General features: G+C 38.1%; 2 pseudogenes; both read left to right on the top strand.

The window, feature by feature from the left end:
• Positions 1–22,437: 22,437 nt before the first annotated feature.
• Positions 22,438–30,881, top strand: LOC101956437 (guided entry of tail-anchored proteins factor 1 pseudogene; annotated as a pseudogene).
• A 134-nt stretch (positions 30,882–31,015) lies between these two features.
• Positions 31,016–65,542, top strand: LOC101956152 (coiled-coil domain-containing protein 120-like; annotated as a pseudogene).
• Positions 65,543–72,089: the final 6,547 nt, after the last annotated feature.

The following is a 72,089-nucleotide window of genomic DNA, read 5'->3' as shown; positions in this document are numbered from 1 at the left end:
TCTGCTATCAAAAAGGAAAAAAAAAATCATAATAAGAACCAGAGGGTCTAAATTTTCCAGGTGGGTGTCGGGTGAGTAAGTGACAGCAGAAGGTAGGAGAACAGACAGACTTGATAAAAGGCTTCTCTCTGATTATCAGGAGACACTGCTCCATACAGCACTCATTTCCAATGACACTCCTGACTCTGCTTAAACAAGCATATCAGCAAAATTTAACAACTCACCATACTCAGGGATAGTTTTCAGAAGAAATCCAAGTATTGAACATTTAGGGTATTTTTTGCATTATGAGAAAGTAACATCTCAGATTTGTCAAGATTGCATAATTCTACAGAGTAAAATTCATGAAAACAGGCGCAGCTGTGGTTTTGCAGACACATACAGTCAAGGAACTCTTTTCCACACATCAAATCATGTTGCTCCCCAAGCTCAGAGTCAGAATTCAAAAGACTGTCTGGCTAGGGTGAGAGGGACTTCAGGTTGTGCTTTTACTCAGTCTCTCCCAAGGCCCTCTGGCTTGTCTAGCACTTTCATTGATCTGGGAACCCTGCAGGTAAAGCAATAGTCCTCACACTTGGAAATAAATATAAATGTCCTGGGGTATTTTTAAAAACAACAATTCCTCATCACCTCACCTAAAATTCTGACTTCCTAACTTACTCTGAGCCCTGATAATCCATAGCATTTAGGATACAGTGGATGGTATTTGTACACTCAAGGCAGTCAGACTATAAAATCCAAAGAAGCAAATACAGAGATTCAGGTCAGCAGCCTCCACATCTCTACAGTAATGGACTCCTGGACTATGCAGAGAGCAGTTCGCTGTGTATCCCAGGGTTTGTCCTTCAGTGCATTTACACAGGGGTAGTCCTGGTATCTACAGTGTGCTTTGTGGTTGAAGGTGGCACCACCACTGGAGAGTGGGGGCAGTGTAAAGACACAATACAAAACCCTAAAGCCCAATCAAGCTAGAGCTTGGAAACTCACAAATGGGAGGCTTGGCTGTTGGACTTGCATAAGTATTGATCTTGCCTTAGATATTTAGTTTTAAAAGATTTTGTCCATGGCTTACTATCTGGAAAACTGCCCTGCTATATAACTCTTAAATATTATATTTAATTAACTCTTAAATATCATTTCAAGGGGTAAAATCTATGATTTTACACCCAAATGTTTTGTGATTTTTGTAGAATTCTATGAAATTCTCAAATTTGTCATATGAATTATTAAAATGATCATAAATCAATCAAGTATATAATTTAAATTTTTTGTCCAAACATTTGTTTACATGAATTTTTCTTGAGTAAATAACTAATTTAGTAAGCTTTATACAAAATTTTCAAACTGTGAGTACCTCAATTTCCTCCATTGAAAATTGAAGACAAAATTATTAATTAGCTCTCTGTTATATTCTTGTAGAATAATTGAAAATTGCTGCACAATTTTTTAAACTCTAGAAATAATATGAAAACTTTCAGATGGTCATTTCTGCTTAGAGAAATGTTTCTTCTGAAAATAAAAACTTACAAAAATTTAACAACTGTGCTGTCACACTGGATCCACAAATATAATAACATGTTGGGTTTTCAGGATAAGACTTAGGCTGCAGGATAATTTTTTTTCACTGTCTTAGGAAAAAAAAAAAACCCACAATCTGATAATTTGAACATTCGCAGTTGAGAAGAATTTAGAGAAACATTATTTAGTGACCCTGCAGGAGAGTAAAATATCCCACCCCAGACACATTTCTTTGGCATATTTCAAATTGGATAATTCAGAGAAACTTCAGGCTCTGTGAACACAGGAATGGCTCTGAAAGGTGGTTATTTTCCAAAAGAAAAGTATCTATCTACATTAGTAAATAGCAGCTGTGCACTGGGGTGGGAGGTCCATTTTATATCCCCCACCTCTTTTCTGCCTAGGAGGGCTATAAACACAGCAAATAGAGATTGGGATTCTAATACCTGACCCAGATAGTTGGCCACAGGTGGTTGTTGCCTGGAAGACTCCATCTGCATCATAAGACACCCTTGCTGGCTGTGCATATCCAATCCTACTATGATCTCTTCCCCCACCCCTGCTGGGTTTTCCCTTTTTCCACCTTAATAAATTTGTATAGCTCTTCTCCAATTTAATCTCCATCAGGGTGTACCAGTGAACCTTGAGAAGGCCCAACAGAGATGTCCCTTTGTCTGAGCAACACCATGTGTGGATAGTAACTTTTCTTTTATAAATCCAAATCTAAATCTACACCCTATAAGCATTACTAACGCAAGAAAACTTAAAATATAAGAATTAACTAAATATTTAAATTGCTCACAGAAAAAAGTGTTTGTTCTATAATTTACCAGCAATAGTGATTGTAAAAACTTCTTAAATACACTGGTAGGACTGTGGAAGCATGAATTAAATACACCCCACGGATCCATCCAGGGATCACCTAGCCACCACAGGTAAGCCTCCTTGGCTACAGCAGGCCCCATAGAAAGTGAATTATGGGCCAGGAATGGTGGTACAGGGCTGTAATCTCAGCAGCTCTGGGAGGCTGGGCCTCAAAAACTCTGCCTCAAAACTAAAAAATAAAAATAAAAATAAAAATGGCTGGGGATGTCCCTCAGTGGTTAAGCACCCCTGGGTTCAATCAGTAGTTACCCACCCCCAATTAAGAAATAAAAGGAAAAAAGTAGACTGGGGAAAACCCATGTGCTTGAATGATCTCATCCACGCATTCTATACCATGAACACAATTTCTGGGTTTAGGGGAAGATATTCTTATATAAAACAGTGAATTAACCAACAAGCACTCATTGAAAAAAAACATGAGTTTTTTTCCCTAAATAGGCAATAAGTCTCACAATTAACAGCATGCAAAATATCACATTTATTTTCTACTGAGCATTCTTCTCTTTGACACAAAACCAAATCTCAATTTTTTTAAATAAATGTTTAAGGTTAAAATCCACTGTGTTCCTGAAGAACATAAATAAGAACATTATCCTTCCTTATCTTCCCCACCTGTTGATCTCACTCCCTATTTTTATAACAATTGAGATTTTCAGATAGCTGTTCAATATCTACTAATTTAGATCTTATCAAATTTTACTGTTTTATTAATTTGTTTTTCATACTATTGATAAGAGTTTTTTCACTTCATTTTCTGTGGATTCATTCTCTCTTCTTTGTGAAGTACATCTTTCCTTTTCTTTTCCATTAAGTTTATAGGTAGTGAGTAGGTAGTACGTATTTCTGAATAATATCTTATTGAGATAGAATAAATAAGATAGGTAGAAAGGAGACAAAGGAAGAAAAGGGAGACTACTTTAAACTCAAAGTCTTGTGATAAATTTCCTCATACCTTCACTGTCTGGTCAGTTTTCCTCCAAGCCAGCTTTTTTTCCAAGAGCCTGAGTTCCCAAAAGGTTTATCTCAATCCCTTGACAGCCACATTCTTCTTGAATATGGATTCCTTGCTTTCCTGAATAAATCTCTGCTTCCCCCTCTCTCTGACATGTTTTGAAATTCTTTTCTGCAAAGTTTGTCAAGGACTCAGTCATCCTGAGTTGAGATCTCCCTTTCAGGATCTCCTCAGATTCCCTTCAGTGATATTATGGTTTTTTGATTTGGGTTTTCATTACTGTGGTGCACGGGATCAAACCTAGGGCTTTATGCTTGCCAGGTAAGTGATCTTACCACTGAGCTACACCCCTAGCCATTGGGGTTTTAAAAAATTACAAAGTTCTCTTCCCTTACTATGTACTGTTTCTGCATTTCTTCTTGCTTCTGGTATCATTGTTCTGCTAAAGGCAAACTGGTTCTAATTCCTTCACAGCAAATAGGTTTATATCACTATCTTTGATGGTTTAAAATGTGACCTTGATGTTTCTAGGTGTTTTTGTTATTGTTGTTTTTTTTTAATTTTTCATTTATCTATTTGAGCATAACAAGAGTTTTATAATAAGAACACATTATCTCTTACCAGTTTCAGGAAGTTTTTTAAGATTTTAATGTTACTAATTCTCTGAAATGTATGAAACGGACTTTATGAACAAGGATAGATGTAAGTATTTCTTAAGTAATTGAGGCTGCATAATATTTATCAATTGTTATATATAAACCATAAAAATCAAACTGGGAAATAGTTTATTAAAATCTCTTGTGTCCTTATCCTTTCTTTTAATTATTTCCTATATGTCCATTGTAACCAGTTCTTTTCTTTTTTTTTTTCTTTTTTTTTTTTGGTACTGAGGATTAAACCAGGGGTGCTTAACCACTGAGCTACATCCCCAGTCCGTTTTGTATTTTATTTAGAGACAGGGTCTCACTGAGTTGCTTAGGGCCTCACTGAGTTGCTTAGGGCCTCACTAAGTTGCTGAGGCTGGCTTTGAACTCTTGATCCTCCTGCCTCAGCCTCCTGAGCAGCTGGGATTACAGGCGTGCACCACCCCCACCCTCCCTCCTCTCTCTCTCTCTCTCTCTCTCTCTCTCTCTATATATATATATATATATATATATATATATATATATATATGCTTCTATTCAGTGATCCTCCTTGAAATTTTATGCTGATTCTGCCTAACAGTTAAACATAAAAATAAACAAATTTCAACTCCCTTCACCAATAATGTAAGAACCATGAATGCTTTAATTCAGACTACCTTTCTACATTTATTTCCAGTTGTTCTCTTAGATTTGTCTTCTTTTCTTTAATTCCACCAACTGCACACAGATGTTGTACATACACCTTTACTATTGTTTTGACTTTGCAATTAGATTTTCAGGAGCATCATTTGTGTAACAGCTCTGGATTCTAACTACTCAAACCTTCCCCTATAATTGCTTCCTTTCCTGCCACACCCTCATCCATTAGCACTTCCTTAGTGATGGGTTGGTGGTCTTGCATCCTCTGAAGTATTAAAGATTTTACTTTTCTGCAAATGACTATGTCCCCACCACTCTTGAAAGCTAAGTCTTTAATCCTTGGTGTTTATGTTATGCTCGAATTCGGGACCCCCAAAAGACCACCAGAGACCAAGATCAATATAAGCAGCAAAGAGGTGTTTATTGCGAGCTAGCTTGGTCCTCTGTGGACACACAGCAACTGGTGAGGCCCCGAGCCCAGGGTTTGTTGCAGTTTATACATTCTTTAGAGAAGGCAGGGACTTCACATACATCATAGCATTTCTTAGAAAACCATCACATACCACAGGAAAATCATAAAACAACCCTAAAACATGATTAGCACATTCACTGGCAGAAACAAGTTGGGTAGGGGTGATTGTTTACTACAAGAGGGGGATTCATCTGAACTGATTGGTTTAAGCCAAGAGGGGTGTACATGCTGAACTTCGTGGTTTCCCAACACATAATCAACCACCATAAACTACTGGGAGGGTCATCTGGCTTCCCAGGTATTTCCCTGTCTCATGCTGATTGGTGGCTGCTAGGGGGCTGCTATGGATCCCCACCTAGCCTGACTGAGTCAGGGACACCTGGCGCAGCAGATCTCTCCTGTTATTTGTAGATAACAACTTAGCAGGATGGGAATCTGCCACACAACCAGCATGGTACCTTCATACTAGAGGTTTTAAAAATAGAAGTTAACTAGTGAGATCAAAATAAACACACATAAACTCAATTTACCTTTTTCTTTGAAAGGTCAGAGATGGCCCTCCCTCTGGCTCCTGCCTCCAGTTGCCCAATGGGGTAGCGATGTTTACAGGAGACTAGCAGGAGAGAGAGGCAGGGCACGCCAGAGAGTGGCCTTTTATTGGGGAACAAGAAATTCAGGGGAAAATTCCATCCAATGAAGGTCGAGGGGGACAGCATTCCAAGGTCAGTGTCAGTGATTGGTCTCAAGGTCAATGGTCAGTCACACCCCCACACTCTCACACCTAAAAAGGGTGGGGATTAGTTCTGACACAGCTTGGCCTGAACTCCTCACACCCAGTCAGGCAGGTGCCCAATCATGTGCGACAACGACTTCCCATATGGGAATGTGCCTAGGAGTGCTCTGTGGGTCTTTCCAAGGACAAATGTCATGTCCCTTCCTTGGATGGGCTTTGCTCTGAGGTAGAGGCTGGTTTTTCATTTATTCCCTCTTAGAACTCTGAGAGCTCAAAGGTCTCAATGTTGTTTGTTATTCCTATCCCTGGCTGCTTTCTACAGCTTCTCTCTGTACTTCTGGTGTTGGATGATTCACATATGGTGGTGTTGGTGGTGTGCACTGTTTTATTTTTATTCCTACAAATTTCAAAGTCTTCCTGACTCCTAAGGTTGGTGACCTGCTTGAATTAGGAGAACTCCCATAGATCATCTTGAAAGGGTAAAGTTTCTAAGCTGCAAAGCCTGAGTTAAAAAGTAAAGGACTAGGTATTGTAAAGTTTCTGAACTGCACACAGAACCTGAAATTCCTGAGGCAGTAAAGACAATGCCCGGTACTGATCATTTAGTTGTTTAATAACCTAGGACCCTGTGCAGTTTGGCACGTAGGCATTCAGGGTCCAAACCAATCAGTTTGAATGTATCCCCTCTTTAGAAATGACCAATCACCCCCGCCCGACCTGTTCCCTCCAATGAATGTGCTAATCATGTATGAGAGTTGTTTTTCAATTTTCCCGCACCTCATGATGATTTGTTCTGATGTATGCAAAGCCCTCGCCCTACCCAAAAAGTGTACTTAAGCACTGCTTAACCTCTGCTCTGGGCTCTGGGCTGCTCTCCCTTTTTGAGTGAGCACAGAGCCCCAGCATGCTGGATTCTCAATAAATCCCCTTTTGCTGATTGCATGAGCCAGTCTCTTAGTGGTCTCTTCCTCCAACGTTCGCCGGACCCTTACAATCTGTTAAGTCTTTCCTCCTCTCACAGAACCCAGATCAGATGCATGGATCTTGTCGCTCTCCATTCTGCCCCTCAACCCATCTTTCATACTTTCTTTCTATTTGTCTCTGTTATGTATTTCAGATCTGTCTTCCAATATGCTGAGTCTCTCTCCACCTATATCTAATCTGCTGTTTCAGAATTCACTGAATTCTTTATTTCAGTAATTCACTTTTTCATGTGCACATACTATTCTTTTTCAATTCTGCTTGATTGTTTTCATGTAAAGATTGTTTCTTTATATGAAGGAAACTGAAAGAAATAAGTTACTTATTCTGTTCATTATTCCTATGTTCTATTTTTATAGACATAGAAACATATTTCCATGGGCCCTGCTGTGAAGTAGTTTGTTTCCTTATGCATTTAATGCATATGTTTCTATTGTGAGCACTGGTGGCCTGGGATCACATATTCTTGAGAAATACCAGTCAGATAACAAGCAGCCCATGTGTCCAGGGCCTATTCAAAGGAGCATATTTAAGGATCTGTCATGCATTACTTAATGACAGGGACCCATTCTGAGAGATGTTAGGTAATTTCAACATTGTGTAAACATCATAGAGTGCATTTACACAATCTAGATTGCCTAGGCCACTGCACACCTAAGCCATACGGTATAGCCTATTGCTCCTAGGATACACACCTATACAGCATGTTACTGTACTGAATATGTAGTCAATTTTAACAATTGTTTATTATTTCATTTCAAATAGAATCTTTTGAGACCAGCATATTTGGTCATCACCAACCAAAACATCATTATGGGCACATGACTCTACTAACTTCTACAGGTACTTGGTAAGCTCTTATTAAGTGCTATCAGCTGACCATCACAAATAGAAATGTATTTCTATTTTCGGTAAGTTTAGCATGTAACATGAGGGGCAGACACACAAACAACCATCTGTATATGAACCTAAAACCAAATACTTTTAATAGTATAGATGTTAAGCTAATTAGTTAAAGAGTTGGTGCATTTTAATTTATTGGCAAGGTGATTCAGGTGAGCACCTGGTCAAGATTCAAGTTACAAATCAATTTCTGGCTCCACCCTTGGGCAGTAGAAAGCCCAAATTCTCTAGTCACAATCACTGGGTAAAAACATGCAACCCAGTTCAAACAAGGAAAGCCAGATCTTTGGATTTTGATAGATATTTAGGAGAAAGAATAATTCATATTTCATTCATACTTCCTGAGTAAATATACACTGAAAACTTACTATCTTCCTGAACCCAACCAAATTCCACCTGATCTCCCTGTGGACTGAAGTGATTCTCTCTTCAGTGTTCTCCACCCATCATCACCTCAGGACACACAGACAAGTGCACAGGTGCACAGGCACACAGCAAAATCCCCAAAAAGGATCCCACTAGCTAATTGGACCCAGACTGAGAGCCATTCCTGACTGTGACATGCCCACTGGGCATGTACATTGCTGAAAGAGCCATAGCTAAATTTGGTGGCCTTCACGTGGATACATGCTTCATTGCCTCAGATGCCAAAATTAATGGTCCCAGAAGCTCTCTTGTTTTCATTGTTTTGTTTTTGCTGCTTGGACTAACCAATAAACTATGAGCCTTCCTTTTTATCTTGAATTCTCCCCTAGTGAATTTCTGTTGACAGCAGTGATAATTTCACCACTTTTCCCAACAGTTCACTAATCCTAGAAACACTGTATTCAATTTAACTTTACCAACCGCTCAGGCAAACCAAGGAATTAGATGGTAACATAACGAAGGACTTACAGAGTCTGAGTCCTTCAGGCAGCACTTGCTCTAAGTCTTCTGGCAAGAAATCAAAACGGCAGGACTCCAATCAGTGGTTCCAGTGCTTGTTCACATATTAGAAAAATTTTCTGTTGGGTCTTGAATATCCCAAATAATGGGACTTACAGAGAAGACTGAAGCTTTAGCCAAAGTTCCAGGAACCCACCCAGGGCTATGGAAACAGAGTCCAATGTCCACCAGTCCCCAAAAAATCACATGGCATTACAATTCCTTCTCCAGAGAATAAAACCACTAAATCAGGTGATGGAACCACAAGCAATACAGTTTCTGAAAGCCACATCCTAAAAATATTTAGAAAGTTTCATAATTTTAAATATCAGACAAATTCATAATTACCTCCCAATGAAATACAAAAATCTTATGTTTATTAGTCAAAAACCAAACTTTATCCAAGTTTTTTTTCATGAGTTAGATACAATTGACCTTGCCTATTGCACATCTTATATGTGCAAGTATACCTTATCCTAAAGTGTATACAGGAAAAAATTAATGAATGCTACAACACAGATAAGAGATAGTATACATTTTCCCCACTTTTCGATTTATAATCTTGGAAGAAATTTTTTATTGCTGTGATATTAATGAGCATAAAATAAGAATGCAATTTCTAATTTTAATCTAATTAAAATGCTAAGTGTTTTGTGAATTGCACTGCTATAATCATTGGTATTCACTATAGTATACTGATTTAGTTCAAGTTGTGGAATCAGCCCAAGTGCTCAACAGATGAATAAATGAATACAATGGAGTTTTTACTCAGCCATAAAGAAGAATGAAATTATGTCATTTGTTAGTTAAATGGATGGAACTAAAGAACACCATGCTAAATAAAATATGTGAAGCCAGATTCACACAGTCCAAGGGTAAAATGTTCTCTCTCATATGTGAAGCAAGAGAGGGGTGGATAAAGGAATAAAAAAGGGATCTCATGAAAACAGACAGAAACCAATAGAGTAGAAGAAAGAAATAGAGAGGAAGAGAGGAGAAAAGGGCATGGGGAAGTCATGGGTAATGAAATATACCAAATTAGTTATGTCCCTCCATGAATAAATCAAAGTGAATCTCACTGACATGTACAATTATAATGCACTAACAAAAAATAATAATAATGGAAGAGAGATCAGTAGAATAAAGTAAGTGGATGGGTGAGGAAGGGAAGGAATAGAAGGAAAGGTATTGAGGAATGAATGAGACTAATCAAATTATGATATATGCATATATAAATATGGCATAATAAATTCCACTATTATAATTATAATACACTAATACAAATAATAACAATTTTTGAAAGTCAAATGTTTTATGCTTCTATTAGTTTTCACTATAATATATTGAAAATACCCAATATTTTGAATCTAATAATATTTTTACCTCTTTTCCAAGCTAGCTCCCTATTCCATTATTGAAGATTAAAGTTTCTAATGGACAAGAAAGGATATACAGTATAAAGGGCAACTGAACTAAGGAGCCTTATGATCACACAATGATATGTTCAATGCCTATGTTATAGCACCATTTTCAAACACTTAAAAAGAATTAAAGTGTTTGACTATTAAGCAAATACAGAAAGTTTTGTAAGCTCATCAACAAATGATCCAGGGAAAGTACATTTTTGAGGAAGTAGAAATTTACAGGCATTTTTGAGAGGATGTGAGAAAAAGATGGCTAGATTACATAAAAACTAATTAATATCCTAGAGAACACTAACATCTTTATCTTTTCTATCTGCAAAACTGCACTCATCAATTTAGCAGGTAACATTCCAGTGTTTCAATTATAATCAAATAATAAACAAGTAAGAGAGCTATGGAAGTATTATCCTAGATAATTAAGAAATAATGTGTACCTGTGAAGCCAGATTTACAGATAGGTAGTTAGTGTAGTTAGGTAAATCGGGTCTAATATTGAGTAAGATAAATAAAACAGAGGGCAATATTGAGAATGGAGTCCAGGAAACCAGAGCAACACTTGGGGAAATTGAAACGTTAATGTCCCCAAGGCCCAGAACACATTCTAAAAAACTGTTAATGAAATAGCTCCCAGCAAACAGGGAAATACTAATAAAAAGTTGCCCCAGACCCTTCTTGCCCAGATTAATCCTCCAGCCCACCTATCTCCCACCTTTTGGGCCTTCCCACCTGCATTCTACCACTGAAAGATAAAGGGAAAAAAGGACAGGAGTGTGGGAAAGGTAAAAGAAGACCTTAGCTATAAAAAAGGGAAGACCTCCCACTTCCACGGATTCTGCCTTTTAGGTCCCCTTCTTCCTCTGGGGAGAAGACTTTTCCGCTGTCCTTTAATAAAGCTTCTACTTTCCACTCTACACTTGCCTCAGCTTGCTTCTCTGGTGTTATACCTCAGCATTCGGGGAAGCAAGGACTCTCACCGGTAAACAGGTAACACCTGTTAAACAATGCCTTTGTAGAAGACTGAGAGATCACACTATCACACTCTTTGGCAGTTTTTAAAAGTGGTACAGAATTTTCTTAAGTAGTGATTTGAAAAAACATTTAAAGCACATAATTTTATGCTTTAGAATTGAAACTAGGAAAAACACATATCTATATTTTGAAGAAATATTTATTATAGTTGGTTTTATGCCTTTCAGAAATATACAGAAATGTATAATGCAGTTTTTAAAAAGCTATTCAATACTAACAGCACAGGCCTAAGGCAATTGGATTATCAGTGGGTCCCAGAGGCAGGTAGAAATGTGTAAAATTTACAGGACCCACTAAAGAACTTTCTGTGTTGAAATAACCCTTCAAAAGTTCTAAAAAAAATAAGTGAGGGAAATATACTAAAGTTCAATTCATCATTGTTATTTAGAAACCTGAGGCTGCAGCTAAACCCTAGATCAATTACTTTCAAATCATTTAAGCTATTTTACACTTTTATATTCAAAAGTGTATATATTATATTGCTTTCTTCCCCAGTCAAAAGTGTCCTTCATATCCCAAGAAAAAGAAAAAAAAACTAGATCAATACAGGTAGGACATAGACTTCAAGTCACAATTACCTAGGAATATTATATTTTATATTCCCTTTTTGATTTAAAGGGAAAATTCACCATAACATTTACTTATTTTTATTGATTTTATTTTTTTAAATACATGGCAGCAGAATGCATTACAATTTTTATTACCCATATATACCACAATTTTTCATATCTCTTTTTTAAGTACCTTACTTGTACACACATACATACAAGTACTTCCCAAATACACAGAAAACAAAGAAATATTGGCTTATCTATCTTACCTAATGAGATTAATAACATTTATTCTCCATTATTTCTACTCCCACAAGTCATAATATCATAATAGGAGCCCTAAGGAATTATCAAATGTATTTTTTCTAGTCTCTGTGAACCTTTAAAGCCAAATGCCATTTAAATATAATCTTGACATTTGAAGAACTATCACAGCCATCTCTTCCCTGTAGAGATTGACCTTATTATCTAAAATGGTTGTGGCAATGTAAATTTATTTTTAACATTAATTTGAATACTAAACACAACAAAATAAAAAGAGGTAATACATGAAAGCTAGCACTGATATTTACAGAGTCAGCCAGAGAGCCACAGAATGCTGAGCTTAGAAACACATCTACTGCAGGCAGGTGTACTGCCCCTCCCCACAGAGCACCTGCACTGTGACTCCTTAGCAAGAATGCTCAGGGTCAGAGGGGGCACTCTCTTGGGTTCCAGGGAATGCAATACCAATGAAAAACAAAGAGTAAAACTGCTTACAACATCAACATCATGAAATTAAAACTAAGGAAACGGGAGAGACAGCAAAGCCCTCTGCTCCTCTCATGGCAAAGGTTTCTGAAGCCATATTTCTTCCAAGTTATAGTGACCTCCAGTGACTTATTTTTTAATTGTACTTCAGTGACTGTGTGTGGAATTATCTGGTAATTCATTTCTACACGCAAATTAATTAGTCTGGTTATTTTTAAATCTCTTAGCAAAATGATAATAATTTCTTGCAGGACTTAATGACTGGGTTTCATGTAAATGCCTCATTTTAATTAATTCATGGAGGTGGTTACACAAAACTAAGTTAAAATTGTGTCTGAAATTCAGGTCGGTATTTGCATGTTCATTTGTTTCAGGGACTCACATACAGTTTGGCCTTAAATGAGTGAAATGAAATCATTAAGCCAGTTGGCACAGAGGGATGAATAGTGGAAGGGTAACTTTGCAATGCTTTTCCCTTCAGGCTAAACTTTCCCATGATGACAAAGCTTAGTCTGGATACATTGCAGTAAAGTGAATTTCTTGAAAGTCACATTAATTTGTCCTCCTGCCCACAACTTGCTTTCTTTTTGGGGAGTGTAGGGTAGGGAATGGTACTGAAGGATTAAACTTAGGGATACTCAACCATTGAGCCACATTCCCAGCCCTATTTTGTATTTTATTTAAAGACAGCATCTCACTGAGTTGCTAAGTGCTTCACTGTTGCTGATGCTGGCTTTGAATTCATGATCCTCCTTACTCAGCCTCCTGAGACACGGGGATTACAGGAGTGCTCCACCAGGCCCAGTCACAACTAATTAAAAAAAAATTAATGAGGGATGCAGAGAGGGAGTGAAGGACATGAGAGATATTTTAAAAATTCCTCAAGAAAAAGAAAAGCCCTGTGATCAAGATTTTTAAAGTTTTTTTTTTTAATTGTCAGATTAAAATACCTTGAGGTTGGGCGGGGGATGTGGCTCAAGTGGTAGCGCAAATGCGGTGGCGCTGGGTTAGACCCTCAGCATCACATACAAATAAAGATGTAGTGTCTGCCGAAAAAAAAATATTAAAAAATTCTCTCCTCTCCCTCTCTCTCTCTCTCTCTCTCTCTCTCTCTCTCTCTCTCTCTCTCTCTCTCTCTTAAAAAAAAAAAAAGTACCTTGAGGTCTGCTGAAACCATTTGGCTAGCATATCATAGCATTAATCCAGAGCAGAGCAATCAACGTAACTACCTTAAACCCACAAAAATCAGAAGCAGAACAAATCACAAAACACAAGCATTTGAACATTTAAAACAACCTGAATGACAAATCATTTTTCTACTAAGCAAAAGCCCTCTCGAGAGAGGAGCTGGAAGTTTCCCAGAACATGCCAGGAAAATCCACTTTTATTCCTGTACTCTGCTGCTGTGCCTGCCAGTGTAGTTCCAGAGTTCTCTGGTCCACCTCACTCTTCAGAGTACCAAATGCAAGGATCTACACTATGCAGGACAGAGACAGTTCGACGGCTACAACTTTTTCTTAAGTAGTTCCTATGAAACTCATTTGTAATGAAATGGTGTAACTGATGGCACTTACAAGCTCCTGTTATGTTCACTCACCTCATCTCACCTGTCAATATTGTAGCACTAATTTTAGGTTTCACTAGAACTTGCACTTACTCAAAGAATATGCAAAACAGCAACCTACATTTAGGTTCACAAAAGTCAAAACATGCTTCTTATGTTTTAGATGTGAGGAAAAACAATTTTAATCCACCCTATTGTAGCGGTGGGATTTGAAGATACTTTTAAAGCTTCATTTTCAGAAACAAACCAGCGATTACATTTGTCAATATTTATTAACAATAACAACACAATTTCTAAGTTTTCAATATAAGTTTAAAAAGATCTGCTTTTTTCACAAGTACTCCCGCCACTCCTGTGCTGCAGGTCTGAGAATTCAAAAGAGTGAGCATCCTAGGAGAGCAAGGTTCCAGGGACAGGGTTCATGTCCACATTCTCGGAGGCTGCTCCACCCCACATCCAATATCTCACTCGATACAGAGGTCTCTTGTTGCACATCCTCCCTGCCTTTTCTCTCCTCTCTGATGTGGGGCGAAGTTGTAACCTGCAGACACATCCACTCATCTGCCATTTTGCACTCCTTGCCCCACACACCTGCAGAGCCCCTAGGTCCAGGCTGCTCTGGTGGTAATACAGGGAAGTGCAGGCAGGGACAGTAAATCTTAAACCTGGCTGGCTACTGGCAATGCTGGGGAGGAAGAGCTACACACCCACTTTCCTGGCTAGTTTATCCTATGTTTCCCACTCTCAAGAGAATAACATTTCCATATATTTCAATCTAAAGAGGCCAAGTATGATGAGTGATGCTTGCTCATTAACTGTAAATAACCGACTTTTATAGACTACATCATCCAACAACAGCACAATTCACATTCTTCTCAAGCTCACATAGAACTCCAACCAAGATAGATCACATGCTAGGATATAAAACATAACTAAACAAGTTAAAAGAATAATGATCACACAGAATGTGTCCTTGGACAACAACAGAGTAAAGTAGAAAACTATAACAGAATAATACACCAAAATTCCTAAAATATTGAAGATCAAACAACATACTTCTAAATAGCACATGAGCCAAAGTCTCAAGAGAAATTAGAAAGCATTTTGAAAATTAAAACATTTGGTTAAAATTTGAGGGATGTAGAGAAAACAGTACTTAGAAGTAGGAGTTTAGCACTGGAAAAATATACCATTAATAATTTAAACCTCCACCTTAGAAAAAATAGAGAAAGAGCCTAAATAAAGCAGAAAAAAATAGAACAAGAATCAATGAAGTTTTTTAAAAGGAAAGCAATATCAAAAGGTCAACAAAATTCAAAGCTAATTTTTGAAAAGATCAATAAAATTGATAAAACTCAAGCCAAGGTAACTGAAAGAGAAGGGGAAACAGAAAAGAGAAAAAAAGGGGGTAGAGGAGGAGAAAGGATAAGAGGAGAAAAAAACAGACATAAAAGATTTTAAAACTACTAATGTCAGAAATAAAAGAATTTCATTACCACTGATGTAATAGACATTAAAAGATTAACAAGAATATTATGAAAATTATGTATGCTTCTGAATTTTAAAATGCACTGATTCCTTGAAAGACACAAAATATCAACACTCAGTGTCTTTATATATTCATTATGCTATATAATGGAAAAGCACAAACCGGGTAGATTGATATTATTTTGAATTGACCAGAAACTTATTTCTCATCTTACTGGAGGATGAGTAGGTTCAAAAATCAATGCAAACCATCAGCAGTTTCAGTGTCTGATGAGGACCCACTTCCTGGAATATGGATGAATGTGTTCTCACATGGCAGAAGGGGTGAGGACTCCTGTGTCCTTTTTATTAAAGCACTAATCCCATTCATGAGAGTCTACCTTCAGAAATTAACTGCCTCTCAATGGTCCTACCTCCTAATACCATCACAAGAGACAATGTTTCAACTAATACATTTTAAAGAGATACTAACTCAGTCTACAGCATTCACAAAACCAGAAATAGATAATGTTAAGTAGGTTTGGTTTCTATCTAAAAAGAAAAAAAAAGTGAATAATCAACAGCCTTCTAATAAAGAAAACACCAGGTGCAGAAAATTTCACTGATGAATTATACCAAGAATTCAAGGAAAAATGAAGACAATGATTTATATTCTCTCTCAGAAATAGAAGAACATAGAACATTTCCCAAATCATTTCATGGGGCTGTATGCCAAAACAAGAGAAAGTCATAAATAGAAAAAATATGTGCTGACCAATATCTTTCAGGAACATATGATTTTTAAAAATTCTCAACAAAAGTATTAGCAAACAGAATCTAGCAATACATAATAACAATTCTACACTAAGACCAAGTGATATTTGCTCCAGGTGTGCAAGGCTAGCTCAACATTCAAAATACAGTTAAAGTAATTAACTCATCAAACTAAAGAAGAAAAATCATTTGATCATATAAATAGGTCCAGAAAATGCATCTGACAGACTTCAATGCTCATTCATGACTAAAACTTTCAGGAAACTAGGAATACAATGGAAATTCCTCAACCTGATGTAAAATCTATCAAAAACAAAACAAGGAACCCAACAGTAATGTTATACATAATATGAACAACTGAATGATTGCTCCTATTATCAGGAAGATGGCATGAATGCCCTATCTTACTGTTCCTGGATTCTTAGCTAATGCAGTAAAACAACAAAATTTAAAAAAAATAAATAAAAGCTATACAAATTTGGAATAAAGAAATTAAATGCTTTTATTCACAGATGACTTGATTTTTTTTTATGTAGGAAATCTCAAAGATTCAACCAGAAAAACTTCTATAATTAAGAAGTGATTATACAATGTTGCATGATATAAAGTTACTATACAAAGTCAACTACTTTCCTATATACCCTCAAAGAACAATGGGAATATGAAATTAAAAACACAATACTTGCCACAGTCTGGATGGACACAAAATCACGAGCCACTCAAACAGAAACAAACTTTATTTTTAAACTCCTGCCAATGCCCTGTATGCTCTCGGGAAATATGCCGACCCACACATGTGGCGTTCTCCCCACTCCAACAGGAAATCCCTCCTCCGGAATTCCCTCCTACCGCACTTCCCCAACCAATGGGAACTCTCCAGGAGTCCCTTAGCAGGCTGAGGTGGACAGCAGGGGTCTAATATCCATATGAATGCAGATCTTAACATAATCATATCATCTCAATGGCTTGCTGGTGTCACCTTTCAACCAAAAATGCCATGCATCATACTACTTGGCTGTGGCTTTTAGCAAATACTATTTGCATTAGTATCAAGGAAATGAATATTTTGACATAATCTGTTAAAATATAGTCAGAGTCTATATGAGGGAAATTAAAAACCTCTATTGAATAAAATCAAAAAAGATTTAAATAAATGAAGAGATGTTCCATGCTCATAGATCAGAAAAATCAATGTTGCCAAGAGGTCACTTCTTTTTAAAATGATCTATACATTCAATACTATTCAGTGAAGACACCAAAAACTTATTTTGCAGAAGTTGACAAACTTATTATAAGTTTGTATACAAAGGCTAAAGACCCATATAGTCAACAACATTAAAGAATAAGAAAACATGTATAGGATTTTCAAATGGATCCATGGAAAAAAACAGAGACTCCAGAAATGAAAGCACATAAACACAGTTACTGTTTTTTTTTACAAAAAAGCAAAGGCAATTTAATGCAGGAAAGATACTCTTTCCAAACCAAGTAAAATCATTGTATATTTATAGGTTGAAAATGGAGGTAGAGGAAGAGGAGAGACGAAGAACAAGCATCAGCAGCATACAGAAAGAAAGAAAGAAAGAAAGAAAGAAAGAAAGAAAGAAAGAAAGAAAGAATGAATCTAGATATGATCTGTCTTATTCAGTTTTTCATTGCTGTTACCTGACACTAATCAGAAAAGGAAAGATTTAATTTTTGCTCGTTGGCTCACAGTTTCAGAAGTTGAAGTCTTTGGTTGGCTGGTTTCATTTCTTGAACTTGAGGTGAGGCAGAATATCTTGGTGGAAGCATTTAATGAAGAAAAGCTGTTCAGTTCAGGGCAGCCAGGAAGCAGAGAAAGAAAGGCAGAGAAACAGGCAATGGAGAAGATAATCTCCAAGTTAGGTCACAAGTGACCTACTAGCTCCAACTATGTCCCACCTCCCAGAAGTGTATTCAGGTATCAATGGATTAATCCTCTGATGAGGTCAGAGAACTCAGGATCTAATCATTGCCTAAAAGCCCCACCTCTGCAACTTGATGCACTGGGGGCCAAGCTTTCAGCACATGAGCCCTTTAAGGGACATTTCAGATCCAAACCATAACACTAAAACAATCCTTGCTCCTTTCAATAAATATTTACTCAACCTGCACATTAGATCTAATTTTATTATCATTCTTAATATTGTTTTAAATTTGAAACTCATAATTATATATATTTATGGGGTAACATGATTTTTTCATATATGTGTACAATATGGAATTATTAAAAGGTCAAGCTCATTAACATATCTATCTAGTCACTGACTAATCTGATATTTTTGTGGTAAAACATTTTAAACTTACTTTTAGTTATTTTGAAATATAAAATGAGGTTCTCATTTCATTCTTCTACATATGTTATCTAGTTTTTTCAAAACCACTTGTTAAAAAGGCTGTCTTTTCTCCAATGTATGTTTCTGATATCTTGTCAAGAATCAGATCACTGTACATATGGGGATTTATCTCTGTGTCTTGTATGGCATTTCACTGGAGGGCTTGTCTGTTTTGATGCCAGTATCTGGTAACAATCAGTTTACTCACTACTTCTATGAGTTAAACTTGAAGACCTAAATTTAAACATAAGATATTTATAATATAACATCAGAAAGTGTCTAGGTAACCTTGAATTTGACAGTGGTTTTTAAAATTTAATAGAAAAATATAATCCATGAAAGAAAATACTGGTAAACTGGAACTTTGATAAAATTAAAAACTTTAAGAACCTGGGAGGCTGAGGTGGTAGGAATGCATGAGTCCAGTAATTCAAGATAAGCCTGGGCAACATAGTGAGATACCATCACAAATAATGCATGAATCAATCAATTAATCAATCAATCAATAACTAATGCTCTGAAAAAAAATGTTGAAAGAATAAAGAAACAAATCATAGACTGGGAAAATATATTTTCACAACAAATACCTTATTAAAACCTGTATCCAAAATATAAAAGTAACTCCAAAAATACAATAATAAGAAAAAAACACAATTAGTAAATGGACTTTAAAAAATCTGAAAACCAATTTTACCAAAGGAAATCTACACAAGGAACAAAAGCTTATGAAAAACTACATAATACCATGTGTCATTAGGGATTTTCAACATGATACCATTATGCCACAATTAAAATGGCTATTTTTTTTAAATGACAATATCAAATACAACTGAGAATATTAAGTAAAAACTTTCATGTGTGTTTGGTCAGAATGAAAAATAGTACATTCACTTTGGAAGTTTCTTGAAAAGACAAACATAGTTTTACTTTACAATCCAGCAATTTTATGCCTAAGTATTTGTCTTAATGAGTCCAAAAATTTATGTTCACACAAAAGCCTGGAAGGTTTGTTCATAATCACACAAAATGGGAAGCAATCTAGATATCTTTGTCCTGGTTAATAGATGAACTCAAGGTAATTCATCCATACAACAGAATATTATTCAGCAAAAAAATTAATGAGGTATCAATCCATAAAAAGATATGAAGGGATCATAAGTGTATACTGGTAAATGAATGGTAGTCTGAAAAGGCTATATACTTGAAAGTTCCAACTATATGACATTTTGGAAAAGGTAAATTTGTACAGTTAGTTAGAAAAGCTAATGTTTATCAGGAATTTAGGAGGAAAGAGAAGAAGGATGAATAGGTGAAGCACAGGGGCTTTTAGGGTGGTGAATCCATTCTACTGAAACCTGTAATGGTAGATATATATCATTATACCATTTGTCAAAACCCACATAACTGTGTAACTCAGAGTGAAACAAAATAAGTTATGGAGTATATCTAATAATGTAGGACCAATTTGGGGTCATTAATTGCAGCAAATGTACTACACTAATACAACAGTCTTGAATCTATAAAAAAAATGAAATTAGGGGAAAGTATGTGAGGTACAATGGTGGGTATGGTGTGGATACATGTCACTGCATGTATTATCTGCCCAATTAGTTTGTATTGATAAAACATTCACCTTAACACAGCAAAACTAAAAACAAACAAGAAATGAATGAAGTTGGAGAAAAAAAGAAGTATCAGCATAGAAATCAATTAAATAAAACACTTCTAAAAATGGGGATAATCTATAAAAACAAAAGCTGGCCCTAGAAGAAACAAAATAACATTGATAAATCTCTAGAAGATTGACAAGGAAATTTAAGAATAGATACAAGTTACCAATATTAGGAATGAAAGACATATCACTAAATGTTCTATGAATATTAAAAGAAAAGTCAACTGGTCCTGGTGGCACATTCTTGTGATCCCAGTGGCTCAGGAGACTGAGACAGAGGAATCGCAAGTTTGAGGCCAGCCTCAACAACTTAATAAGGCTCTAAGCAACTTAGTGAGATTCTGTTTCAAAATAAAAAATGAAAAGAGCTAGGGATGTGGATCAGTGGTTAAGCACCTCTGGGTTCAATGCCAAGCACCCAACCCCGTGCCCCTCAAAAAAAAAAAAAAAAAAAAAAAAAAAAAAAAAGAGAGAGAGAGAAAGAAAAAGAAAAGAAAAGAAAAAGAAAAACTAAAGTAAAAAAAAAAACTCAGAAAATATTATGAATTACTTTATTCCAATAAATTTGACAACTATGATAAAATGAATAAATTCTTTCAAAGTTATGAGTAAACCAAAACTTAACTCAAGAAGAAATTTATTTGGTCAATAGTCTTGTATTTATAAAAGAAATTGAAATTTTAGTTAAAAACCCTTATACCAATAAGAATCCAATCTCAAGTGGCAACAATATTGAATTTCAATTATAAAAGAAGTAATGCAATTTTACACAAAACTATAAGAAAGATGAAGAGGGAATGCTTTTCAACTCATTTAATAAGTCTATTATTATTCTTATTAAAAATATTTAAAAAAAAAACAGGAAAGAGCATTGTAAGAGAATAGTATGAAGTAGGATCACTAATTCCCTAATGATCCCCCTACCCCCAGCAGTGCACCCTGATCTTGGATGCACAAATTCTAAGCAAAACTTGACAAAGAAAATTCAACAACATATGAAATACAAAAGTTTCACATACTGATGCAATGTTGATCTAACATTCCAAAATTGATCAATGTAATTTCCCATATTAATAATCTAAAATTACACCTATATGTAATATGAATATACATATAGTCATAAAACCACCTCAATAAATGTAGAAAAGTATTTTCCCATAACCCAATATCAACTTTTGTTTAAAAGTTTTGGCAAACTAGGATCAGAAAAAAAAGTTCCTCTGTCTGACAAAGGGAATCTATTAAAAACTTACCAGAAACATAATACTTAGTGACAATAGACTGAATACTTAACCACATACTCAGGGACAAAAGTCTTTTTGTCCATACCATTTCTTTCCGTTTGCTACTAAAGGTTCTGTGGATGTACTCAGTGAAGGGAGAAAAAAATACATTAAAAAGCATTTTAATGAAAAAAAAATAAATTAACTTTATTTGCAGAAAACATGATCACTTATATTAAAAATCCGACTGAATCTTTTAAAAACTTGTAGAACATACACTTAAAAAATCAATTGTATATATGGTAGACATGAACGTTGATAAATAGAAATTTTAAAATGATGTCATTCTGTTGTGAGCTAATCGCTCAGAAAACACTCTCAGTCTGAATTTTGTCCAAACTGGAGAGTCTTTATTTAGCCAGCTGCTCCCGGCAGGACCCAAACTGTATCTGCCAGAAATAGCGCCTGGTCCAAGTTCTATGGGGTTCATAAGGGGAAAAAATCACATCCTCTAAAACGTAGGTGTGAGCAAGCAAGAAGGACACAGAAGCTAAAGTTAGCAATCAGCCAGCCAATGCATATAACTACATTCTTATTCCAAATACATCTAGTACAAAACCAACTTGTACAAAAAAATAAGTTATATAACTAGGGTTACATCTAGGTCACTATGGTGGAACTTCAAAATGGAGTCACTCAGGCTAGGTTTTTGTTGTTGGGCTTTTTTGTTTGTTTGTTTTAGTTGTCAGCAGACTTTATTTATATGCGGTGTCCAGAACTGAACCTAGTGCCTCACACATGCTAGGTAAGCGCTCCACCATAGAACCACAACCCCAGGCCAAGGCTAACTTCTGTTAAGTACAGCCAGGATAACTTAACATTACTTATCCTATGATCTTACCTTGTTGTATCTATTAACCTCCAACATTTTATAGGGTGCTTACTGAGCTGAGCCATAGTCTATGATGAGTTATAACAATTCAAGAAAGTATCAACAATATAAAATGTGTAGGAATTAATTTTACAAACAACATTCAATGAAAGACGGCAGGTGGGACTCACAGCGCAGGTGCAGGTGTGGTGCCTACCGATGAGGTCCCCTTGCAGCTTTCCTAGAAGCGGGTGGTGCTGCAGGGAGCTCTGGGAAGAACGGATGAGCTTGACTGAGGCCCGCCGCTGGGTGCCGCTGCCAGTGCTCTGTTTACTGTTTGTGTGCAGTGTCCTTCAGATCCTGCTTCTGTCCTTGAAGTCCAGAGTGCTGCAGAAGGATGCAGAGCAGGAGTAGCAGACGAGGGCAGAGATCCAGGATATGCAGCAAGAACTTTCCACTGTCAACATAATGGATGAGTTTGCCAGATATGCCAGGCTGGAAAAGAAGATCAACAAGATGATGGACTCATGTGAAAGCCCAGGACAGCTCAACTAGCCAAGATAAAATGGTTTCGTTTTCTACATATTGCAAGCTGCCTTGATGAAACCGTTCACTTGGAAGTATTATTTTGTCCTCGTGACTGGGTTGTGCTGAGGAAATGAATAACACCACTAGACCACCTGGTAGCCTTCCCTACTAAAATAGCAGGTGGTGTTGGAATTGCTTGTTGGATTTTAGTCTGTAACAAGTTGTAGCCACCCCTCCTACTTCACCCTTTCAGTGAAAAGGAAGATGAATACCACTGTGGGACATTTTATTTTTTTTTTTGTTATACTTGGGATTGAACTCAAGGGCTCTTTACCACTGAATGCCAGCCACAGTCCTCCTTATTTTTAAATTTTAATTTAACTTTGCTAAGTTGCCCAGGCTGACGTCAAACTTAGCATCTCCTACCTCTGCCTCCATGTTTCTGGGGTTACTATATGACTTCTAAAAATGATTCTCATTTTCCGTTAAAAATCTGATTGCCACTTAAAAAAAAAAAAAAACACAAAGTACATGGGGTCGTTTTTTCATTGAATTCTATTTCATAGTATTTGGGCTTTATGTGAGATTCTTGTAAAAATCCCAGTATTCTACCATTGGTGACATCAACCACCGTAACAACAGATTTGAAATAGGATATGGGTCTACATGCCTTACTCCTGATTTGCTCGCTTGGCACATTGTGGTTCTGTTGCCAAGTGGAAAAATCAAAATTTTCTAAAAACTTAAGTACTTTTCTAAAATATTTTTATTTATATTTTTTAGTTGTGGATGGACATAATGTCTTTATTTTATTTATTTGGTGCTGGGAATAGAACCCAGTGCCTTTCACATGCTAAGCAAGTGCTCTACTACTGAGTTAGCAGCCCCAAGTTAAGTACTTCTTTCCATTCTAGAAAGTAGTTTAATTTTATTATCACTACTAGAACTTGAGTTTTTTTGTCTCATGTAGTACAACTGAAAGAATAACACTAACTGACATTGTGTGTTCTTTGTATCTAAAGTCATTTGTTGGCTGAACATTTCCATAGTATGTATTATCTACTTATTTGGAGCTATTAGTTTTTCATTACAGTGTTGTATAAATGTACTGATGAGACCATAATGCATTGTCTTGTGATTAAATTGTTTTGTATTTAAGGCATTTCAAATTAAGTATGTTTTATAAACATTTAATATTTATGCTGTGTAGACTGGAACAATGTTAAAAAACAGAGAGTCTGATTAAATTCTTTTAAATTGATACTTATTTGACCTCTAAAGTATAATTCTGCTAAATCTATTTATTGAGGCACTTTTTTAGTTAAAATATTTGCAAGTGCTTGTGTGGCTTCCTTCCTTGTTGCCACTTATTGCTGTGAACAATTTGTAACTGACAAGTGGTGAGAGGACTGGCTGTTAACTCAGTGTGTAACCATAGCACAGTACAGCTAAATTCTGTCACTTGTTCTCAAAAGATCATATTCTTAAATCTTGTGTACCTCATGATTTAAGTAGATGATTATTTCAGCTAATTGTACTGTGAAAAGACAAGGGCTTTGGTCCTTTAGTTTATTGTCATATTGAGACCTACTAGAGTGTGTTTCAGATTCCATTAAGTACCCCTGACAGAACAACAACAACCAAAAAAAAAAAGCAAAAAATCAACCAAGCAACAAACAATAATTCAAAACCTTGACTCATAGCTCATACTTTTTACAAAAATTGGTTAAAATAAGCAAATATTTCTTACATAGAACTCCAAGATAATAAAACACAGAAGAAATGAAATCAATAAACTAGAATTTACCAAAATTAACATTTCTACCCTTTGACAGAAGCATTTATGATTAAGAGACTAAAAATAGTACATATGAATAGAGAAAATACTTGCCAATTGCAAAATAATATAAGAAGAACTCTTAGAATCCAATAATAGGAATCAAAAAAACATTTTAAAAAGCTACTAGGATTTGAATAGTCACTTCACAGTAGAAAATAAATGAAAATGCCTATCAACATCAAAAAGATGCTTGGCTTCATAGTCAATAAGAAAAATGCAAATAAAATGCACAATGGATGCAACTACACACCTACTAGAATGGCTGAGGTTTAAAGGAGGGTTGATTGCAAGAGTTTATTGGCAATAACCCTGAACTGGAAACAAGTAAAAGAGGTCAGCCTGGGCAACTTAGCAAAGTTAAATTAAAATTTAAAAATTGTTAACTACTATACAGTGGACTAGAATTAAGTGCAAGAACAGGGAAAAATCACAGAATAATCATGCAGGATGAAGAAAACCTAACTAAAATAATAATGCATACTGTGTGATTCTTAACCAGATCCCATTTAAAATTAATAGCAACTTTCTGCAAACTGCTTTTCTGCATCTCGAATTTGCTCATGCTAAGAATGAAAATGAAACAAACAAACAAACAAAAACTACCTGACCCCTATGCTGGCCAGGCACCAAAGGGTGGGCTAAACAAAGCCCCACTCAGTCTACACATACACATCACCTGCCTGGCTTTAGTTCTTATAAAATGTAACAGCTTCTGTGTGAACAGCAGAGAAACAATCTAGCTGCTTCCCTGAATTCATCTAACTTCACAGAATTCATCTTTCCTTTTTACATTGTTTGCTTATTTCTTAAATGGGCAGGAGGTCCACATCCAACCAGCAGTAATCCAGGCAGGTTCCCTGGTTTGGGTGCCCACACAATTCTATTTATTTAAAAATTTATCAAATTGTATACTTGTAAAATATGTAATTTATTGCTGGTCAATTACATCTAAACAAATCTTTTAGAAAATAAATTTGTTACCATAACAAAAAAAAATGTAAGGTTATAATGTGCCTCAGGGGTAGAAAGCCTTCTCAGCCTGCAGAAGGCACTGAGTTAGATACCAGTATTATGGAAATTTTAAAAAATGTAAAAATATTAGGTTGTTATAGACCAAGGGCCCACTGTGGAGACAGGGCAGCCAAGGCTGTCCTAGGTTACTGGTTCTTGTGATCATACCAGAAAGGTTTCAGAAATGTCAGAGTAGCAGACGTGAGTTTATTAGAAGAGCTAAGAAAAAGGAAAGAAGGCAGCACTCTCAAAGGAGAGAGTGGGTCCTCTCAGACAAGAGACAGACAGTATGTACCTCCTACCTTCCTGTATCATTGGAGTTCCCAGGGAATTTGTCAGAGAGTTCTGCCAGGTCGACTTCTTAACTTTTGAATGACGCAGAGTGACATCAGACTTTCAAGTCCCCACTGCACATAGTTTTACCCATGCATGGAAGGGAGATTTAACATCCTAATCAATTCAAGGAAAATCTGGGTCATTCTGACCTACCCTGACTGGTTCTAATTATCATATTTCCCTGAACTGTGGAATCTGGTGTGTGTGAAGTTCATATTCATCCCATCCCAGGGTAACTTGTGTTCACCTTTTTGGCAAGGAGAAGATTCTCTTTTAGGTAACCGGTTGTTTGCCCCAGACTGTAACATATCCTATTGACTTAAACCAGACAGAATTGCTGGTAAATTGCTCTATATCTGCAATAAACCATGTGGGGTTTAACATAGGAGGTCCTGCATATAGAATTATCCCTTTAACCTTATGTACCCACCTCTCAAATCTGTTTGTTACCTATCAAGTTGATAAGCACTACTGTTTTTCCTGAGTTTAAATTCCCAAAGGAAATTTAGCTCTTCTAATATTTTTTTCAGTGAAACATTCCCAGTTGTCTTGTTTGCTGTAAAAATGAAACAGCAAATGGATAAAACAACTCATTCTGCTCATTCTTTGTGTCACAGGCACAGTTGAAAGCAGGCCAGCTAGGAAAAGCAAAGAGCAGGACTGCAGTTCAAAGCACCCTCCTTTACCCTTTTCCATGCTGTCTATTGTCATTAGCAGCAACACCCCTGAGGGGCCAGCTCAGACAGTGCCGCAAGTTATGAGATGGTTTTATAAAGTTCTAAATATTGTAAGATGTATTGAGACTAATGAATATAACAGTTCAGTAATTTAAATGTTTATTTATTTTTAACAGAAGGATTTCAATTAGAAAAGAAGCCAGTTAACATGGAAATATCAGTGAAATTTCTTACCTGCAAGAGAAGTGGACATTTTGTATTTAAGTGAAATTATAATTTGCACATTTTAAGAATAAAGAAATCTGGCATTTGAAAAAAATTATATATATATAAATAATTGGGGGTGTAGGAAATCCCTTATCTGGCATGCATTACAAAAAGCTAAAGTATTATAATACAAATAGTACTATAACAAAAATATTAACATTTTATTATCATATTTAAAATACAGATATTAAACTAATATTATAATACAAAGTAATATAATTAATAAAATGCTGTTAAGTTACCCTAGAATTCATGAATTAAAACCAATGTATTTTTCTTCATAAAAATATATGTATGTAATTTATTATTTTATTTAGTTTGTTCTTGATTCTATGAAAGTTGTAATAATGAATGTCATCTGGCTCATTTTTTACTCAACAATATTAGCATTAATGTTATTAGGATTTGTTCACTTTGTATACTTTGATACAACCAGAGATATAAAAAATTGTGGTTTATATGTATAATATGAATTGTAATGCATTCTGCTATCATATATAAAAATCTGAATTTTAATTAATCAATTAATTAATTAATAGAATGTAATATAGCCATGTATTTCCTAATAAAATGGGTCATTCTGAGAAATGCTTTGTTCGGCAAATTTGTTGCCCAAACATCACAGGGTGAATACAAACCTACCTGCTATAGCCTACTCCACAGTTAGGCTATGTAGTGGCACCCCCTCCTCTACACAGTCTTATATGCAATCTATTATTGACTAAAAAGTTGTCCTGTAGCACATGATCGTGTAAAGTTATAGTTTATGACAACTTTGAGGTTGTTGTTTGTTACTCAGCATAATTTCTTTGAGGTCCATAAAAATGTTTACATGTATCAATAGTTCATCCCTTTTTAAGACTGAGTAGTATTCTATGGTATTGATGTACCTTAGTTTATATATTCACTTATTCAGAAACATATTGGTTATTACCTTTTTGAGGCTATTACAAATAAAATTGCTGTGAACTACCATGTGCAAATTGTTGCATGGATTAAATTTTAATATCACTGAGATTAATGCCCAGGAGTGAAATTACTAGAAAAACCCCATTTGGACATGGTATATAGTTCTTTTATTATTTTTTTGAATTCTGAGTGCCAATGTTTGTTAACAATTAGTACATCTATGACCATGGGAGTTATTGGACTATTGATTTCTTTAGATACTCTTTGACATCAGAAAAATACTAGCTTTATGAAATTAATTCAGAAGTTTTCTTTCCTATTTATTTTCTAAAGAGACTATGTAGACTGTTGTTATTTCTTTAAACATTAGGTAAAATTTTTCAGTGCAACTATTTGGTGCTGGATGTTCTCTTTCAGATGTTTTTAATATTCTGAATTAAATTTCTTCAATAGATGTAGGACCATTCAAAATTACCTATTTCTTTTTGGGGGAGTTGTAATAGTTTCTATTTTTCATGAAATTTATGCATTTTCTCTAAAATGTCACATTTATATGGGTGGAGTTTAGTTTTGTAATAAACTGACAAACTGATGAATGACTGTTCCACTTTGCAATCCCACCAGTAAAGAACAAGAGTACCTGTTGCTCTACATTCTCCCAGAATTTTGTCTTATCTGTATTTTGGATTTTTTGCCATTCCAATAAATGCATAGTTGTACCTCATTTTATTTTAATTTGCAATTCCCCATTGATGAATAATGTTGAATGTCTTATCATATGTTACTTTGCCTTCTATATAACTTCTCTGATACAATGTCTGTTCAGATGATTTTGCTCATTACTTAATCAGGTGGTGGTTATTGTCATTGTGTGTATAAGTTTGTGTTGATCTTGAACAGTTCTTTGCATATTTTGGGTAAGCTTCTATTATCACATTTGTCTTGCACAAATATTATTTACCACTGTGACTTCACATTCATTCTTTTGATGTTTATTTCATTTCTGCTAATTTTTAAAATCTGCTCTTAGTCATACACAGTGTATTTTTATTATTTTATATTATTTTAGTTTTTATCTATGAAATTTCACCTTGTATTTTTTTGATATCTTCTTTGACTTGATTGAAACTTTTTTTATGGCCTTCTTCAGTAATGCTATAATCTTCTAATTTTTGTCAGTTTTAACTGATTGTATTTTCTACTGATTATCCTTCTATTTTCTCATTGTTTGCATACCTGATGATTTTTTTTGGCAGTTTTAATTTTTCTTTTTTCTTTTTTTTTTGTGTGTGTGTTGGATAATGAGGTATTCCCATAAATATGCAAATATTGAACTTTGGATTGGGACACAATAATTTCTTGAAAATCATTTTATCCTCTGTTAATTTTTCCCCACTGCTCAGGATTAAGGATGATTCTTTGCCATCTATATATCATGGTTCATCTGTTTTCCATTTTTGATGGAAGAAATGGACATTGTTCTTGCCCCTGTGTCAAGGTCAGGGATCACTTCATTATTTCAGATGGTTCTTTTCTGACCTTGGGTAGTTTTCTAACACACATGTGCTAACCAGTAATGACAGGCCTTTTAACTTGATTTCCACCCACTTGTACTGCTTCACACTACTTCATTTACTCTCTGCTTCACTTACAGATGTGCTTCTCCCACAGTCCTAGGTTTTCTGGACTCCAGATTTGTATTCTGAGCTCAAATATTGCTTTTTATGTGGGATCTCACAATTTTCTCTCAAATCCTTTTTAATACCTTGAAAGTGTTTTGTTGTTTGTAATAACTTTAAAAAAAATCCTCTTAAAGTTATCTTTCCCAGTTGTTGATCACTGCATGGGAGCATGAGCTCTAATTATTTGTTTTTACCACAAGATTTCCATTGGTGGGGGCAATTGGTAAATTTCTGTTTGGGTTCATATGGACTGTTGCTTAAGCCCGGATGAGCAGTATGCATCTGTCACCTGATGGACCATTTGGTGCCCCTAATGTGTGACCCTTAATTTCAGCATCTTAATGATTTACTGTAATTTTGTTGAACATTTATTAATCATTGTCTACAAACTCATCTTTCAGGATTTGTCTTCAAGAATGACATTTAAGTGAATGTCCATTTTTCTGTGTTAATTTCTGTCAGATTTCTTGTCATGTAATTCACATAGAAATGTCATATGTTGAAAGAAACTTGGTAAATGCAGAATAACATTTCCAGAGAATACTGCAACATCCTAAAAACTAAAATTAATTTCCCATTTTTTTTCTGATTTTGCTTATAAATATTTTAGTGCTGAAAATGTAAGTAAAGAATCTTCCGTAACTGAAATTCTAAAATTTACAAAGACATTGACTTAAGCATGTCATTGCTTTTAAGAGAATACTTTCTTTCACTGTTATGTCTATTTTATTTTGAGTGTTAGTGCAATACTATAAATTTGAATTTTATCTGGCTCCTAAAAGTCATCTTGACTATCAAATATTCATTATTTCTAGGATTTTAATTCAAGAACAAATTAATTAGATGTCCGTGGATTGAACTTTCTTGCAGAACATTATATTTATTAGAAAAGTATTTGATAAACAACTAAACTAGCTCTATCCACACTTCACTAATTCTGGGATATTAAAAATTTTAAATAGGAGGCACTTCGTCTCTGCTGCTGCAATGGTCTGGCTCTCCACTCAGTGCTCAGCAGCGGAGGTGGTAGTGCGGCTGAGAGCAGATGCACTGAGTTAAAGTTCGGGGTCGGGGGTCCGCAGCCCGCAGAGGGGCCAGTACACCTCTCCCATGCTCAGCACGCCACCCATCTTGCCTCCACAGCTAACAGTCGCGGGGCCGAAGGCAGCCCACCAGAAGAGCGCCGAAGGGGTGTGGGCTTGTGTCTAGGGACTAGCAGGGCTCAGCAAGGGAGGGGGCGCCCACTATTCCTGCTGGCCTACACGAACCACGCCTACGCCACGGTGCAAGGACACTAGGTGAGACTCCTGGCTGTGGCCCATGGGCCTCTGAGTAAGTAGACTTACAGTCTTACACCTGTAAGTCTGTCTAGCTTCCCACTTGCTGTGTTCCCACTCAATGGGAAGAGAACCAATACGTTGTCCACCATCAGCCACGGCCTCCTGACAGCACCAGGATGGAAATCAAAGGTCAGCTGATCAGCTCTCCTACCTTCACTGCTCCAGCAGCCCTTTCGGGGAGGCTGCCCCCCAGGTGAATTCAGAGCGTCTGAGGAGGAGAGGGAGGCGCTGCTTGGCCGGCAGCGGGCCCTGCAAGAGGCCCTGAGCCTGAAACTTCAGGATCTCCAAAAAGTGTGTCTCCAGACGGCGGAGCTTACTGGCCAGCTGCCCCCTTAGTGCTCCCTGAAACTTGGTGAATGGCCCCAGTTGGGGCGAGGTGGGCCCGAGCAGCCCGTGCCTACCCTCCACTGCATCCCAACCCAGTACACCACTCCTTGAGCCCTGTTGAGGAGCTGGAACCGGAGGTTTAGGTGCTACAGCAGATCCGCAGCCTCTACCCTATGCTTGGCCCCAGCCCCTGAGCTATGTGGTGAACAGCTGCGACGCTGGCGCCAATTATAGGCGGATGCACTGAGGAGGCTGCATGTGTTGGAGGAGCAGTGGGGGGCGTCGGGGCCCGCCTTGGCCTCCCAGTTTTCCCTCCATGGCCACTGTCGCTGTCTGCAGGAGCACCCAGGGAGTCTGCCTGGGCAAACGCCTAGCTCAGCTCAGCCAAGAAGATGAAGTTCTGCACTCTGAGAGCAGCTCCCTCTCAGAGTCTGGGGCCAGCCATGATAATGAGAAACCCCGTGGCTGCTTCTCTCTGGCAAAGCGCCCCTCGCCACCAAAGGCTTGGGACCAGCTGCAAGCAGTATCTGGGGGGGAGCCCTGAGCAGCGAACCCCGTGGAAACCATCTCCATTAGATCTTTATGGGGATCTGAAGAGCAGGAGGAACTCTATGACCAGCCCCATCAGCCCCACACGCTCGCTGCCCAGGAGTGCCTCCAAAGTTTTGAGGGGTGAAGTGTGCCTTCCACTCGGGGCGCTGACCCTCAGTTCTGTAAGCCCGAAGGCCTCCATTCTCAAAAGCGGTCTAGCAGCCAGGACTCAAAGATGGGCTTCCCCCGGGAGCGCCCTGCTTCAGATCACGCCTCCCTCTTTGCAGCTCTCATTGGCTGCACCAACAGCTTTGAGGCCCTGCTGGTGGATTGGGATGCTGCTGGGGGAGCTGGCTCTCTGCCTTCTCCTCTGGCTCCCCTTGCCACTGGCCCACCAGTCTGACAGAGCAATGAGGTGCTGAATGAGCGCCCCCAACCACCCCTGCCTTCGCCTCTTGCACAGCAGGGTCCTCAGACCTAGCTCAGCTGCTCCTGCTTGCTGCGGAAGCCCCCCTCCCACCTGTATGTGGGGACTTCCTCTTGGACTATTCCTTGGGCCTGGGCTTGCCCACAGGGACAGGCTGGGGGGAGCTGCTGCCTGCAGCTGAGGTCCCAGGACCACTCTCCCGCCCAGTGGGCTCCTCCTCGCCATGCTCCCTGGCCCACCACCTATGTATGCAGCTGACATCAGCAGCCCCCTTCTTGGCAGCAAGAACCCCCACACCCATGCCACCCATACCAAGCCCTGTGGCCTGCCCCTGGAGGCTGCTGAGGGTCCAGAGGTGCACCAGAACCCTCCGCTATGGATGTCCCTATCCACCTGTATCACCCTGACTGGTGAGCACAGTGGCCACAAGAATCTTGCCCTGGAGGGGCTGGGCCTATGCTCCCTTATGGGGGCCCACTACACACATCCTTCCTCCATGCCCACTGCTATTAAGTGGGCCAAGTGCCTTACAGGGCCCCCAGCCAGGCTCTAGTCTGGCACTTCGGGAGTTTCAATGCACTCCCTCTGTCCAGCAGGTATGAGGGGGTGCTTTTACTGATGAGTAGGGGTCTCTTGAAGCAATTGGTGAGGATATTCAGGCCAGGGATCAGCTAGTCATGATAGTTAATGACTGGGACCACAAGGAAACTAGCTGCAGTGTTGGCACAGGTTATTTCCAGGTGTGACCTGCATTAGTCCTTGGGGTCCTGGTAGAGAGGGATCTTGGGCACTGGTAGTAGTTCCTTACCATATCATAGAAGGAGTGTGGGTTAGCTAGAAATGAGCCTTGAAGCCAGGGTGCTGGGAGGAAGGGACATCATATGCCCTCACCTTTCTCTTCCTGCTTTCCTGTGCTTGCCTCCTTAATGAGACTCTTTTTCTCTGTGTCATGTCTGTCTTTTCCTCTCTCTTTTCTGTCTTCCCCACCCTGTCCTCCAGATTCTTGCTGTCCCCTTCTAAAGATACTACCAGACTTCCTGTACCCCACCCTGCCCCCAGCTAAAGGCTCCTTTAAGTGATCTGCACTATAGGGGAACCAGTCTTCCAGTTCTGACCCCCAGGCCCCATGGACACACTGGTCTTACCCCTTCTGATTTGCACCTTGTTGGTCTGGGCATGGCTCCAGTCCTGGGAGCACACAGCCGACCTCGCTGAGCCCTGGGATGTGGTTGCTCTCAGTGCTGGGCTGGGCGCCAACCTGATCTTCCAAGGTCCCTGGCTCCCCAAGGACCCAGGAATGTGTCTGCTACCTTGCTTATCTCACAATGGGGAATGGGGGACTTCAGCCAGCTTCAAGGAGAGTGAATGATGCAATAGGGATTCCAATACCCTTCCTCCATTTCTGTTTACAGTTGTGATTTTAGTATTCACTGTCTTTGCCCCAATACTAGGCATTTTATAAAAGGGAAACTGTGAGCTCATCCTGGTTGGGTTCATTCCTGTCCCCCTGCCCAACCTGTTCTGTTCAGGTCCACCCGCTCCACAATGGCCCATATAGGGTGTTAGGATCTTTTTGGGGGATAGTCAGGAGACTCTGTTGTGAATAGAAATTTTAGTTACTCTGATTCTGTAGTATAATTTGAAATCAGGTACTGTGATGCCTCTAGCATTGCTCTTTTTGCTCAGTATTGTTATAAGTATTCTGAGAGTTTTGTTCTTCCATATGAGTTTTAGGACTGGTTTTTTTTTTTTTTTTTTTTTTAGTTCTGTAAAGAATGTCATTGATATTTTGATAGGTATTACATTAAATCTGTAGATCACTTTTGGTATTGTGGCCATTTTAATTATGTTAATTCTGACTATCCATAAACACGGGAGATCTTCATCTAGTGTCTTATTTCTTTCTTTTCTGTTTTATAATTTTTATTGTAGAGGTCTTTCACTTTCTTGGTTATGCTTATTCCTAGGTTTATTTAAAACTATTGTGATGGGAATTGTTTTCCTGAGTTTTTCTCAGCCGATTTTACTATTAATGTACAGAAAAAAATTTTGCATGTTGATTTTATGTTCTGTTACTTTGCTGGATTTCTTTTTATTGCATCTATAAGTCTTGTTGTGGAAATGTTAGGGTTTTCTAAGCATAAGATCATATTATCTGCACATAGGAATAATCTGAATTTTTCCATTTCTAATTGTATCCCATTTATTTCTATCTCTTGCCTAATTTCTAATTTTTGTTTGTATCTAGTATTGCTAGTAAAGTATGTAGGGCTTAAAAGAAAAAGAAGCAGGAGGAAGTAAAAATAAATGAATAAAAAAGGGGAGGGAGAAAGGCTGTAATGCAGCAGCTAGTAGAAGAGAGGAAGAACCAGGGAGTGGTTCTACTTGTCATCCTAATTTTTCTTCTTTTCATCTTGTCATGGAGATTTAGTAAGTGTCTTGGAACAATATTGATTTTTTTTTAGCTTGTTTGTGTGTTACTTTAATATTTGAATTCAACTGGGATTTAAGAAGACTATCAAAATATATGTGTCTTTTTGGTTTCAGAAAATTTGACCTGCCATTAAAAAAACAAAAACAAAAACAGGGGTTGGGGGGCAGGGCAGAAGCAGATAATGACAGAAGAAACTGGAGGAGGAGGAGCATAAGATGGCAAGGGATATAATTCAGTGGCTGAGTGCTTGCCCAGCATGAATAAGACTGTGGGTTCAATCCCCTGTATGGGGTGGAGAGAGAATTTTTTAAAAAAATTAAAATAGAAAATAAAACATTTTATAAAATACATGTATTTGGATTAAAGTATGCAATATCAAATAATTGGGGGAAGAACCTATCAAACAAAGGAGACAATAAAAAATGAACATGAGGGAGTACAACATTATTCCAAGACAAGCTATTTGAGATGGAAAGGTTTCTTACTGGGCTTTCCAGATTTGATTTCTGTCAAGTGTTTTTCTCTCTTCTCTATTTTTGGGGGTGTAGTAAATGCCCATGTCTCCTTAGCTTGTTCTTCAAGTTTCTCTGGGTACAGAGGTAGTAATAATACCAGCTGTCCCCATGATGGAACAAGGAGCTGTATGTTTAGTTTATTCCCCCTTCAGCTCATCTTTCTCCTTTGAGAACTGCACAGAACTCAAGTCATGACATCTATGGTCGCAGACCTCAGTCCTTCCACTTCTGGAATTAACCTAACTGGGTTCTGTACTTCCTCAGCATGCCTGAGATTGACTAGCTCTCTGGAAAGTCAGAAGAAATGGTCCCTAATTGTGACAGAGTGGACAGGTCTCTCACTGCCTGGCTTGTGGACCTGCCTATAGAAATGTGGCATACACTTGGGGTTATTTAAACAGCAATAGAGTTTCAGTGCATGGGGTGCAGTGGAAGAGGAATGGGACAGCCTGGCAACTGGGGCATGGGTTGCTGAAGAAAGGCTGGGTTGTAGTGGTGGCCAAGAGCAGAGGTACCTGCTGCTTTCTAGGGGCTGCAACTACTGGCAGAAGCAAAAAGTGGTGGCCTAGGGCAGAGACATGCAGCAAACCATAGGTGCTGCACTCTCTGATAGTGTCATGCACTCTGTTCTGTTCCACCTCACTCAATGCAGAAGCCAGTAGGAGAGGAGGGGTTCAGGTGTCTTCATCTCATAGATAGTGATCCCACTATATAGGTTGCTCAGCTGGCTCATTTTAAAGGTGTTCCCTATGATAATATTTGTTGTGATCTCTAGGTAGAAAGCCTTTCCCAAGCTCCAAGCTGAGGTATAGTCTCTACAAGTGGGCTGCCTGCTTCTCTTTACTGGCAAATTCAGAGAATAGAACACTTCTTGCTCAACATGTGTCTCTGTAACTCCTGCACCAGCTTAACTCTGTTTTTCTCTCTCTTCTACTGCTTTTTCTGAAGTAAGCTTGTCAGCTTTGCCTCTCCTTCTTTCTCCATGTTTTAGCCCTCTCCTTAGTCCTGCCCTGATGCTGCAGGTGCTTCTTCTGGGGTAACAAATACTTTTCTGTTATGTGTTTCAGTGTCTAAAATCCTCTGATAGCTCAGTATTTTGAATCAGTGCATTCCCTCTCTCATCCACCTCTCCATTATGTGATTCTATCACTGTTTTGGTTCCAAAGTGTGGAGTTGAAACCTGCAGCCTCCCTCACTTCCACCATCTTGATCCAGTCCTAAAGATAGTTTTGAGAGAATTCTCTAAGGGGTACATCTTCAAAGCAATTTGAGACTCGTTTGCCTGCATGCACACATTGCTTCTATTAAAACTTATCTGTTAAACATTACTTGATCATTTCCAAGTCTTGGTGTGTGAAGACAACCAGGGAGCTTGGATGCCTGAAATATGAACTACCTCATGGATTTGTGGGCCATAAGCATGTGGGAGGAGTAGAACATCAGTGGTTGGAATGAAGCCAGCTAGATAAGAATTGAACTAAAGAGGGTTTCATATAACGTTGAAATCATAGATGTTCTCCTCTGTGGGCTGGAAAATGTTAAGCAAGGAGAATGTTACCAGATAATTATCAGAATAAAGGTAAGAAATAAATTACACACACACACACACACACACACACACACACAATTAGCTAAAAAATTTGTGTGAGAGTTAAGTGGGCATAATGCTCAATCTATTTACATAAAACAAATAACATTTTGGGGACTGCTACAATTTGAAACCTAAAAGGCCCCTTCAAAGGCCCATATGTTAAAAGCTTGGTCCCCAAGTTGACATATTTGGAAAGTGGTGTAATCTTAAAAAGGTGGGGCCTTTTGAGAAGTCTTTAGATACTTGGAGTGTGCCCTGAAAAAGATTATAGGACCCTGGTGTGATCGTCGTCGTCGTCCTCCTCCTCCTCCTCCTCCTCCTCCTCCTCCTCCTCCTCCTTCTTCTTCTTCTTTCTCTCTCTCTCTCTCTCTCTCTCTCTCTCTCTCTCTCTCTCTCTCTCTTTTGTTGGTTTTAGTTGTAAATGAACACAATATCTTTATTTTATTTATTTATTTTTATGTGGTGCTTCACAGTACTTGGCAAATCCTCTACCACTGAGACACAATACCAGCCCTTTTCTCTCTGTTTTTATTTCCAGGTCATGAGGGACCTGTTTTATTTTACCACCTACTCCCATGAGTATGTGCTAACTCATCATAGTCCAAAACAAGGATGTCAATGGATTATGGACAGGAGCCTATGGCACTATGAGACAAAGGAAACTTTTTTTTTTTTTTTGGTACAGGGGATTGAACCCAGGGGTGCTTAACCACTGAGTCACACCCCCAGCCATTTTTAAATTTTATTTTGAGACAGGGTCTCACTAAGTTGCTTAGGGCCTTGCTAAATTGCTGAGGCTGGCTTTGAACTCATGATTCTCCAGCTTCAGCCTCCCAAGTTACTGGGATTACAGGTATGTGAAAGACCTCCCTAAAGACCCTAACCACTCAGTGAGGGAGCACACCAGGTCATCCAGAGATCAGTTTATTCAGCATAGGCTACAGTAGAGATGGAAGCATCTGCAACAGCAGCAGTGTGGTTTTAAAGACTTAAATCATCCCCCGAGGGAAGTGCATGTGGTTATGACTGGCATACCTGTTGTTAGTTTTTTATTGGGCTCCTGGGCTGGTGATGGCCCTTTGGTGGGCTCTTTTGGTGGGCCCCTTCTCTTAGATAGGAAGAAGAAGCCGGAAGCCTAAGGCCCTATGAGTGGTCGCCATTGTTGAATGGTGACCTGGTCCTTTTCTGGTTCCGTGCACCACCACACCCAGATAAAAGAAATTTTTGATCATGGTAAGTTGAATTACCTTGAGTATTTGCTTAGTAACATCAAGCTGACTAACAGAGGGACTGTGCATAGATTGTCTTCTACCTCTCCCTGTCATCCTTTATATTTTTTCTCAATATTTTTCCTCAGTCAATGATTTTTCAGGATGATTCCCAGAGCCAAATGACCCATGCAGTTTGCCTTGTGGTCATGGAATGGGCCTGGATGACACAGACTTTACCTGATTCAGCTAGAAAAACTTCATGTTCATTTCCTTTTATACTTTTGAGTTCTGCAGAGTTTCAAGCTAAAAACAATCAGAAAAAAATCAGTGGCCCTAGTGTTGAGAGCCAAGAGAGTTCGGGAATGAAGACTTGCTGTTTGAACCTACAAGGCTGTGTGGCTGCTAGGTTATTTTGTGTGCAGCCAGACTGCGGCACCCTAGGTGGTCCCATTCTACTTTGTTCTCTCAGTGATACTCAGGATCAAAAATTTGCATTTGTGTTGTAGAGAAAGACTTCTGATTCTTCAATTCACCTCAGGAAATTTTATTAAGGAATGAGATGAGTGTTCAAACGTGGAAACAGCGGTTGAAAAATGACTGGTTCCGTACCTCAAAGATGACTTACAAAATTGCTTTTCTTCCTGCTCAGCTAACCTTTTTTGATTCTACACTGATAGCTCCAGGATAGAGAGCAAATTAACTCATTCTTCCAAGGAGTCAGGTGGGGCTTTCCAGACATGAAGCCCACTCTTCATCTGCTGCTCCCAGGAAACAGGTTGTTGATTTTATGTATGCCAGTGATCCATTCCTTGAGTACCAATTACTGTTTTTGTTTGTGATACTACACTAAAGGCATAAGGGATTAGCGGATGAGGCACACATCTGTGCAGTTCATTTGTGAGTTGTACTGCCTATGGGCAACTCCAAATCAATTTCAGGGATCAGTACTGAGATTCATTCAACTATCAGAATGTACCTTTTTAAATCAATCAACTTTCAAGTGCACTTTGAGGGGAAAAGTCTTCACCATGACATCATGAGTTCACCTTTACATGAAAAAAATAAAATGTTGGAATTCAATATACAAAATGGATATTTAAAATAAACACACATCTTATAGTATAAAAGGTATGGCTGCTATTTAAAAAACCCATTTGAGGTAGAGGTAAAAATTTTCAACATGCAAGTTATATAGTTTACTTACCAGAAAGTCATGTATGTTATAGTTAATATAATCAATAATATATAACATAATTAATATAATTCAATATTGCTTGTGACTTCTTTGAACATAAAATTGTGGAAATTTATACAAAATAAAACCAAACAATACTGATGATAATAACCATAAGAGCTCCCATTTATTGAGCTCTTGTTCTTGTCAAGTGCTGTTCTAAGTACACACACTCTACAAAAAGTACTTATAATCAGGAGCAGATTAGCAGCTTGTATAATTATTCTATAAACAATGAGAGGGAAACAGAGTTGTTTTTTTCTTTCCTTTTTTTTTTTTTTATATCTGGAATTGAACCCAGGGCACTTAACCACTGTCACATCCCCAGCCCTTTCTAAATATTTTATTTAGAGATAGGGTTTTGCTGAGTTGCTTAGGGCCTTGCTAAGATGCTGAGGCTGGCTTTGAATTTCTGATTTTCCTTGTCTCAGCAGACATGCACCACCACGCCCTGCCAGAGTGGCTTTTAAATTGCCAAATATACACAGCAAAATAACCATGTGCAAGAGCAACTGATAAGTTGTGGTATGTAGGTGTGAGACAGGATATGAGGAGCAGGCAAAAGACAGGTCCAAGGTGGCTCTGAGGTTTAACATGGGGAAGTAGAGGGCACTGCAGCAGCTGCAGCAAGGTACAAAGCAAAAAGGAGTCATTTGGAAAATGAGGTTTATGTCACACTGAGCTGATGACTGAGCTGATGCCAACTTTAGGGGAGAAGACATAAAACATTTCTAAGTTCATTTTTTAAAATGTTTACTTAACAGAGAAGCACTTTGTTTACTAATTGGCCAAATCAAAATTCTATTCTTAAGATTTTTAATGAAAAAAAAAATGTCTAGGGGCTGGGGATGTGGCTCAAGCCGTAGCGCGCTCCCCTGGCATACAAACAAAGATGTTGTGTCTCCTGAAAACTAAAAAATAAATATTAAAAAATTTTCTCTCTCTCTTAAAAAAAAGAAAATAAAGTCTATTTTTACTCATTTAATAGAGCATGGCCTATGAATACATATTGAATAAATTTGCTAATGTGTTCAATTTATATTTAATTTGCGATATCTCATTGACTACAACTCTGAAGACTAAGTACCTTAAAAAATTATATTAGCGTAATTGAGTCAAAAATTTAGAAGTACTTTTTTTTTAGTACCGAGGATTAAACTGAAGGGTGCTTGAGCACTGAGCCACATCCTCAGCCCTATTTTGTATTTTATTTTAAGACAGAGTTTTACTGAGTTGCTTCGTGCCTTGCTTTTCCTGAAGCTGGCTTTGAATTCTTGTTCCTCTTGCCTCAGCCTCCTGAACTACTGGGATTACAGGTGTGCACCACTGCACCTGACTAGATGTATTTTTTAATACATTTATGTATTTATTTATTTATTTATTTATTTATTTATTCATTTATTATGTGGTGCTGATGATCGAAGATAGTGTCTCATATGCACTCTACAGTCCCTGGCTAGATGTTTTGTTGTTGTTGTTTTTAGTTGTAATTGGTACAATATCTTTATTTATTTTTATGTGTTGCTGAGGAATTAACCCAGTACCTCACATGCACAAGGCATGTTCTCTACCACTGAGCTACAAGCCCCAGCCTCTAGATGTACTTTTAATGAAAGATCCTATGTGTAATGATCTTATGTTGTCTTCCATTATTGCTTTTTATGGCAATAATAGTCTATGGCATTTCTTATTAACTTATTACTTCTCATTATCCTGTATCCAAACTTTATTTATTTATTTTTTAGTTGTAGATGGACATGACACCTTTATTTTATTTATTTATTTTTATGTGGTCCTGAGAATCAAACCCACTTGCTTTCTACTATTGAGCTGTAATCCCAGCCCCCTTGTATCCAAACTTAATTTAAGAAGATATAGCTTCTGGGACAGCAAATTTTATATTGAGGAGGTGAGTGATATATCAAAAAAGAGTTTCTCTAAAAGGTAGAAGTCAAGATTGATCAAGACATGCCTGGAAACCCGTTCTCAAGGTCATCTCTAAGACTTGTTCTCTCTGCATCTAACTCCTAAGCTCTTTTTCTTTGTCATTTACAAAGGAAAATTCAACCTTCACCTTTTGATATGGCCTTCAGAGGATGACTGGATGACAATGAATTGGGGAGGAATAGCTGAGAAACAACACAGACAAAAAAGTGAAGGTGCTGAATCTGAATCTTTACTTATGTCTTGAATCATATATACTGTTCTTTTTGGAATGATTACAATACTTTGTGGTTACAAGGCAGGAAGCATAGAAGTTGTTATTCAAGGACATACAGTTCCATTTTTGAGTAAGCCTAATCAGACAAAAATAATCATAAATCCTATGCAGCAGTAAGCACTTTTAACTTTCACTTCGTGTTCTGCCTTTGCCTGTTCTACTTAGTTAAGCTTAATAATATTTAGCTACAACACAGACATTTACCCTATCCCTCAAGCTGATTTATCGTATTTCAAACCTGGACCTGTGCTGCGGTTATAGCAAGTGGTTAACTTGAAAGTTTTGGCTACTATTTTTAATCACTCTAATGGAAAAAAATCACACCATTCAGCCCTGCTAGCTAGCTGGTCCCTGAGTCCAATACCATCTACTTATTTGTTTTCTAATGATTAACTTTTCCTCTCTAGTTTTTTAAGCATCAAGGGGTCCTCCTATGTCTGATTTATTCCCAGTTACTTAAATCTCTACAGCATACCCATTTATTATTAACATTTACTATCAACCCTACATTGGGATCATATTTTCCTGTCCAGGACCAATGGGGCAAGGTGGGAGTTGGCTCTGGTCCAAGACTTATGAGGGAAATACCAAAATCTACCTCCAATCATGTAGGCCGGCCATAGGGCCCCATGACTATTGGCGTAGGCCTATATTTTTTATTACTCTTTTTCTTATGACCTACTTTAGCAGGAAGGGCCTTTGGACTTTCAGGAGTAGTTACTTGAAGTTTATTTAGATTAACTTTGACAAGGTTTTCATAAACTTCCTTAACTGTTTTTTCCTTAGAGAGTTTTGCTGTAATGCTTAACTTTTCAAGAGAATTGGCTGAATTATTGCAGTTGTTGCAAGCTGACCAATTTTCTAGGACTGTTATGTTTTCCTGGAGAGTAATGTTAATTCACCTAGAATCAATGGTCATATGAGAGGTGAGTAATATACCAATTACAATAAAAGCCAAAAAAAAAAAAAAACATTCAATTTCCAGAAACATGCTGCGCTCCCCCAGAGTTTTGTCGCCTTGTGCCATTCACCTCAGGAAGGCCTTGCCGTTTCATGAGTCAGGGGAGGGGGCAGCACTTCAGTAAATGAGTAGTGAGTGATTTTGATAAAATTCCTAATTTTGTCTCTGTCCAGCTTTCTACAAACATCTGCATTTTTCCTTGGGGAAAAGAAGCATGTAAGATCAAGACACATTTCCCTTTGTCTATCTTCCTGCAGAGATTTCTGGTGGCCAATATGGCCCCAAGGGGAAAGCAGAGAGTAAATGAACTTTCCCTCCATTTCATTTTGTGAATTAATAAAAGTTACTAGTTCCCAGGGAAGTTTAACCAAATTCTTTCATGATTAAAAAAAATGAAAACAGTACAGATATCAATGAACAGGTGAATGAATTAAGAAACTGAGATATTCACACAATGAAACAGATATACACACAATAAAATACTCATTGATGAAAAGAATAACTATTGATTCATGCAATGTAGATGAATCTTAAAATCTTAAATCCATTTTACTATGTGAAACAAAACAAAACAAAAAACCCTCCAGACACTGAATGTGATCTATTTCACACATTCTGAACATGGAAATACTATAGTGATGGGGAGCAGACCAGTGATTATCAGGATTTTGGGCCTGGGAATGGTGTGGTGACAAATGCAAAGCCCAGTGGAAGTTTATAGCAATGCCACCATTATGTACCACAAGTTGGTAGTAGATACCTTCTCCTGTGCCTTGTTAAAATCCATAGCTGTGCAACATACTAGTTCACAGCTGATCTATGTTAACTCTAAAATAACCTATGTTAATTCTAAATAAAGATTATATGGGTACAGAGATGACCAAAAAGGCATATAAACAATAACAAATGAACCTAATTATATCATTGATAAACTACATAACCACACAGACAGGTGAGGAAGAAAGTAATCAACCTAAGTAACTTAAAAAAAATTTGGATGGGATATTATAAAACCTAAGACAAAAGGAAATAAGAGCAAATATTGATATTTGCATGACTTGTTCTTTCAGCAAGTCCAGTTTCCAGTCTATTATGCCTGCTGAGGGCTTCCTTCCACCCCTGGCTCCCTGAGAGTCCTGGCTGGTCCTCCCTGGGATCACTGCCAGAATACCCCATTTGCCCTCACATGCTGCCATGGGCTTGTGAGAATCCCACCCAATAAGGGTCACTTTTTCCCTGGAGGAGCTAACTAATGCAGCCGCCTCATGGGTCAGAGTGCTTCATCTCTTAGCAGTTCCATTGAGTCTTTCTTTTTTTTTTTTTATTGGTTGTTCAAAACATTACAAAGCTTTTGACATATCATGTTTCATACATTAGATTCAAGTTGGTTATGAACTCCCATTTTTACCCCAAATACAGATTGCAGAATCACATCTGTTACATATCCACATTTTTACATAATGCCCTATTAGTAACTGTTGTATTCTGCTACCTTTCCTATCCTCTACTATCCCCCCTCCCCTCCCTTCCCATCTTGTCTCTCTACCCCAGGAGAGAATTCTTTTGTGTTTTAAGATGTTTCTAAGGAAAAAATGCTGAATAAACTGTGGTTGATGATGGACTTTATCACCACCCAGCACATGTGACCAGTGGCATTATTTTTTATTTTTTTTTTAAAGAGAGAAAGAGAATTTTAATATTTATTTATTTATTTATTTATTTATTTTGGCGGACACAACATCTTTGTTTGTATGTGGTGCTGAGGATCCAACCCAGGCCTCATGCACGCCAGGTGAGTGCACTACCGCTTGAGCCACATCCCCAGCCCAACCAGGGGCATTATTGAACCAGAATAATTGAAAGTCAAGTGGTATTGAGATTATGTAGAGAGAATAAAAATGTAAGCAAATGACTGATGATTGCACCTTGGTGAGTCACAGCCCACCTTGCTTTTCCACAACTCATTCTGTTTGTTGTGGTGAAACAACAATTAGTTTATTAGCACCCCACTGCTAGCTACATTTGTCCTAACTAGGGAACTGCTGGGGCTTCTTAGAGGGTGGACTCTCACCTGCTCTGGTTTTAAATAATGAAAACAAACATGGTTTTTCTCTTACAGTTAGCTGGAGATTTGATGACGTTTTTTAATACAAAGACTCATAATTTCATACTTCACAGCATACAAATGTGTCTGCAGAGTAGACAACAAGCTATTGGTATTATTTATCCCAATCTCTGTTATTTATGCTGTTTACTTCCAACTAAACTGTAGTTTAATAATCAAAAGCTATGATACAAAAAGCAGATTAACTCTATTTGGTCCCACATCATGTTTGATCATACGGTAATAGAAACAGTTGGAGTTATGAGTCTCATATTTTCCTCTTACCATCCTAATTTCTCCCATTTGGATGAGCTGATTTCTAATTTTCTAGTCACTCTATGAGAATGTCTGTTGTCTTCCAAAATCACATGCAAATGGCTAGTAATCATTTTCTCCAACAAGATCAAAACAATCAGTGATCATTAAGGTTTAACAAAGGACTGATTAATTCCTTGTATGAGTGAATGGATAAATTAATAATGGAGGAATTATTTGTCTCTAAAGTGACCTCTGACATATCAAAGTTGTTTTAAATCTTTGTACTTCAGAGTGTGTATTTCTTGCAGTCTACTCTTTATTTAATCTGTGTAGGTGATTATAACTTGTTAAATATATATAAAAAAATTTAAGCTATTTTAAACCATGCAGCAAACTTTTTATTGCAAAATAGTATCACAGAAATAACAAAAAATAACTTAGGATGTTATTATCACATTATACAATTCCTCCTGCTTTATAGGAAAAGAAAAGTAATCCTTTTTTTTTTTTCATTTTTCACATCTCATAAGGAATCTGTAAACAATTTATTTATAAACAGAAAAAATATTTGGCTGAAAAGTTGTGAAGTGTACAATGTCACAGATATTTGTGAGTTGAGGTCCCTGTGTCCAGGATGGAAATGAAAGTAGATAGAAACTACCTCTTTTAAAGATAGAGGGCACTTTGAGCAAAAAGAAAGAACTTTATTTTTTTCTTTTTTGAAAAACTAATAGTTACAGATTACTGGAGAAATATGAATTGAAAGGGTAAAGTTTCTAAACTGCAAAGCCTGAGTTAAAATGTAAAAGACTGGGCATTGTAACGTTTCTAAGCTGCAAGGCCTGAGTTAAAAAGTGAACTACCAGGTATTGTTAAGTTCCTCTGCCACACCCAGAACCTGAAATTCCTGAGGCAGTTAAGACAATGCCCTACTGGGCATTTAGCCTATGGCCCTGTGCAGTTTGTAAGCATACAGGGCCCGAACCAATCAGTTTGAATGTGTACCCTGCTTAGGAGTGACCAATCACCCCCGCCCGACCTGTTCCCTCCAATGAATGTGCTAATCATGTATGAAAGTTGTTGTTCAATTTTCCCGTTCCTCATACTGATTTGTTCTGATGTATACAAAGCCTCCACCCTCCCCAAAAAATGTACTTAAGCACTGCTTAGCCTCTGCTCTGGGCTCTGGGCTGCTCTCTCTTCTTGAGTGAGCCTGGAGCCTCAGCTCGCTGAATTGGATCCTCAATAAATCCCCTTCTGCAATTGCATGAGTCAGTCTCTTGGTGGTCTCTTCCTCTGACTTTTCGCCGGACCCTTACAGGATCACAGCATTTTGTGACCAGAAGACAAGTTTTGTGTTAGAAATTTAAGCTGAAGCCTTATCAAACAATCTGAGAGGACCCTTCTGCCCACAAGCATATCCCAGCACAGCATGGGGGCACCCTGCCAGCAACTAGAAAAAGTTTTCCATGTCAATGAAGCCAGATTTACAGATAGGTAGTTAGTGTAGTTAGGTAAAATGGGTCTAATTTGGAGTAACATAAATAAAATAGAGGCCATTATTAAGAATGGAATCCAGGAAAGCAGAGCAGCACTTGGGGAAATTGAAGTGTTAATGTCCCCAAGGCCCAGAGCCCATCCTAAGGAAATGTTAATGAAGTAGCTCCAAGCAAACAGGGAGGTGCTAATCAAAGCTGCCCCAGGCCCTTCCTGCCCAAATTACTCCTCCAGCCATCATATCTCCCACCTTTTGGGCCTTCCCAACTGCATCCTATCACTGAAAGATAATGAGAAACAAGGACAGGAGTGTGGGAAAGGTAAAAGAAGACCTTAACTTTAAAAGAGGGAAGACCTCCTCCTTCCATGGATTCCACTTTTTTTTTCTTTTGTCATCTTTTTTTTTCTTTTTCTTTTTTTTCTTTATTTTTTACATACATGACAATACTGGAGTGCATTACATTAATAATTATCCATTCACAGCACAATTTTTTGTAACTCTGTATATAAAGTATGTTCACACAAAATTACGCCATTATACATGAGCTCTCTCTCTCTCTTTTTTTTTTTTTTTTTTTTGCATAAAATTCTTTATTTCACCTTTTGGGTCGCCTTCTTCCTCCAGGAGAAGTCCTTTCTTCTTCAGAAAATAAGCTTAATAAAGCTTCTACTCTCCACTCTAAACTTGCCTCGGTGTGCTTCTTTGGTGTTATACTTCAGCATTTCTGGAAGCAAGGACTCGTCACCGGTAAACATCAACACCATAAACAATGTAGTTTTTAAAGGTTTTAGAAAGCCACAGAAACCAGAAAGAAAAGGAGAAGTAGAATTTTCAACTATTATGGTCATTCCAGGGCAAGCTGGGGGCAACTGTTGTTCCCCAGGGTTTTTGCCAGTTCTGAGCACTGGCTGAGGAGCAGATCATGGCCCAGCCAAAGATCACTGGTAGGGAAGAGAAAATGGACAAAACTTTCAAAATAGGACTAGAGTCATGGCTGATGGTGATACTGTCGATCATCAGTGTTATGCTCGAATTAGGGATCCCCAAAAGACCACCAGAGACCAAGATCAATTTAAGCAGCAAAGAGGTGTTTATTGCGAGCTAGCTCGGTCCTTCCCGCCCACACATAGCAACTGGTGATACTGAGAGGCCCCAACCCCAGGGTTTGCAGCAGTTTTATACATTCTTTGGAGAAGGCAGGGACTTCACATACATCATAGCAACTCTTAGCAAATCATCACACACCGCAGGAAAATCAAATAACTCTAAAACATGATTAGCACATTCACTGGCGGGAACAAGTTGGGTAGGGGTGATTGGTCAGTACAAAAGGGGTATTCATTTGAACTGATTGGTTTAAGCCAAGAGGGGTGTACGTGCTGAACTACATGGTTTCCCAACATGTTATCAACCACCATAAACTACTGGGAGGGTCATCTGGCATCCCAGGTATTTTCCTGTCTCATGCTTATTGGTGGCTACTAGGGGGTTGCTATGGATCCCCACCTAGCCTGACTGAGTCAGGGACACCTGGCCCAGCAGATCTCTCCTGTTATTTGTAGATAACAACTTAGCACAGTGGGAACGTGCCTAGGAGTGCTCTGTGGGTTTTTCCAAGGAAAAAGGTGATGTCCCTTCCTTGGACAGGCTCTGCTCTGAGGTAGAGGCTGGTTTTTCATTAGTAAGTCCTACTTCCTCACATGTTTAAGTTTGAGCATTAGAGAAGCATGCCAACTAAAGCATATAAAGCAGGGTTTATTTAAAAAGGGTTAACATAGACTTCTTCCAGGAGGGAGAAGGGGGGCATAGCGGGTATCCCAAGAAGCGAGCTGTTCTGCCCTTTTATATGTCTTAGGCTTCCTTTGTTCTCCTGCCCTTTTCCCCTAATCTTTCTCCTTCCTGCTTACATGACTAGGCCTAGGAAATGCTGCTTAGTGGGCTGGCCAAAATTTGGGAAACAGGTGGGATGAAGGGGAAAGGGCAGGATGGAGCAGCCTTAACAACCTTAAGGCTCCCTGTAGAAAGGGATAATTCAGGGGACAGGTTACCCTGGCAATAAGCTGTAGCAGGGGCATGTTCTCAATAAGGATGCAGGAAGGGCTCTTAAGGAATTAATATTTCAATCCCTCAGGGAACAATTTCCAACTGCCAGACTCATTCAAAATTGGTCTCCTTGATCCAACCTAACTTGATTTACCTGTCTATACTAACTGCCTGTTTGGCTTCAATGGAATTAAGTCTTTCTAGGTTTTTTTTCCCCCACCAGGGATTGAGCCCAGAGGCATTTAACAACTGATTGTTAACTACTGATTTGTTTTTCATTTATTTTATCTTCATATAGGGTCTCACTAAGTTGCTTAGGGCCTTACTTTGCTGAAACTAGCTGTGAACTTGACATCCTGCTGCCTCAGTCTCCTGAGCTACTGGTGATACCACTGGTTATTGTGTAAGGGTCTGGTGAAAAGTCGGAGGAAGAGACCACCAAGAGACTGACTCAGGCAATTGCAGAAGAGGATTAATTGAGGATCCAATTCAGCGTGCTGAGGCTTCAGGCTCACTCAAGAAGGCAGAGCAGCCCAGAGCCCAGAGCAGAAGCTAAGCAGTGCTTAAGTACACTTTTTGGGGAGGGCGGAGGCTTTGCATACATCAGGACAAATCATCATGAGGCACGGGAAAATCAAACAACAATTCTTAAACTTGATTAGTACATTCATTGGCCGGAACAGGTCAGGTGGGGGTGATTGGTCACAACTAAGTGGGGTACACATTCAAACTGATTGGTTCGGGCCTTGTATGCTTACAAACTGCACAGGGCCATAGGCTAAATGCCCAGTAGGGCACTGTCTTAACTGTCTCAGAAATTTCAGGTTCTGGGTGTAGCAGAGGAACTTAACATTACCTGGTCTTTCACTTTTTAATTCAGGCTTTGCAGCTTAGAAACTCTACCCTTTCAATTGGTCCTGCTTCCCCACATGTTGAAGTTTGAATATTAGAGAAGCATGCTGAGGCAAGCATATGAAGCAGGGTTTATTTAATAAGGAGTAACATAGAACTTCTCCCACGAGGAAGAATGGGGCCATAGCTGGTATCATGGTATTTCAAGAAATTAGGTGTTCTGCCCTTTTTATATGTCCTAGGCTTCCTTTGCTCCCCTGCCTTCCCCCCCTTATCTTTCTCCTTCCTGCATAAGTGACTAGGCCCAGGAATGCTCGGTAGGAGGGCATAAATTATAGATAGGGAAGAGGAGTGGGAGGGGAAGGGAGGAGGCTGGGAATTAGCAAGGATGGTGGAATGTGATGGACATCATTATCCAAAGTACATGTATGAAGACACGAATTGGGTGTCAACATGCTTCATATACAAACAGAGATATAAAAAATTGTGGTATATATGTGTAATAAGAATTGTAATGCAAAAAAAAGTACATGTATAAAGACATGAATTGGCGTGAACACACTTTATATACAAATATATGAAAAATTGTGCTCTATATGTGTAATAAGAATTATAATGCATTCTGCTGTCGTGTATTTAAAAATAATTTTAAAAAAAGGTGGGAAACTGGTGGGCTGAAGGGGAAAGGGCAGGATGGAGTAGCCAGAGACACATTAACAACCTTATAGCTCCCTGTAGAGAGTGGAAGTTCCTAGGACAGGTTACATTGGCAACAGGTGTTGGGGGGGCAGGTTCTTGGTAAGATCCCTCAGAAGACAGTCTCCAACTTCCCAGACTTACTCAAAATTGGCCTCCTTTACCTGATCTGACTCAATTTACCTATCTAGACACACTGACTGTCTAATTCTGGCTTCATTGGGATTACAGGCCTGACTCACCATGCCCAGTTGTCTTACCATTTTGACAGGTATCATGAATATATTTTTCTTTAATATGAGTTTTCCTCAAAAAATTTTGCACAGAAAGTAAATGACCTGAGGCAAAAACCTTCTCAAAGTCTGAGTTAGATCTCAGGAGTCTCAGAATTTTAGGCAGTGATGACCTACTATGGCAGGTACCTGAAATGAGAGCCTTGAAGGGAGGTGTGATATGACACTAAGGATCTGTCCTTGCTTTGAGGCCTGAGAATACCTGCTGCATTTGGCAGAAGACCCCTGGGTGGCAGAAGGGACACCTGAAAGAGAAGTGACAATTGTGGAAACTTTAAGGGCTTCAGACACATAACTGGTCTTCCACTGGAAACATCCATGTGATTTTTGAAGCTGTTGACTGGTGGTCTCAGAATTTATTGAAAAAAGATGTGGATCTTCAGCCACCATTTAGGGACACCCTCCTTATGGTAATGAACCTCAGGAACACAGGTGACCTAGAGGTGGACAGAACATCAGTAAAACCTGCGAAAACTAAAACCCCAGCCCCAACCAAATGCAATTTTTCCTAGAATAATTGTAAATACCAATCTAAAATTTTAGAAAAGTAAATTTCAATATGTCCTTTGTGCCATATGGAAAGAGAACTTTATATCTTAAACTTCCCTTTAGAAAGCTTGACATTGTAAGAGCTCTTTCTGCTGCTGTGACAAGTATATAAATCTTTTAAAAAGCTGAATGAAACTCTTGCCAGTTTCATATCCCAGGAGTCTTCCTGGGGATCTTTGGAGCCATCTCTTTGACATATAAATATCACAAAGGGTATTTCCCCACCTTTCCATCTCTGGAGGTCATGCTTAGACATTTAGCTGCAAGGATTTAATGTCCTCCTTTTGAAAAGGCATGATTTTTCCTTTTGATAAAAAGACCATTTATTTACCTATCTTCAATGGTTTGTTGATTCCATTTCAGAATGATACTGCTGGTTATTGGTGACAAGTCCTGCTCCCTCACATGTTGAAGTATAACATTGGAGAAGCACACCAAGACAAGCAAATAAATCAGTTTTTTTTTTAAAAGGGGGGTAAGATAGACTTCTCCAAGGAGGGAGAAGGGGGCCATAGCTGATTTTCTGGTATCCCAAGAAGGAAGGGTGTTTTGCCTTTTTATATGTCCTTGGCTTCCTTTGTTCTCCTGCTCTCTTCCCCTATCTTTCTCCTTTCTGCTTAAGTGGCTAGGTCCAGGAGAAGTTCAGTAGGAAGGCCAAAAGGAGAAAACCAGATGGACAGGGGAAAAGGCCAGATGGAGAAGCCCAAGACACATTAATTAACAACGTTTACAACTCCCTTTAGAGAGGGGCAATTCCTGGGAAAGTTACCTTAGCAACGTGTGGAGCAGGGGCAGGTTCTTGATGAGGGTGGAGGAAGGGTCTGAAGAATTAACATTTAAATCCCTCCATTCTTTGGATCTGACCCTTGCCTATCTGCCTCTCTAATTCTGGCTTCAAAAGGGTGAGATTTCTTCCTGTCTTTGCAATGCTTTTTGTGGATTTCCCATGAAGTGCACTGCAGGCTAATTCAATGCTCATTAAACAATAAATTGGGCTTCTTGGTCTTTGACTTTTATGAAGAAGTTTTCTGGGTTGTCAGATTATTTCATTTTTTAGTATTTCCCCAATTCTGAATGTAGGAATATTAGCCCCTGCTATTTATGCCTTAATAAAGGAAAGAAAACCTCAATAGTATAATTGATCATTGAGATCCTCTGAGAAGATACCTAGCGCACTGTCAAACTGCAGGGTGGTGAAGAGGTGAGACAACATAACTGATAACCAAGACAAAAAGCAGCTTTAAAACAACTGATCTATAGGTCTAAGAAGAAGAAAAGAAATAGAAGATTTTTATGAGTACTAGAATTTATACAAATCAAATGGATACTCTAGAAATAAAAAAATCCATAAAAACTATAATAGTAGATGAGTTTAATATCAGATTTTTACTGGATTATAGAAAAAGAAGGCAGATGAATAAAAATATCTTAAATGAAACACAGAGAAATTAAAGAGAGAAAAAAACAAAATCATAAGAAACATGCTGGAAATGCCCAACATTTTTAAAGATATGTGTCTGGAGTTGCAATAGGAAAGAAGACAGATATTAAAGCAGAAGCAATACTTAAAGAATTTAAAGTGATAGTAGCTAAGAGTGCTCAAGAACAGATTAACAACTCTATGTAGAGACTTCTAGCTTGCCTTAAGTGGTTTTCAAAAATAATTAATACCTTAATATATAATGCTTCTTAGAAGTATTTTTGGTCAGGACCTCTAAAATACCTAATACCTTAATATCCTTAGAAGGAGACTTTGTCAAAAATCAATAACAAAAAAATCTTAAGAGCAGCATGCAAATAATTATTCAACATAATGATATATATTTTTGTGATCACTTGATCAAGTCATTTAAAATTTTATTTCAAATGGGACTGCCAAACTAAAGAACAATCATTATCTTATTAGAAAGTCAGACATACAGACTTCTAAAAGACATTTTTCCTAATGAGTAAGACATTTGTAAGTTTGTTTCACCCATATGGATATGGAATTAAAGGGAGAATAAGTGGTGCAAAAGTGATTCCTTAGAGAGAGAGAAAGTAAAAATTTAAAGCAAAGATGTTGTTAGATGAAAAAAAAAGTGTTATGCACAACTTGAAGTGGAGTCAGAGGCTGACTCTCCTGAAAAATTGGAGAGTTGGAGCTTTTTATCTCTCTAATTTATTTTGCAGTGCACCACTGTAATTTATGCATTTTAAATTTTCACCAGAAAAATGCCTCCTTAAATTGAATTGGGTATGAATATGAGTGTACCTTCAAAGAAGAGAGTCCTATGTAGCTAGTTTTCAATTTGAAATTATAAAAATATAAACTCTCTAAAGGCCATTGAGTAACTCTTCTCTACATTACCCAGCCTCAGTAACAGAGATGTCTCACTCCTTTTCAGTCCTCAAATTTGGCATCCACATTTTCATAAAATCTGATGTATATTAATTTTTTTCGGGGAAATGGGGATTTGCTATAAGTAAACTACAATTACTGTTATGAGACACATATCTTCACCATGACATCTGAAAAGTAAAGTTGGCAAGGTCAAAATTAGTTGGTTGAAAGTAGCGTGGACAAAACTGAGATCAAGGTGCCACCTCCCCCTTGCACTTGAGAGGCTTTATTTTTCCCTGAATTTTAAGTAACTAACACAACATACTAACTTCATAGCCCTTGACATGACTCTAAAAATGCTGAGAGCTCTTTCTGCCCACCTACCTCTCTAAAAAAACCCAGTACATTTTCCAATTTACTCTCTTTTAAGCAAATTTTTCAATTTCTGTATTTATTTTGAATCTTTTTCAAAAAAATATTTGTGAAAATCCAAAAACATTATTTTGCATTATAGATATGACAAGAATCAGGCAGAATACAATTGAAAATATGTCTATGTGTCTTACTACTTTGTTACTTTAGACAGTTAATTTTCTTGAGCTTTAATTTCTAAATCTGTAATAAAAATATAAGACCTCTAAACCTGTGTGCCTATACTGAGGATTACATGAGATAGTACTTACAAAGCTTTTCATATGTAACTAATATGGAATAGTGAGCATTTGTATTCCTATAGGACAGAATAGGAACCAGCTCTCATTCATTAACTCTTTATATAAATATGTCTTATTTTGTGTTTGCATTCTAAATGCCTCACTGTTTATATGACAGTTTCTGTATTTTAGCTCACAAATTCTATTGCTGCATTCCTGGACTCTCATAGGCTTAACTTGGTTTCATTGAGCTCTTTGGACTATTCAGTTGACTCAGTGCCAGGTTTCAGTGGGTCATGTTTGTAAAGACTTATCTGTGTATTACAAGTCTTATGACTGTGGCAGTGTGGGACAACAAATGGTTCAAGACTAGAACTGCCATTGAGGCATACTTGGTGAGGGCCATGCCTCACCAAGGGCCACTCAGGAGTCCCCTAGGGTGAGGTGTCCATGCAGAGGAAGTGAGGGAAACTGTGGCCAAGCTCCTTTATGTGGTTTCTATGGGAAGGAACAGATGAAGGAGAGGAAGCTGATTTAGGACGAGTTTGAATAATGCCAGTGGGCTCTGGGGCACAAGGGCTGTCCCTAGTGGTCTGTTACCTAACCCTGGGGTGATGAGGGGAATAATAGCCCAGAGTATGAGAGCTCAGAAAGGGAGGAGGTTGGTTATGGACTAAGTTGTGTGCTCAGGAAGGGAAATGGACAAGCCTCTGGCCAGGACCTCAAAACTGGTTCAAGACAGTGTTTCAGACATCCTAAAAGTATTCTACACTCTATTATGTGTATCCATGAGAGAGACAGTCTCATAACATGATGCAGGTAGCTCCTTGTGTGAAGGTAGGTGGGGGGGTGGGGGGGTGGGGGTGTGTGGGGGGTGGGGGTGTGTGGGGGGTGGGGGTGTGTGGGGGGGTGGGGGGTGGGGGGGTGGGGGGGGTGGGGGGGTGGGGGGAAGGTGGTGGGCGCGGTCTCCCCAGCATGGGGAGTGGGGGGGTGGGGGAGTGGGGGGGTGGGGGGAAGGTGGTGGGCGCGGTCTCCCCGAGCATGGCTGGCTCCTGCCCGCTGCTGCCCACCCGCCTGCCCAGAGGGCGCTCATTCTGCTGTGGTGGCGGTGGCGGCACTCCCCTTGCGCGCTGCTCCTTCCTGTCCCCTGCCCACCTCGGTCCTAACCTGCACCCCCAGCGCGCCCTCAAGTTGAGAGATTCCGTTCTTGCTAATTTGGTGGCTCAGGCTCCGGGCTCAGGTCCTCTAGCGGCCAAGTGACTCAGATACAGGCAGTGGGCCGCCGCGGGGCAGGGGAGAGGTGACGCCCCGGGGTTTGGCCTCTTCCTACCGCCCCCATCCCTGAATAAAGAAATTTTTAAAGCCTCCACATTGAAAAATAGCTCAGCCTAGACATGTACAAATGAACTGAATAGGCACTTATTAAAAGAAATATGCATAGAAGTCCAACTTCTTTAACAATCAGGAAAATGCTAATCAAAACTACACTGAGATTCCTTCTCACTCCTCTTAAAATGTTTGCCACAGCACAATTCACTAGTAAGTTATGGAGTCCACCTAGGTAGTTATCAACAGATGAATGGATAAAGACAATTATATATATATATATATATATATATATATATATATATATATATATATATATATATATATTATTCACACAATGGAGTATTATTTAGTCATAAAGAACAAAATTCTACAATTTTCGGGGAAACTGATGAAACTGAAGAATATAATTTTGAGTTAAATAAGTCATACTGTGAGAAAATATTATGTTTTCTCTCATATGTAAGGTAGCCGGGTGTGTGGAGGTGACACCATAAAAGTAGAAGAGAGACCTAGATAGTATAGGAAGAGGATCGGGGAGGAAGGATGAGGGAGGCATTGAGAAGTGAATTTAATAAAATTGTTTGCATAGATACCTAATTAAACTCATCATTTTGTAAAATACATGCCAATCAGCGGGCGGTGAGGGGGGGCTCTCTCCAAGAGTTAAAAAAAATTTTCTCCAGAAAACACAAAAAGTAAAACCAAAATAGTACAAATAAAATTGAGGTAATTAAAGAGTTCCTGCTCCCCATTGTGGCTCCCTTAAATTAGGTAACCTTGAACCAGGTTGAGAAGCAGGACAAATCAGGTTGGGAAGAATGCTAGAGATTATGGAATGGAGGGCTGGACACATGCACTGAGGCATTTAGAAGGGCTCTGGTAGATGGTATGGGGCATTGCAGTGTGAACCAGGGGAATAAGCGGATCAAACCATACATTATGCAAAAGTTTGTCTGCTTTAGCAATGCTTAGGATGTACTGGGATGAATTGATTACCGTAGAAGTCTAATTGAAAGGTAGAGGTGGGGCACACAGTAGGAGTGCAAAGGAAGAAAGGGACTTGAAAATGAAGAATTTGAAGAAAAAAAAAGAAATAAAACAGGGAATCACAGGGAAATAAAAGGGAGACCAACAGAGTAAAGGAAAAGGATAGAGAAAGAGGAGAAGAAGAGGGCATGAGGAAGTATTTGGTAACAAAGTCTACCAAATTATGATATATCCATGTATGAATATACCATGATGAATCTAGTTTATATATTTATTATAATGTACTACTACTGCTACTACTACTTCCACCACTACTAATGATGATGATAGAAAGAAAATCAGGGCAGTAGAGCAAGCAGAAAAGGGGAAGAAGAAGGGGAGGGAAAGGGAAGGTATTGAGGAATGAGACTGATCAAATTATGTGCATATATGAATATTGCATAATAAATCCCATTATTATGTATAGTTATCATGTACCTATAAAAAGAATGTTTTTTTTAAAGGATTCACAGGAAAGTGGATAAAGAAAAAACTAAATGGATGCAATCATTGAAAATCACCCAAAGAAGTTCCAAAATTGTCGAGACTAAGAAAATTGCAAAAATAAACAAGGTGCATCAGTTGATTGCAGAGAAAAAAGATGAGCTCCAGGGCAAAACACATCTGCAGTGTTCTGTGGGTTTGCCATCACCAGAAAGCAAGGCCCCAGTAAGACCTATCATAGAGGTGACCTACCTTGGGTTTTCCTTCCCTGCTGAGGACAAAGTGTTCTCTTGTCATTCACACTTGAACAGTTGCAAAAGCCTTGACATGAAGGCCCTCTTGGAGGGTGAGGGTGGGTATGGTGCAGATAGGGCAACAGTTTGAGAGAATATTGTCTCTCCTGCAACTGTCAACCATGAAATCAGCACTTGGCTAGCACCCCTGCTCTGCTCTCCCTTGTCTTTAGAACCCTGTGGGCTCAGGCTGAGGTTCCTACAACACTTTGTCCTCAAGTGGTCTATTTGATGTGCTGTTATTGCCCCCTGCTTTAGTCAGCTCAGGCTGCTGCAACAAATACCATATCCTGGGTAGTTGAAGCAACAGATATTTAAACATTTTTCACCTTTCTAGAGGATGGAAGTGTAAGATCAGAGCACCAGCATGACTGGGTTCTGGTGAAGACTGTCATCTTGGACCCAAGCTTTTCTCAAATAGTAGAGAGAAAGAGAGGGGAAGCAGATTCTTTCCTTCATGAGGACTAAGCTCATTCATGAGAGTTCTACCTCTGTGGCCAGATTACCTACACAGAGTCTCAAATTCCTAATGCTATGACTTTGGGAATTAGGCCTTCAACATATAAATGTTGGAGGGGAGACAAAAGCATTTAATCCATGGCACCCCACCTACTGGAAATGGAAGTAGATCATCTCATAAACAAGGGGCTGATGAATGGATAGCACTCAAAATTATGAAGGTTCATGTTTCAATTTGTACTTGGCTCAGTTTCTCCTGACCAGTGTCTTGGAAGCAAGGACACAAGTCAAGACTTGGAAAATGACTGGAGTGACTGATGTACGCTGCATACACCCAGCACCTAGCAGCAGGCTTTGAAGGGAAACTGTTTCACGCTCATAGAAAGCACCTTTCTCTCTAAAGGTGTGTCTGGGATATGTTTCCAGGATCTCTCTGTGTGTTGCATTTGATGACTCCCAGTTTGTTCTTATAGCTATTGATTTTAATTCTAATGTATTTAGCTACATTTTATTGAAATATTATTATTTAGTTAAATTTATCAGTTTTGAAAATGCCCTCAATATGTTGGAGTATTGGGGCTACTTTTTCATCTAGTATATGCAGGTTTTGTGGAGTAATCCAAGATCCATGATCCACTTTGAGTTGAGTTTTGACATAGGGGTTGTAATGATAATGGTTACCTAGATTACTTTTCAAGCTTATTAAGGCTATTTTTGTTGAAAACAAGGATTGTTTCTCTGGGCCTGTGCAGATGTGCAATAGGGAGTGGGGTGGGGGCTATTGATGTCAGGAGGCCAAACCTCCATCCTCAGATCATGCTAATGCGGACATTTTCTGAACATACATCTCAGGAAGAGCCATGATGATTGATTACACCAATGAAATCCAAGCATTACTTGGCCTTCACTCATGCCTTAAATACTCTGCTTCTTTATCCCATAAATATCTCCAAGCCTTATATGCTCCAGGAGGCAGATATGAGACTTAGATTTCCCATCTTCATACTTGGCTACCTCATGGATAAACTCTTGCTCTTTTACAAAACTTGTTTCAGTGACTGGCACAATGCATGGGGGACAAAAAGACCCTGGCTTGGGAACACATGGTGAGAGGTTACCACTAGCTGTCTAAAGTTTTGTGTGCAGCATCCCCAGGGACAACTTTCAGTGCCCTTTGGCATTTAACATTCACTTCTGTAGCTCTTCCTACATAAACAAAAATCCATTACTACAGTGTGTCGCTCTGTTTTTTTTTTCTCATGTACACTCCTGAACAAGTTGTAAAAAAGAGAAGCCAGAGAGGCACAATGACATCTTGAAGATCTGTGTTGACCTGGTGCTTTCAGTTCTTAGTTATTGGAAGTTCCACATTCACAAATTGTAAGACCATTCTGCTAATTTCTCACATTAGAAATAAAATTAGAATTGCACAGCAAGCCTATGGACAATCCAAACTTACAGTAGTTCATTTATGAGTAATAACATGTGCCAAGGAGCTTTCTGATTTTGTCGTGTGTCCTCACATTTATGATATGTTGTTCAGAGATCTGATCACACTTAATGAAAGCATCATTGTGCATCTTCCAGAGTTCCCCCTGAGTTACTTCAATAGATAAGGTTTCAGGTTGCCACCCAGGAGGTCAGAACAGCAGCTTCTCACTATGTACCTCTATGGAAATTAGGAATCTGCCCAGAAAGGCAGGAGGTACCTGATACCCACTTCTGAGAGATTTCTGTCACTGTTCCTAAGGAAGTTAGTAAATCACTATCTTTTCAGAAATTAAATGTAATGTAGGATGATGACAGGAAATTCAAGGGTGAGACCTTTGGAAATAATGCCAATAGAACTGAATTATCCAACTATTGCTCAGTCAGCCAGTGATTCTGGGAAAGAAATTCCATTGATGAAAAAACATTTTCGTTACAGATACTATGACAGATTACTTCACTGCAATTTGTAAGTGTGCTGTGAGACCCTTGGGAGAGAAGAGACACATGTGGATTCCCTGCCTTCAGGTTAAGTCCAGACAAACTCCCTCAGCACACAGCCAAGAGCCAGGGACCAACATGAGGAGCTGACACACCAGGACTTCTCCTCTTATCATACAGTTCCACCAAGGCAGGAGACTGTCCTGTGCATCCAAATACCATCTTGCAATGAAGAAGAAATAGCACTAAGAAATCTGAGCATTCCTAGAAAGTGCAGCCATCTGAAAGAGGCAGCTGCGTCCAGCAGAGGCCAGATTCTGAGGGTAATTCTATAATTTGGCATAATTGGCGGGCAAAAAACACACCTAGGACTGCTGCTCTGAAGGATGCCGACAACACTGAAAACTAACATGGCAGGTTCATTCTGTTTGTCTCATCTGGTAACTTAGGCTTTATGGAGACTATGGAGGCTCTGAAACTAGAGAAGGAGAAGGAAAGATCCTGAGCAGGTGAGTATTTACCTTCTGTGTGCTGCTCCAGGACAGGTTCTGTCCAAATTTTTGGTTTCAGAGGTTTTCCTCCCAGGTACTGCTATCTAGCATTTCATAAAAACTGACTAAATAAAGCTATGTAGTTGCCAAGAAGGGCTCTGTGCACTAGCACATGGACATATTTAACACACATGCTTTTAGCTTTGGCCTGTCCATAGTACTTCACACCAACAGTGTATCTGCAGAGTTTAAAAAAAAAAATTTTTTTTCCTCAGGAAAAAAAATGGTAGCTTAAAAAGAGAACATCTCTTGTCCCTCATAGGTCTAAAACTTTTAAGGAGAACTAATAAACAGAATTAAGAATCTGATGTGCAAAGGCAAAAAATGTCCCTTTATTTCATTCACCTTTATAGAAAATTGGTTTGCCAGTAAGTTTGTTTATTAGGTGGGTCTCTTTACTGTGATTTGAATTGGCCTACTCTATGGAACAAAGGCCAATCCCATCAAGCTTCTGCCTATGCATAACAATGGGAATACAAAAAAAAAAAACCCTAAGTCTATGAAAAAAAATGTGAGGGAAAGATTTGCATCAAATATTTATGATGTTATATGCTGATTTATAGAAGTTTAGATATTTTAAATTATTTATTTCAAGTTTTTTAAAACACTTCATGAATTAAAAGTCGGTGAATTTAGCCAGGCATTGTGGAGCAGCTTGGGAGACTATAGCAGGAGGATCATGAGTTCAAATCAGCTTCAGCAAAAGTGAGGCACTAAGCAACTCAGTGAGACCCTGTCTATAAATAAAATACAAAATAGGGCTGGGGATGGGGCTCTGTGGTTGAGTGCAATTCTAGTGACAAAAAAAAAAAGACAGTAAATGTTTTATAATATACTATTTGGGAAATTTCAGAGTTCAAAAAGCCAGAGTCCCATGTTGTAAAAAGCCATGTGATAATTTAAGGACAAATTTAACATTTTTCCCAATCTAATCACTTTTATTTATTTATCTTGATGATACCCATAATAAATTTTAAAAAATTGAGTTGTAGATGGACAGAATGCCTTTATTTTATTTATTTATTTATTTTTATGTGGTGCTGAGGATCGAACCCAGTGCCTCATGCACACTAGGCAAGTGCTGTGCCACTGAGTTATATCCCCAACCCCCATAATATAAATTTATACTACTAACTATGAAAGTGAGAAATAAGTATTTAAAAATATTTTTAGTAATAGATGGATGCAATGTATTTTATTTATTTTTATGTGGTGCTGAGGATTGAATCCAGTGCCTCACTTGTGCGAAGCAGGTGCTCTGCCACTGGGCCACAGCCCCAGCCCCGAGAAATAAGTATCTTTTTTTAAAAAAATATTTATTTTTTAGTTGTAGTTGGACACAATACCTTTATTTTATTCATATATTACTATGTGATGCTGAGGACCGAACCCAGGGTCTCACAGACTGGGAGGTGAGCACTCTACTGCTGAGCCACAACCCCAGCCTGAAAAATAAGTATCTTAATGCTAAAAATAATTATGGTATTGGAAGTATTAGGCAAATTATTTCCTGGTTCCACCAACAGATAAGCACAGTCCATGATCTGAGGAAATGTGCTCAATATCTCAGTACTAGACAGGCTGAGAATTTTGAGGAAAGATAAAAAAAAAAAATCCAATCAATTCCATTCATCTCTGTCTATATTATGTAATAAATGATACTGTATTCTAAATGCTGCTATTGATACATTTGCAGTCAAAAGAGTTGACAGAGCTGGGCGCAGTGGCACTTGCCTGTAATCCCAGTGGCTCCGGAGGTTGAAGCAGAAGGATCCTGAGTTCAAAGCCAGCCCAGTGAGACCCTGTCTCTAAATAAAGTACAAAATAGGGTTGGGGATATGGCCCAGTGGTCAAGTGCCTCTGAGTTCAATCACTGGTACCTACCCTCCACCCACCAAAAGTTAACAATTTCCACTGTCTCCAATGGTATTTCTCACACAGGTGAGCACTTTTGGCTTTAGAGCCCATGATTTTGGCATCTGAGTTATGAAGAAAGCAGTCCCTGTCTGGAAATGTGTATTTATGCAATCATCTGGGGGGAATCTGCAAGAAAAAACCTCAGTATGATTCTTCTAGTAAATTTCATCACCTCTGCCAAGCCCATGACTCTTTTCGCCAAGCCTATGACTATCTTCGCCAAGCCTGCACTTTTAGGCACCATAACTGATGGGATGAGAAGGTGGCACTGAGGGCTGGAAGGCAGCAGCACCAGGAATGCTTGAGTCAGCTTAATCCAGGGTCCCTAGAGCAACAATAACTGCAGAACAAGGTGCTCCCTGCACAAGCAAAATGTGGAATGAAAGGCTCACATGGTTACTTTTTGAAGATAGTTTTCTGGGTATTGGTTTTTTGACTTTTGTCTGGATAAATGTGGAGTACAAAGTTTCTTAAGGAGGGTTATTTTTCCTTTTTTTTTTTTTTTTTGTACCAGAGATTGAATGCAGAAGCACTTAATCAATCTGTCACATCCCCAGTCCATTACTGAATTTTTATTTTGAGACAGGGTCTTGTTAAATGGCTTAAGTCCTCACTAAGTTGCTGAGACTGGCTTTGCACTCTTGATCCTTCTGCCTTGGCCTTCAGAGCCACAGGATCAGAGACAAGTGCCACCATGCCTAGCTTAAGGAGATTATTAGGAAGAAAATAATTGAAGACTAATATTATAGCATTTTCTTATTTAGAATGCACAGATTTTTAACAGTCTTCTTTTGTATAAGATTTATTTTTTAATTCTAGGAAATATCAGTTTAATTTTGATGGAACCAAAGTGAACAGTGAAATTCAAGTTTTTAGAAAGTTACATTCATATATAATGACATCAATTTTCTTAAGTAGTGTAAGTTTTACTTCTTAAAAAATCTATCATTTTAAAAATTTTTAAAAATTTTCAAAGCCAACCTCAGCAATGGTGAGGAGCTAAGCAACTCAATGAGACCCTGTCTCTAAATACAAAAATAAGACTGGGGATTTGGCTTAATGGTTGCGTGTCCCTGTGTTCAATCCCTGGTACCCCTCTCCCCCCCAAAAAAATTTTTAGTTCAGCCATTTGTGTGTGTGTGTGTGTGTGTGTGTGTGTGTGCAGAAGGTTGAACCCAGGGCCTCACACATACTACCCAAGCATTCTGCTACTGAGCTACAACCCAGCCACAGTTCATCCATCTTGAGATGCTGACTTTTCAAAATTTATGTTTCTTGGTATAAAAAGGTAAGGCACGTTGTATCAGAAGAATCATATTGACTTTTTTTTCCTTTTCTGCTCCTGGCTAAATGAAAATATTAACCCATTGCTCTCTCTACAATAACCACCTCTTCCTTTAGGGAAATCATAAAATACACTGACAAAAATGTTGTGACAATATCACTGGTGTTGATGCTCAACCCCTTGGGAGCTGCCTCTCTGCCTTTGGTCCCTGAAAACACCTGAACACATCCAGATTTCTCTACTCAGCCCTCCCAGTACCCTTTATAAGACCCCTTTCCTTTTTTTATCACAAATGTGTTGCTAAGAAATATTTAATTACATTTCAGAAATCAATAGAAGGAATACATAAATAAATTATGAATACATATTTTATTTCACATTTGCAATATTTCATATTATGCAATATGAGTACATACATAAAATGCATGAGTAGAAACATAAAATTATACAAACAAACCAGAAAACACACATAGATAATCCTTCAGAAGAAATGTTTATAAGTTGAGCTCTGTAAATCACACTTCAGGAATGAGTATGTAGTCTGGTAGGAGTACCAAGGAATATTTATTTAAACCATATTACATGCAATCAGAGTGGCAACTATAAACACTAAACCTCATTAGCTGATTGCTACTCTCTTAGAAAAAATTAATTTAAATATTCAATAAAAGTAGTCTGAATATACAAGATGAATTTCATACCACCACTTCATAATGCTTGCTTACCACATTTTGAGCTATTAACTTTGAAAATTAAATATAATGGAAATAAGTGGATCCTAAACTTGGAGACCATTTTCCTCTGTATGTTTATAACCTTTGCAGTACCCACAGCAGTGGAGCCTGAATCATAATGGGCTTATGTTTCTGCAGATCAGAAAAACAACATACAAGGCCCTTAGGCTTCTTAAAAATAATTAAATTGAGTCTTCATTAGTTATTATGATCTTTGCAACTACTGGGAAGTTTAGATGTTAAACTGATATTGAGACATACCACCCATAGAAATCCAGGTAAATGGTTTGAGAAAAGGAAAAGAGACAGAAATCAAGGTTCTTACCCCAGCTGTTCATAGCCACAAGGACAGTTTCTTAACAGCCCCTAGACATGTGACAACACTTATGCTAACAAAGTCTTAGAAATTATCTCCCCATATTTATTGAAGAATGCAAAATAGAGAGGGTTGGTTGGCTGTTTCTGAACTCTATCATTCCACTAATCAACTATAGAGACAGATCAAGCCAATGAAAACCTCTAGACCACAGAAACCTCTTCCTCTTCAGGAGTACTGCTTTATTTCAATTACTATAATAAATCTTGGTACTTTTCTCTTACCCTGGTGTTTGTGGAATTTATTCTTCAAAATTTGTAAGACAAAGAACCCATCTGACATTCATGCTCCCTGTTACAATATTAGAGTAATCACCAGGTCAAAAATGGTAATTTGATAATGTACATGTTGGCTGAAATCTGGCTTTGGTGAAAATATATTTTTACTGGGCATGCTAGAAATTATTGAAGGATACTTTAAACATAAATCCCAGGCCAAAAAAAGAAAAGCTACCTCATGGTAAAAACAAATGAGAGTGAATAATCAAGAGCATGCTCTCTAACCCTTTGTGTTGACTCTTTACTGCCAATCTACTTGATTACTTACTAAGTACCATGCTTGATTTACAAGGAATGAAGTAAAACCCAAGTTACACTTAAACCCAGATCTTTGCAATATTAAATAAAGGGAACAAATACTCAACTCCAAAGCTACATCACCAATATTTACAAGGATATATGTAGAGGGGGCAGAGTTAATTTTCAGCTATTCTTCCTAAATGAATTAGCTTACCTGTTACAGTCTACCTCTTTAGAAAGTAGAGAAGAACACTTTATTTTTAACTGTATTCACTGATTTAATCCTCTGAACTACTATTTGTGCAACAAAAAAGGTAATTTACTCAATGACACTGGAGTCTTGTGATGCAATGATACATCTCCAAAAAGCAAGCCTGCAGCTTCTTTCACACTGCATAGGAAGGAAATCCCTACTATCATCACAGCCTTCCCCTGGCCTTCTCCACATGATATATCTCAGGATGGTAGTCATTGCCCATCGGCCAGCCCTGAACTCTTTGCATCACAGAGACATTGTGTGGTAGCCTGCTAACTAAACCCAGGGGCTCTGACACTGGCTCATTTACTTATTTATATATTTCAATTTTTTATGATTAGCTCACTGGACTAGTAACCTTTCCATAGTCTGTTCTCAAACTAAAAAGAGATACTATAATTGGAAATAATGAATAGCTCCCAATAATTCCCTTCTAACTTAATTTCCTTTATGAGCATTACTGTCAACAAATAAGGAAGAAAGCTATCAAAACAAAATCAAAATAAATTTATAATAAAAATAAAGCAAACAAATGATAACATGAAAAACCTAATTTCTTTAATTTCATTAAAATTCAAATAATTAATTTTTGAGCAATAGGAATGGAAAAGAACTAAGGATGAAAGCTCTTTCTAAGGAGAGAGCAGAGACAATAGCTGACTTACTATCATTTCTCTGGTTTAGGCTTGCCAACCCAGGGCTGTGGGTGCTGGACAGCTCTGAGGAGCTGCTGAAGGACAGCCGGGGCAAGGCAGAGGCCAACGGAGCATCACAGATGTAAAAGCAACACCTGCAGGTTAATACACTGGGAGAAGATGTCCTTTCTCCTCTTCCTGACTTTTCTCCTTTCTTTTTTGGTTAACAGGCTAGAACTTGCACCAGTCTTGGTCATAAACACTTTAGCCTATGACTAATAATAGGATGACAAGGAAAATAAAAGCCTTGTTTCTAGCCTTTGTCATTGTCCATGGTGTAACTATTCCCAACAAGGCCAACTCAAAGCCCTCAGTGTGATGTTCCTGAACCCGGGGCTGGGATGGCATGCAGACACACACCACATAGCATTTCCACAAGCCACAAAATAAGACATACAAACAGACTGAAGAGGAGGGGTCATAGCAAGATACCATGAAAGAAGAAGTAAAATGTGAGTTTTGATAATTGATTACCTGTGCTTTTGATATGATAGGCTCAGTTTTACACTTACATAATTAAATTTTAAATAATGTCTGTATTTTAACACTGGTTTGCAAAATTCATGAAAAGTTAACAGTTGGGTCTTGCTAGCTACTGAAAATTGGTATCAGCACATGACTCAATAGGGACATATTAGAAGGATTTTCTTTAAAATCGGGAAAAAGACTCACAGACATCACTGCTTCTGTTAACACTGCATTGAGAGTCCTATAAGTTTATAAAACTCTAAAATTTTAATATGAAGAGCATATAAACTGGAAAGAACAAAAAGCAACTGTTGGTCCTTCCAGCTAATGTGACTGCATAGGTAGAAAAAATAAAAATAAATAAATAAAAAGGTTGCTTAGCTATTAGTTCAATATTCAAAAACTAATGCTATATCTAAACAATAGCCATATTTACAAAATAAGAGAGAATATCAAATGGTAACAAAATATATTAGCATCTAAGAATGCAACCTACAAAATAATGCAAGGTGTTTATAGAGATCATTATAGAAACTCTGTTGAAAAATAAGAAAGAAAAACTACCTAAATGCAGTCTAAAAGAAACACAAACAGGAGAACTCCATATTTTTAAGGTATCATTTTCTCTAGCTTGAGCTAAAGATTCATTAGAGGCCCAATCGAAAGCACAGGAGGTTGTTCATAAGACTCAAAGGAGTGCCTCATAAGGCTCACAAGTTCTTAACATAGGGGAGAGACACCATTTAGGGGCTCTGCAAACATGAATAGAAACTGATTACATCTTTAGTTTTACTAACCTTTAACTAAACTCAAAATTTTCTTCAATGATAGAATTAGACATACTACACAGGTTCAGCATGCCCTGTGCATTTGTTACCTACATAAATTGCAGATATTTTAATAGCATTCATTCCCCAAAAGAAAGCATACATAGCTTAATCTAGGAAAAAAAAATAGAATAACTTTTGCATGGTAGTCTTTTCTTGGGAAGAACAATTTCATATTTTTTAATTTGTTCTTTTTAATTATACATTACAGTAGAATGTATTTTGACATATTATACATACATGGAGTATAACTTATTCTAATTGGGATTCTTGTGATTGTACATGATCTGGAGTTACTCTGGTCATGTATTCAAATACAAAGCTAGGAAAGTTATGTCTGATTAATTCTACTGTCTTTCCTATTCCCCTCCCCCTCCCTTCCCTTTCCTTTGGTCTAATCCAATGGACTTCCATTCTTCCCCTCCCCACCCTCCCTTGCTGTGAGTTAGCATCCATATATCAAACACAACATTTGGCCTTGGTTTTTTGGGATTGGCTTATTTCACTTAGCATAATAGTCTTCAGTTCCATCCATTTACTGGCAAATGTCATAATTTCTTTCTTCTGTAGGGCCGAGTAATACACCATTGTGTATGTATACCCATTTTCTTTTTTTTATTTTAAAAAAAAATTTAGTTGTTGATGGACCTTTATGTTATTCATTTATTTATATGCAGTGCTGAGACTTGAACCCAGTGACTCATATATACGAGGCAAGCGCTCTACCACTGAGCCACAACCACAGCCCCCCACATTTTCTTTATCAATTCATCTGTTGAAGGACATCTAGTTTGGTTCCACAGTTTTGCTTTGTGAAATGAGCTACTATAAACATTGATGTTGCTACATCACTTTTGTATGCTGACTTTAGGTCCTTTGGGTATAGACTAACAAGTGGGATAATTAGATGAAATAAACAGTGATTCTATTCCAAGTTTTCTGAGGAATCTCCATACTGATTTCCAGAGTGGGTGCACCAATTTACAGTCCCATCAGTAATGTGTGAATGTATCTTTTTCTCTACATCCTGGCCAATATTTATATTGTTACTTGTCTTCATTATTGCCTCTCTGAATGTAGTGAGATGCAATCTCAGTGTAGTTTTAATTTGCATTTCTCTAAATGCTACATACGTTGAACATTTTTCCATATCTTTGTTGATCTTTTGTATTCTTCTTCTGTGAAATGCCTGTTCAGTCCATTTATTGATGGATTATTTGTTTTTTGTTTTTTGTGTGTACGTGTGTGTTACTGGAATTTCATAAGTACTAGGATGAAATTGAATACGTATCTTTCACCCTGCACAAAACTTAACTCAAAGTGGATAAATGACCTAAAAATTAGACCAGAAACCTTGCACATACTAGAAATAAGGTAGGCCCAACTCTCCAACATTATCAGCTCAGGGATTGACTTTCTTAATAAGACTCCTGAAACACAAAAAGTAAAACCAATAATCAACAAATGGGGTGACATCAAACTAAAAAGCTTTTATAAAGTAAAAAAAACAACCAAGAACAGGAAGAGAGTGCCTGCAGAATGAGAGAAAATCTGCCAACTGCACCTCAAATACAGCATTAATCTCCAGAATATATAAAGAACTCAAAAACTTAGCATCAAAAATCCAAACAACTCAATTAATAAATGGGCAAAGGAACTGAACAGACACTTCTCAGAAGAAGAAATATGAGTGGTCAAAATATATATGAAAAAAATATTCAGCATCTCTAGCAAGTAAAGAAATGCAAATTAAAACTATACTGAGATTCCATTTCACTTTAGTCAGAATGGCAATTATCAAGAATATAAGTAACAATAAATGTTGGCAAGGTTGTGGGGAAAAAGGTACATTCATACCTTCCTAGTGGGACTGTAAATTGGTTCAACCAGTATGGAAAGCAGTATGGAGATTCCTCAGAAAACTTGGAATGGAATCACCATTTGACCCACTTATCCCACTCCTTGGTATATATTCAAAAGATTTAAAATCAGCATACTACAGTAACACAGCCATACCAATGTTTATAGCAGTTGAGATCACAATATCTAAGCTACAAAGCCAAAGTAGTTGCCCTTCAACAAATTGATGGATAAAGAAAATGTGGTATAAACACACAATGGAGTATTAGTCAACCATAAAGAAGAATGACTTAAAGATATTTGCAAGTAAATGGATGGATCTAGAAACTATTATGCTAAGTGAAATAAGCCAGTCCCCCAAATCCAAAGTTTGAATGTTTACACTAATATGTGGAAGCCAGTCTACAAAAGTGCAGAGAGGGGAGGAATGATTATTAAGTAGATAGGACAAGGGGAATGAATGGAAGGGAGAGGGGATAGGAAAAGAGAAGACAGTGGGATGAATGCAAAATAATTTTCCTATGTTCTTATAAGAATATATCATAGTGAATCCCACCATCACATTACATACATAAGAATGGGGTACTAATTAGAATAAGATATATTCCATGCTTGTCTAGTTATATCAGAATGAATTCTACTTATGTATAACTAGAAGGAAGGGGAAAAAGCAATAAAGCATAAAAATAGAGAATTGGGACATTATATATTATATCATCTAGGACTTTAAGTAGGTTTAATAAAATGCTACAGTGTTGACTTCCACAAAAAGAGTTTGTTTTAATAATATAAATAACATTGCCAGGCAAACCAGAGCTTTTTAAATGGAGAGAAGCTGCATTCATCTTCATGGAATGATGAGAAAGGCAACATCATGTAATCATCTCATCCAGCTATACACCAAACTTCTAAACTTGGACAGGAATTGTAAGCTTCATCTTTGTCTCAGACACATGCTGTCAGCTATCTCACAGCCTCTTTTGTCTGCATTCTGCCATCCTCATGGCTCCCTTGAGATCCTAACATGACTACCTCTACCCAGTTTCACTCCTGCACTCCAGATTGGAAGAAAAGAAATACAGGAAAGGAGGATTCTTATATCAGAAGTTATAAATATAACCTCTACAAATACAAGGGAAACAGGAACTACAAAATTTTACCCAAGTATATTGCTGCTTTAACCTAAATTGAAGTATTTTGCTAAGGAGTAACAAAGGAATATTTATGAGTTGGGGTACTGTCAGTGTTTACCAAACATCATGTCAAAACCAAGTGTAGCCCGATTAGATTAAATTATCATTAGTCTTATATGTACTTAATAACATTGCTAAGACATACATAAAGCAGCCAGGCACAGTGGTGCACACCTGTAATTCCAGTGGCTTAGGAGGCTGAGGCAGGAGGATAGTGAATTCAAAGCTAGCCTCAGCAATTTAGCTACATCCTGAGAAACTTTGCAAGAACATGTCTCAAAATAAAAAATTAAAAGGGCTAGGGATGTGGGGCTGGGGTTGTGGCTCAGTGGTAGAGTGCTTGCCCAGCATGTGTGAGGCACTGGGTTTGAACTTCAGCACCACATAAAAATAAATAAATAAAATAAAGGCATTGTGTCCATCTACAATTAAAAAAATTATTTTTTTTAAAAAAAAGGGCTAGGGATGTGGCTCAGCAGTTAAGCACCCCTGGGTTCAATCCTTGGTACTAAATATAAAAAAGAAAAGAAAAGAAAAGAAAATTTAAATGAAGAGAAATTGCCTACATCTTCATGGGGGTGATGAGAGAGGCAACATCATGTAATCATCTCATCCTGCTATACACCAACCTTCTAACTTTTTTAAAAAAATATATATATTTTTTTTTCAGTTTTAGTTGGGCACAATACCTTTATTTTATTTCTTCATCTTTATGTGGTGTTGAGGATCAAACCCAGGGTCTCATACGTGCTAGGTGAGTGCTCTACCACTGAGCTACAAATCTAGCCCCACCAACCTTCTAAACTGACAGGAATTATAACCTTCATCTTTGTCTGAACATTCCTTATACCCTCACATTTGAGGACTGCCTAAGTCCCACACATCCAATTAAAGTCAAAGTAGTAGGAAGGCTTTGTTTGCATATCTGTAGGACCTAAAACTTTTTGGGAGAAACTTTATTGGAGAGTCCTACAGTTATCATGTCACCAAGGACGTCTCATGACCTAGTGTGGTAGGGTTTGTTAAGCAAAAACTTCTAGTCCCTCTGCAGAACTGTACATTCCTGTTCTACTTACCCAAGTTTGAAGATCCATTTTTTTCCCCTGGGTGTTTTGGATCTCTTTTTGATGAAGTCCCTTATGGTGGATCCATTTCAAAAATGGCATAGGACATCCCTGGGGAGCAAGCACATTCATATCTACAAGGGAACCAATGGACCATCAATCCCTTCTGGAGATGAGAGAACTGTTGCCTTCTTTCCTAAACAGAGAGAATAGTGTGTGTGTGTGTGTGTGTGTGTGTGTGTGTGTGTGTGTGTGTGTGTTTGTGTGTGTGTGTTTAGTTAAGATAATTTTATGCTAGACAATTTTGTGCTGTTTAACTATTTTATGATAAGTAGAATTTGAGAGGGCCATCTCTGTTCTGTGCCCCACTTATTACTTTGCATTAGTTTCCTGGGGCTGCCATAACAAAGTGGACAAAACTGAGCCCCTTAAACAATAGAGATTATTGTCTCACACATCTGGAGGCCAGAAATCAGAGATCAAGATATTGGCAGGACTGGCTTCCACTAAAGGCAATTGGAGGGATTTGTTCCTGGTACTAAGACTTCAACATATTTTTGGGAAACACAATTTATCCCCTAACATATATCAAAAACCTTAGGGTGAATGTAAGGCTGCTCACTGTAGGTCTCAGGATTCCAGTAGCTTTAATTAATGAAACATTAGTTTTTTACATTTCAGACATGTTTTAAAGAGAGCAGTTGTATGTCTAAGCACTGCCCAATAAAACATGTGATTTTTAAAGTTTTTAAAATTTTTTTGGGGGGAGGGTATAGTTGCAAACAATACCTTTATTTAATTTATTTATTTTTATGTGGGGCTGAGGATCAAACCTAGCACCTCGTATGTGCTAGGTGAGCGCTATATTGCTGAGCCACATCTCCATTCCCAAACATGCGATTTTTTATTGTGTTAATTAGCTTTCCAACACTATAACAAATACCTGAGATAATCAACCTATGAAGAGAAAAGGTTTTATTTGGCTCACGATTTTGGAGTCCATGATAAGTGAGTCCCATTGCTTTGGGCCTATGGCAAGGAGCATGTGGTGGAGCAAAAGCAATTGTAACAGAGAAAGAGGAATAGGTCAGGTTCCCACAATCCATTTTGGGGACCCAAATCCAGTGACCTAAGAACCTGCCACTAGACCCCACCCTTTGAAGGTGCCATCACCTCCCAGTAGTACCACCCTGGATTCTAAGTTTCACATTTAAACTATAG

The sequence above is a fragment of the Ictidomys tridecemlineatus genome, chromosome 6, assembly GCF_052094955.1.
Source record: "Ictidomys tridecemlineatus isolate mIctTri1 chromosome 6, mIctTri1.hap1, whole genome shotgun sequence".
Lineage (NCBI taxonomy): Eukaryota > Metazoa > Chordata > Mammalia > Rodentia > Sciuridae > Ictidomys > Ictidomys tridecemlineatus.
This window is presented reverse-complemented; position numbering and strand designations above follow the sequence as displayed.